At 36.6% G+C, this 60165-nt stretch overlaps 1 protein-coding gene across 1 annotated transcript; it reads left to right on the forward strand.

The window, feature by feature from the left end:
• The first annotated feature begins 3933 nt into the window (after positions 1-3933).
• On the forward strand, positions 3934-43643 carry RAP1B (RAP1B, member of RAS oncogene family). Its single transcript, XM_033117533.1, has 8 exons — positions 3934-4116; positions 32924-33006; positions 34065-34133; positions 35352-35408; positions 36228-36368; positions 38384-38527; positions 39253-39369; positions 41461-43643. The coding sequence occupies exons 2-7, from the start codon at positions 32950-32952 to the stop codon at positions 39337-39339; spliced, it is 555 nt and encodes a 184-aa protein (XP_032973424.1). The 5' UTR covers positions 3934-4116; positions 32924-32949; the 3' UTR covers positions 39340-39369; positions 41461-43643.
• The last annotated feature ends 16522 nt before the right edge of the window (positions 43644-60165 follow it).

Genomic DNA, 60165 nt, shown 5'->3' on the forward strand with positions numbered 1-60165 from the left:
TTTATATGGTTTTTCTCAGTTACAGCTTAAGAAAGGGGGACATTTCAAGTATAATCTGTTCATTACATCACAGACATTAGCAATGACAAAATTATAGAACAGTTAGATTTATTTAGTGTGGTGTAGGCAGGTTTGGTGGCCAAGCCTACAACTGCTGAAAAAGAGTACAGACAGAATTTGACATATATCTTGAGACAAATAAGCAGTTATTACAGAGTAGAAAACATGCCAAACTGCCTCATTTTTTTCTTACATATAAGTATTTGGTTTCCCCAAGACAGAAATCTTAAAGGAACACAAACTACCCTAGGAGAGTATGAGTTCTGGGTTTTCCCATAATAGCAATGGTCTAATATGCTCTTATAGGTTTCTCAAGTGATTAGGTGCTAGAATTTATAAAATAACTGCACAGAGTTTGAATACAGTCTTTGACCAAGAAAACAAAATGAAACTAACTGAGGATTTAAGCCATGGCTTTTCTTTTTTTGCATCAACAAGCAGCCTTCTTATACTTCTCAACCTCCAATTCCAGCTATGCAGGGTACTGCAAAGGAATAGAACTATATTTGTATATTATACACTATATATATATATAAAAATATATAGTGTATTTATATGTTATACACTATATATATACTCTATATATATACACACTATATATATCTTTATATATTTATATATTATACAATATATATTTATATATATTATGATAAATATATATAGTGTATATACACACACACATACATGCATATACACATATGCACACACACAGAGAGAGAAAACCAGTAAGAAAGTGCCTTGAAAAGATCAATTTTCAATATTGTTTTGTGAATGAAATAAAGTAATAATATTTAAGGTTAATGACTATCAGTGCTAACCGATAACCATGCTTAACTGAAAGCTAAACAGCATAACACTTGTTAATGCTAATAATCATTAACTGTTAATTAGGAAAATTGTAAATTTGGGGTGTTTTAAATCTAATTTTGGATTTGCAATAAGACATGCACTTATATGGACTTTTGAAATGAAGCTAATGAGGTATAGATGTTACATGAAGTAAAACTCTTAAGGAGGTAAATAACATGAAAAATCACGAATACTGTATCAGGTTAAATGCATCAAGAATTTTAGGTGAGCACACTATTAATTCACTTCCCCTGAAAGGGGAAAAACTAATGTTGAGCTTCCTCTAGTCCCAGGGGCTAGGATATGGCTATTTTCTATACTTTATCTTACAACAGTTTTGCAAGCCAGAGGTTATTATCCCCATGTTATAGATGAGAAAACCAAGTCTCAACATGGTTAAGGAATTTGCCTAAGAACACACAGCTAATAAGTGGTGGAAGTGAACATCAACTATCCTGTTTTCCACTATTCCACAGCACCTTAGGAAAAGAAAACTCAACGAATACATTTCGAATGCCTATTATGTCAAAAGCACCATGCCAAACATGAAAAAATATATATCCTGATCTTATGATTTTATCTTCTAGTACAGGCAGGACCAACTACAAAATTTGAGGGACCCAGTGCAAAATGAAAAAGCAGGCCTCTTGTTCAAAAGTTATTAAAAATTTCAAGATGGTGACATCAGAGCATTAAACAAATCATGGGGCCTTTCTAAGCACAAGGCCCTGTCACATGTCCAGGAGGCTGGCCCTGAGTATAGGAGGGCAAATGATGGCCTGCTGCCCAAATCCAGCCCACTGCCTGTTTTTGTACAGAGGAGGTAAGAATAGTTTTCACATTTTTAAATGTTTTAAAAAAGAAGAATATTTGTGACATGGGAAAATTTTACAGAATTCAAATTTTAGTGTCCATAAATGAAGTTTTATTAAGAATACAGCTACACTCATTCTTTATATATCCGATGGCTGTTTTTGCACAAGAAAGGCAAGAGTTGAGTAGTTACAACAAAGACCATCTGGCCCTCAAAGTCTTAAATATTTATTATGTGGCTCTTTAAAGAAAAAGTTTGCGAACACTTGTTCAAGTAGGAAGGTACAAAACAAGTGACAAAAGAAAGGAGCACCACAGTGTTACTCAGAGTCGAAAGAGAAGAAACCACATTAGATTGAAAATATCAGAAAAGATGCTCTTTCTTGGAGAAAGTGAAGACTTTGAATAATGCGCAGGGGTGGGAAAGGGCATTTCAGGCAGAGGAAGTCACCTCTGCACACCAGAGGAGTGGGCAAGCACTATGTTTGGGCAAGATGAAAAGTCCACTTTGACTGGAAGGCAGTTTTAAATGAAATGGGAGTGTAAGACACAAGAATTTTAACTTTATTTTGGTATGGCGGGGGAGTAACAGAAGACTCTTTGAGGAAGAGAGTGACTTGCTCAGTATGCTTTAAGATAATTCATCTGGCAACAAGGTGTAGAATGGATCACTGCAGAAACAGACCAGAGTCCACAAGGCTTAAGTCTAAGAGTTGAGAAGTAGTGCCCACCCAAAAAGGGTGTTCTTAGTAGAAATGATTTACTAATAGATGTGCCAATTGACTGATGGTTGGAGAAAAAGCAGAGAACAGAGTGCCAGGTTTGAAGGCTGGGTAATTTCAAAAATGGTGATAACGGTTAATGAAAAGAAACTGGTTTTGTGACAAAGGTGATGACTTCAGTTTGCACACATGACCAGTTCAAGTTGCCAGTGGAATATCCTAGTGAAGATTTCAAGGAAATAGGAAAAAGGGGCTCAAACCCAAAAGTGAGTTCAGTGCTAAGAGATGTAGATTCTAGCATTCTGCATGAATTTCCTACATAGAGATAATAGTTTAATACAAGTTTAATGATTTCCAGTATAACGGAATAAAACAAATGTATTTTCAACTATTTTACACATTCTCTCAAACTTTGAATAATTCTAGCTCCAATCTTCTAAAACTGACTATGAAAAAAAATCAATTGCCCAAAGGTCAAGTAGAATTTCAAAAACAAAAGAAGAAAAAGAAAGAAAAAAACAAAACAGTACACCCAGGTAATATCTGCTTCCATGAACTCAGAGTTTCAGGCTTTCAGAATTCTCACAGTTTCACGCAATAATTGTAAAGTCAGTAAAGTTAAATTTATTTGAAATTCATTCATTCAGAATTCAATGACTCCCCGCCCCAAACCCCTACTTTACCCTGCACTTTGCTCTCTTTGAACCTCTCGCCCATCAAAACTTCGGTTCATAAAAAAGCCGATGTCTTGTAGGAAGGGTAGGTGTAGTTCAGTCTTTTCCCTAATAATGGTTAAGTTCCCGCACTTTTTGGAACCGAAAGTGCTTTCTGTTGCCCACCAGTCACATCATAAACCTACCTATGAGTAACCCTTTAAAGTGCCCGAGTCATGCATTTAAATAGGCGATTTATTTTATTCATATAAACGGTTGATTTAGGCTCAGAGTACAAAATTGTTTGGGATCATCGATTTGTTAACTGACTTTGGCAAAGTAAATTGGAAAGAGTTCACCCGGGTTAACACACCAGAGGATGAAATACTTGTCAATTCAAGAAAAAAACCTTCACGAGGCTCTAGGTGTGGACACTGCGCGCTGGGTTACTTCTCCAGCCACTTTCCCCAGCACAAAGGAATACGCAGTCACCAACTGTTTGGTGGCGTTAGTGACTGAATTCCAGTTTGCCTTAAAGACACCTTTTGAGTTTCGGAGGGTTTCTAAGCCCTTCACAATAGTGTAACCCGCTGACGTCCGGGAAGCCAACACGCGGATCCTCCCGGAGCCAGAGGGCCGAGGCCAGTTTGAAGGGGCGGTGGGGGCCGGAGAGAAACACCGCGGAGGAAACACCGTGAAGGGTACCGCGCGTGTCCGGCCGCCGCCGCGAAGGCGCGGAAGGCCCCGCCCCTCGGCTCCCCTCGCTCCGCCCCGCGGCCCCGCCCCTTCCCGGGCCTCGTACCCGCGCACCCCGCCCGCGGGCGGAAGCGAGAGCGAGGCTGAACGCCTGACGTCAAGGCGACACCGCCAAACCTCGCCCAGAGTCAGGCGTGTAAACCAGCCGGAGAGGCGGCGGCGGCGGCAGCGGCAGGACCGCCGTGGCGCCGGGACCAGCGACCCGGAGGAAGCGCGAGGCGCGGGGCGACGCTGGCTGCGGGGACTCGGTGACAGCGTGAGAGGTTCGCAGAGTGCGTGCGTGGCCGATGAAGGGAGCGGCGGCAGCGGCCGCGGCCGCGCGGGGCGGGGGCCCGGCGCCGGCTCAGAGGAGCGGGTGGGGTGCGGCGCGGGCCGGGCGGGGCGCGCGCGGCGGTCAGGGGCCCCGGCGGCGGCGGTCTCGGAGCGCGGCAGGTGGTGCGAGGGACCGGCGCCGGGCCGGCGAGCGCGCTGCCTCCCGGGCCGGCGGGGGCGAGCTGCTGCCGCCGCCGCCGCCGCCGCCGCGGGGAAACAGCGCGCTTTGCGGAAGGGGTCAAATGTCTGAAATATGGCGGAGGAAGTGAGAGCCCGAGGACCCCCCCCAGCACCACTCCTTTCTGCCCGCGGCCGCCTTAACCTCTCTCCTTGCCTGTAGTCCCCCGTCCCGGAGCCCCCTCGCTGGCCGCCTCGGTTCTCTTCCTGGTGTGGGTGGAAGTTAGAACGGAAACCAGAAAGTTGTCTTTTGCAAAGACCCAGCTTCCCCCAGCCCCGAGCCTGGGCGAGTGGCGTTCGGGGGAAACCACTCCCCGGCGCCCTGCAGGCTCGAGCCTGACAAGGAAAAAGTTTGCCTGAAACGGGGCTGGTTTGCTCCATTTGTTGAGGGAAGTGGCAGGAGGACGGCCGCGGAGGGAGCCCCACCTAGTCTGGCAGCAACCACTGCGTAGGGAAAAACTGTTAAAGGGGCCTTTCCCCTTCGTCAGCAAGAGGAAATCTTTTACAGAAGGAGAGAAAACCCAGGAAGTTTGTACTCTTCTCTTTTTCGCCATCTCGATTCTGTCCAATCCTAAAACTGACTGTCAGCGCCATGAATTTTATTTAAACCTACCTCCAGTGAACCGGAGCATCCGATTTTTCTTCTGAAAAAACTGAGGGCTTTTGGAGAAAAGATCATCCTTGCAGGTTTAAGCAGATTTGCTTTCCCTTCGCCTGCTCCCCCCCCCCCCAATCCTCTTTATTAGTTTAGAAAACCATTTTTGCCCTGCTACTCCTGTTTCGTATGAACATCAGCAGTTTTGGATTACAGTAACGGGAAGTCACGTTTTTCACGGGGTAGAAAGTTGACACTACATGAAGATTGTGATTTTTAATATTTTAAAATTATTTCAGTCTAATTGGATTTTTGTTTGATAATAGCATGTAATATATATCGAGTGCTGGTAACTTAAAGCTTCTAACTTGTAAATTCATTAACTCTCTTTTTTTGTAATTAGAATGCTGTTTGGACTTGCTCAACAAAACCTTATCTTAGCAAGAAGTAACTTATAAAAAAGGAAGACGTTCATTTAACTTCTAGTTCGTATCACTCCCAAAAGCTGACTCTTAAGTAGTATTTGAGTCATAATGGAGTCATGGGACTTTTTTAAGGCCCATAAAGGACTAATTTATTTAGATCATCCAGTCCCACCCTCTCATTTTATGAGGAGGAAACTGAGGCCTAGAAAAGATAACTAATTAGTAATCCTGCTGACTTTTAGGACTATCCTATAATAGGGTCCCTAGAGGAAGAAAGATGACATTTTTATAGTGAGTTACATTTTACAGAGGCTGATATTCCCATCATACCAGGAAAAAAAGGTGGATACCTTAGTGGAACTGGAAGTTTAGGTACTTTATTCCCAGGTGTTAGGAGAGGAGATTGATACTCAGGAAATTAAATAAAGTTAAGACACAGAGCCCTCAGTGATAATTTTATTTGAGCCCATCTCTGCACTACACAGTGTTTTTACTTGCATTTCCTTGTTTGGCATTCACAATAAATTGTGAGGCTGTCTTATCTGAGGAATCCCCAAAGTAAATCTTTGAAATACATATAGGCAGTTTGGTTTTTGTTTTTTTTGTTTTTTGGCAGTTTGGTTTTTAAGGTGCCAGGTACCAGGATACAACTGAGGAGCCCAGTAATAAATTGGCATAATTTTAAAATGTGGTGTAGGGCAAGAAAATGAATACTCTTCGTGTCTTTTGCCTTCCCCCTACCCCATGAAAGTCATCGCTCTTCCTGTCTATGACACATATCACTTCCTATCTTCTGTTGTCTTTATATGTATCTTTGTTATGTATCTATTCCACTAAATTGTGAACTCTAAAGACAGGATGTGTTCTTTGTATGCCCCAAAGCACTGGCATGGTACCTTGCACATAGACAATCCCAGTTAAGTGGAAGCACCATGAGGGTAGGAACTTTGTTTCATTCTCCACTGTATTCTTAGTTCCTAGAAACTTGCCTGTGTGTATAGTGTTTAGCATTTAGATTTAGGGATTAACTGTAATGAACATTTAAAGAGAGGATATTTGAAGAGAACTTTGTATCCCTTCAAAAAGAAACATTTCCACATTGGCTTTGGAATCTAACTTTACTAATTGATTTCCATTTTATCTTCAAAACAATCCTTTACTATAGAATTTCAATATTTTCTCTTAGCTGTATAAAGGGAAGATGAGCACCCATGGTAAGAAGCCACCCACCATGTAAGGAGGGCCTAGTCAAGTGTGATAGAGAATTGATCCACATACATAAGGATATTACCAAGTGTAATTTCCAATGTATTTTGGTAGAAGGCCTGTTATGCAGAGGTTGATAACATGGTAACTAATTATACATGTTGTTATAAAGTCAGGGGGTGGCCAGTCAGCTCAGTCGGTTAGCCCATAGTGCTAATAACAAGGTTGCTGGTTCCATCCCCAGATTCCATCCCCAGTGGGCCACTGTGCGCTGCACCCTCCTTAAAAAAAATAAAATTAAAGTTTAAGATTTGGTTGAGAAACTGCTCATGTTCAGTTTTGACTTTAATTGTAGGCACTTGATGAATATTTGTTAAAGAAGGGTAATCAGTGGAATTAGATCTGATACAAAGAGAATTTGGCTGATTTTATAAATCTGTCATTTTTTCCCCCCAGAATGTAATTTAAATAGGCAATTTTATTATTGAATACCAACTTCTTCCTGATACGCATGGATCATTTTCCTAAAGACTTAAAATAATGTTTTATGTGTTCCTGTGTGTGTGTGTGTGTGTGGATAAAGAAGGTGGGTATTGATTTGTAGTCTCTAGATTTGACTGGCACCAGGAGTCATTTAGTATTTATGAACTAAATATTAGAAAGCTGTTGTTTCCATGATGGCAATGATGTCTACATGTTCGGTCTAGGAAAACTTGAAAAGATAGATCTTTCTTAAACTTTGTAAGACCATATAAGGTTGTGGCTAAATACATGCCTTGGTATTTTTCCCCCTACTATCATTTTTGAGGACTCCATGGTCTTAGAGATTAGGCTGATATTTTTACTGTTAACCTTTTCCAATTGAATTTCTTTTAGAAAAAATTAAGAAACAGACATTTTGGCTGATGTAATGATTCATTGTAACATTGGACAAGTTTTCCACCAATCAGGAGTACTGTACCATGGCACCCTTGTGCTGAAAGCCTCATGTTTTTCAGTGTTCTTAGATATTTTGCAGTAGTATTGAAAGGTATTAATTACATTTTGAGGATTTAAGTCTTTTAGTTTATCAGTTCTGTGGAAACCTTATGAACACAATGGAAGCAGTAGCTACATACAATGAATTTATCCATTTGTAGTAAAGACTGGCTTGCTAGATAATCTGTTGTACTTTGTTTGAACCTAGTTGAGCACTGGATTCTAAGATCAATACCTTTAGTCATAGAGTTTCTATTTTAAAGAAGAAAGGTTATGAGGAACTTTTGTGCTGCCTTTAAAAAATTTAAATCTCTTTTTTAAATGTACCACTAACAAAAAGAAATAGCATTTTTCCATACATCCTAACACTGGTATGTTTATTACTGTTAGTCAAATTCACGGTACACAGCAATTGATTATTATTTCAGTAGTGATTCAGAAAGAATTTTTGCTTTGTATCAGTGGAAGATCAAAAAATTTGAAACTGTTTCCAAGGAACCTTGAAACTTAGAAAAGAAAAATAGGAAAATTGAGGGGACTGTACCAGGTTTCACAATAATATTTAAATCACTTAATCGAAAGAAAAAGTGTTTGCAACATGAATTGCAGAATTTCCATCTGGTTTTTATTATACAGAACAATATTCTTGAGTATTACTATGCTTAAAACTGTTTGCTGGCATATAAGGTGCTCAAGTACTAGAAATGTTACTTTTAAATTAAGAATCTTACTCTAACCACAAAGAGCAAGTATCTAATGTTCTGATTTTGAATTTTACATTGAGCTGAATCCTTAAGCTTACTCTTGTAGTTATGCAGTATTATAATTTTGGGGTTATGCTTCTACACGCGTGTGCGTGTGCGTGTGCGCACACTATGTCAGTGAGACCCTGTAAATTTAAACCGAATTCTTCTCTCATGAGACAACTTGCTGGGTAATCTTCTCCACAGGGGATTAATTTTTTTTTAACTGTTGTACCAGTAGACTGAATAAAGATGTTAAAGGAAGAGAGCATCTGTTAGAAGCAGTTACAAATAATTTTGATCACTTTAAATTGTTGATTCTTAGAGTCATCACTTTGACTACATCACAGAGCTGTTGCTGAGTTTCTCAGTAGTTGGTTTGAAATTTATTTCAGTAAATACATACTTTTAATAAAATAATTTTTTTTCCTATGTTTAAAACTTAGTATTTCGCTAAGTAACTTTATTTTGAATATATACTATGAACTGATTGCCACATTGGTGGATTACCACTGTCTGTTGCTTTCTTTTTCTTTGTCTTGTGGGAAGGGAAAAAAGATGAAAGAAAATCTGTTTTGTCCATTTAATAGCAGTTTTTGGCAAAAGCTTCTGGAGAGGAAATGGAAACTGTTACATGAAATAAAATTCTAATTATCTTCTAAAATTTATCCTTCTCATTAGAGTATGTTTTTCAAGTCACTTTATTAAAAAAAAAAAATAGGGTGACTTTGTAAAAGTTCTTAGTTAATGGAACTGAGGGTATTAATACAGACTATAAATATGTTATTTTCATTTAATAGTTTTTAGGTGTCAAAGTGGTATTCATATTACAGCCAATTGTTACCTTGTGTTTTAAGGTTCCAGTGAGAGTATTACTATTAGTTCGTTATGCCTACATAGTTTTATCTGCTGCTTCTGAGATCATAAGTTATTGTTAAGCTCCTTGGTAACAATAGCAAAACTCAGGAATTTCTCAGGAATCTTGAATTCTGTACTGTACAGGTAATAAAGAAGGATAGGGATGAGCAGTGTGAACGTGTGTATCTGTTATTTTCTCCTGCTCTTGCAATATCTTGAACTGGGATATTGCACTGAATTTGTATTGGTAAGACTGGTTGAGTTTTCATATATGTTTGTCTTTCTGATTTTCTTGTTAAAGTGTTTAGAATACAGAAAAGTATAAAGGAAGAAATTAATATCCCTTCTAATCCTACCAGTACAATGAATTTTTAGGCAAAATTTGTACTTCCCTTTCTGAATCTTTCTTACCTCCTTGCTTCCTCAGTGGGGAAGATGACCATATACTACTTCAAGTTGTCTAGGATTAAATGGAGTATTATACATAAATGCTTATAAAAGAATATACTAATGTAGTATTAGTTCTTGTTTGTTACAAAGCTTTTATTTTCCTGTAGCATTGCTATTCCCAGTGGAGGTTGATGTGATTATTTGATTTTTAAGATTTCCCTTAAGGTATGAATGAAGACGAAGAAAGAATCACTGTGAATGTGAACAGCTTAACATATAAATTGTCTAGCTCAGTGGGTTTCAAAGTATGATCCAAGGGATCCTGGAGATTACCTAGACATTTTCAGAGAGTCTGCAAGTACAAAATTATTTCTACAGAATACTGATAATGTCCTTTGCCTTTTTCACTGTGTTGACATTTGTACCAGTGGTACAAAAGCAGTGGTGGGTAAAACTTCTGGTACCTCAGAACGAATCAGGTCAGAGCGCCATACTGTATTAGTAGTCATTATATTTACTGCCATGCACTCACAAGTTTAAAAAAAAAAAAATTTCCACCTAAATGCACTCGAACAAGTAAATGTTTTTTCCATCAAATCTCAACTCTTGTACACATCATTTTAATATACTGTGACACATGGGAATTATGCTTTAGACACTTTTTGCTGCCATACTAAAGTCATGGTTGTATCTAGGGAAAGCATTTTGTGTGATTATTTGAGTTGCAAATTGGACTAGCCACTATTTTCATGAACACCATTTTTATTTGGTAAGGTATGGTTATTTGACTTGGGTATTAGGCTAACATTTTTCTGAAAAACAAAGTGAGCCTGTTGCTGTAAGAAAAAAAATGACGGTGTTTTATGGTCAATGATAAAGTTCTAGTTTTCAAGTGAAAATTAGAATTTTGGAAATACTTGTATCAGCCACTGTGCTCTTGACAGCTTCCCAATATTTACAAGATTTTTCTGATGATATGGTGATGTTCATGAAAATGTTTATTGTGGGTTTTTTTAATAGTATGTGATAAAATGTGTCAGTATTTGAAGATCTGCACAACTCTGCACCAGTATTTTCCAAGTGACTAATGCGTGATATTACAAAATCATGCTTGGTAAGAAATCCTTCCCATATTCTAGCTAGACCAATGGATCTTAATGTTAACAGAGATCATTTTGACAAGGTTTTTTATTCCAGTATACTGCAACCAATTGTCGAGTTTTGGTGTAGTATTAAAGGAGAATATCCACATTTATTAAAAAAAGGCTATCGAAAATATTCCTGCTGTCTATCTGGTTATCAGTCACTTTTTCTCTTCTTTGTATTATTCATTTTTCCATGCTTTGCTCTGTTTAACATCGCTTTTGTGAGGCATTGTTTTCAGGTGCTTTATCTTGAAATCTTATTAATATAGAATCATTTTAGGTTTAATTTCTTTGCAGTCTTTGAGTAGTCCATTCAACTTTTAATCACAGTAATTGTTATTTTTTCAGCCTATTTTTGGTTTTAATACTTTTGTACACCTGATATTCATCTATAGATAGATTACATGTGTGTCCAAGTTTTGGCATAACCTTAAAAGAGCAGATTTTTTAATAGTTGACTTTCACAATTTTAGGGTATGTGGTAGCTTTCCTATAGTGAAGCTATAGACTTTTTTTTCCCCATATCAAGTTTAATAATGTCTCCTTGACCTGAGAATTTGGTGTGTTGTCTCCCTTAAGTAAATACTTTTCCAAAATAAATGTTACTTGGCAACGTTCTTACCTTCCCAGAGAAAGCTGTTCCTTTTTCATGTTTGTTCAAGAACAATTGTAGCAATCCTTGTTAAACAACTGTTTTTCTAAACCTCATGTCATAGGACAGCTCCAAATTTTTAAGGGTTTTTAAGCTAACCTGCATTCAGTTGAAGTAGTAATAAGTTTCAGATTATGAAAAATAAAAAAGATAAATTATAATTTATACTGTACTCAGTTCCTTGGAAATTTGTGTCATTTACTTCCGTAGAGATCATAAAAATTGGTGTGTTCTGTGAAGAAAGAGGGTATTGAGTCTGAGCACCACTGTGTGAAAGAACAGGGTTGACTCCAGAGGAAGAGACAGGGATGTGGAGTAGGTTAGACAGGAACGAAGTGTAAAAATTCTAACTTCAGGGTAGCGTCAGGGATGAGGCATCATGGAACTCCTGCCTAGTGGAGCTAATGCCACAGTCAGGGAGGAAATTTAATAAGAAGCTTTAGTTCTCTATATATTAAGTAATTAACTGGTCAGCTGTTCTGGCCCTTCTGAATTAGGAACATACTGAGATGTTTTATGTCCAGGACACCCAAATTAGTCCCAAGGTTGCCCCTGGCTGTTGCTTATGTGGTTTTAGTTGATAGTTTAAGGGGGGGAAAGGGTTGTCTATTTTAGGTTTTTGTTTTGTTTTTAACTTTTTATGGGGGAATATTGGGGAACAGTGGGTTTCTCCAGGGCCCATCAGCTCCAAGTCTAGTTGCTGTTTTCAGTCTAGTTGTGGAGGGCGCAGCTCAGCTCCAGGTCCAGTCGCCATTTTCAATCTTTAGTTGTGGGGGCGCAGCCCACCATCCCATGCGGGAATTGAACCAGCAACCGTGTTGTTCAGAGCTCACACTCTACCCAACTGAGCCATCCAGCCGCCCCTCCGGCAGCTCAGTGGCAGCTCATTGTCTTCAATCTAGTTGTGGAGGGCGCAGCTCACTGGCCTGTGTGGGAATCGAACTGACGACCCGGTTGTTCAGAGTTCGCGTTCCAACCAACTGAGCCATCCGGCCACCCCCCATTTTAGGTTTTTTTATACTTAAGCTTTTTTTTTTTTTCCGACAGCCCTGTCACCTTACTTCATCATCCTTCAACAAAGAGAAGACAGAATTTGCAAGCTTTTAAAGACAGAACGGCATTCATAACATTTTTCTATTGTTCACATGACAGTAGTGGTGATGGTGTTAATAGGTAATGAAGAGGTGGAAGAGCAGGAAGTGGAGCAGGAAGGAGTGAGGATGGGGAGTAAGGTTCTTTCTAATGAGCCAGGCCACTGTGACCGCTGTTCACTTTCGAGTTCTGGTTTGAGCAGATGATGAACCCCCTTCAAAAAGCACTTGTGATGCTTTAGTGATAGAGCTTGTCCTCCCCGTGTGGAGGATAAATTGGCATTACTACCTACGAGAGCTCGTGGTGGTGGTCAAGTAGGCGTTTCCTCACTAAAAGTTGCAGCACTGAGCTGAGAGGACTGTGGCTGTTTTTACTCCCCAGCAAGCCCTTACTGCACTTTCCTCTGGACTTACAGCCGACGCGTAGTTCATTTTACTCTTAAGTGTTAGCTGATTCCTTTGAGCATGAGGGATACATCGAAAAATCAGGTGCTAGTTTTGAGGCATTGCTAGACCTTTGATTCTACCTCTTGTCTTAAATAGTATGATTTGTTTTGTGGTAATAACTGACCTGGGTGCCCTGGGCTTCAGTTCTCTGTCTGGTACTAGCCTTGGAACCTTGAACAAGTTAACTCCTCTCTTAGAACTTCGTGTAGAAAAAGTTAGACCGAACGTCTATGATGTTCTTTTTGAGCTCTAAAATCTTAGGTTTCTGTGTTACTGCCCTTGTTTGAGCCAGTCATCTCTTTTCTGGACTCCTGCAGGAGCTTCCTAGCTTGTTTCCCTTCTTGTCGTCCTTCCTCTACCTCAGCCTCCACCCAGAAGACAAAGTCATCTTTTAAAAATGTAAATCAGATCACGTAACACCCTCCAGTCCCAATTTTCTCTTCAGTGGCTTAAAATAAAAACCAGATTTCATTTCTGGCTTACTATTTCATATGTTTAGCTCCTTTCACTAAACTTTAGCTGTACTGGACTTTTTTTTTTCCCTTAATTAAAATATAATTGACACAATACTGGACTTCTTTCTGATCTTGACCCAACAAGCCCTTTATCACCTTTTGAGTTTTCGTGCACACAGCTGCTTTCTGCCTGTCATGATCTTTCCCCAGCTGTCTGCAGTTCTGCCTCAGTCTCAACATTAGATGTCAGTCAGCTCAGATGTCGTATGTACAGTTTTTCCTGATCAGCTTGTATAAAGGAGCATCCTCTCTTCATTAAAGTGTTATGTCAGTTTTCAACCTTAATTCCTCGTTGGTTAGGGCATCTGTCTCTTGAGGACTCATTCATCTGACTTCATGTTTATCGAAAGTTAATTGTTTTAAGTTACGTGTGTTACTAGGATTAAATGGAGTAATTATGCACAAAAGGTTCTTAACACAGACATGAAAAGTTAATCAATGTGTAATGTGAATAGCTGTTCAAAATAATACCCAAATGAGTGGTGCCGATGAGTGCTTGTAGAGTCAGAGGGAGAAGTAAAAACTATTAGGCTCTGGTAGTCTAGGAAGACATTAAAAATGAGGTGGGAATTTGTGCATGGTATTAAAGTGGTTTGTAAGTTTTAGACTAAGTGAATCCAGGTAGACAGCAATACAGAAATTAGAAAGTGCAAAGTATGTTCAAAGGAGTGTTTTCTTGTAGTAGATGTTTGTGAAATAGATTATAGGTTCACAACCCCTTGCCTTCAACCCTTCGTGCCAGGGATTTTGGAATTTAGAATTTGGGGGAAAGATTTGTTTTGAATTTTAGTACAAGTAATCAAGACTTAATATTTCTAAAGTGAAACATGAATAGTCACATTAAATAGGATAAATAAAAACTATAAATAGCCACACATGAGTGTATAGGTGAAGTTTCGCTATGTAAAAAAATAGCCACACATGAGTGTATAGGTGAAGTTTCGCTGTGTAAAAAAATAGCCACACATGAGTGTATAGGTGAAGTTTCGCTGTGTAAAAATTTCACATCAGGTCAGGTTTTGCCACCAAATTAGTTGAGAAACTTGCAGATTTCAGAGATTTTAGGATTTCAGAATTTCTGTGAGGTCTGAAACCATGACTTTCTGTCTTTGGGAAGGACACCAGGGCTTGAAAATGTTACTTTAAAGCAATTAGTTTAGAAACAGTCTCTACCAAAGAATTCTTGTTAGCACTGACGGTGAAATGCCCTGGGTGGAATGCCCTGCTGCGGGTAATGAGTCTTAAGGGTATGGGAGAACCACCTCGTTTCTGTTCCAGTCCAGTGAAATGTTTGCATTCATCTCTGTATACTGGTACCTGAAGAATAGCAAGTGTTAAAAAAAAGTTTAATGATTGAGAGCTCATATTTTAGCGACAATTTCTTCTTGATAGATCTTAAAGCCTTATAAGATATCATGCAGTTTTTCTCCCAGTTGATAAGGTTTTAAGAATTATATAGTACATTTAATTGTGAGGTGAGAGTACAATATAAGATTAGAATAGGAATATTGTTTTTAAATTTTTGATGGAATCACTTGGTATTGACAAGAAAAGAAATAACTATCTGAAGATGCTACTTTGGAACTCAGAATTGTTTCTAAGAAATGCTGCCCACTTTTCAATGTTTTTCTCATATACTCTGCTTATTCTAGCAGCCTAATTCATACTCAGACTTCAGTTCTCATTGCCGTTTCCCATCCATTTAGTATATATTAATGTCCAAGGACACAAACGTGTATGTGCTGTTTTTTTCATACTGTTTTTTTGGATATCTCATAGAATTGCAAAGACCGGCATGTTTCAAAGCCACTTTTTTTAAAAAGGTGCTTACTTGCAAAACAATTATTGTGTAAATGGAGTAATGTGTGGGAGAGCCAAAATGTAAGTATTCTTTATGGCCTCCAAAATATGGCACATTTTTTATTTTTCTGAGGGGTCTTTATTTTACTGAATACCAAGGGCATCTTAGAATAAACTGGAGGGTAGAGTATAAAAGGAGGAAATGTTAAAACAGTCAAAAAGTCCAAAACAACTTAATAAAACAATTAGTTGCACAAGCCAGTGAGGGCATTAAGGAGCTAAACGGCTGCTTAGATTGAGATATTAAAATTATGGGAAGTACCACTGCTTCAACTGTTTTTTGTTAATTGGTTAATTTTTCTCCTCTGAACTTTTGGCAGGTTTACTAGGGAATTTTCCATCAGGAATGTCCTGGTCTTGAAATTTTATTTAGAATGTAATGTGGTCATGCAAATGATGAACTCACAGTTCTAAAATCATTGTGATTTTTTTATGGTTTCAAAGGTATTTGGGGGCAGTCATATTAAGCTTCGTCATTTAATCCTGGTTAGGTTAACTAAAATTAAATTTAAAAATTTTATAAGCATTCGTTCCTTCTCTCATGGAACACACTAATTCTGTTTATTTCTGAATTTAGCCTTATGTTGAAACAGACTATAAAATTATGTTTTTAAAAATGTTCTCCCATCTTTGTGAAAGATGGTATGTTGTAATATCTGAGTATTTACATTAAAAGAAATGTTTGTGGCGTTCTTCCATTTATGAAAATGGGTGTGGTTTGTTCTGGAATCCTTACCCATAACTTGAATTCTAATTAATCTGCTAGTACAAAAGTGCCTCACCTCTGATTTCTTACACGTTTGCCCCTACAGCTCATAAACTGTACTTTATATAGTATAGTATTTGCTTGAAGTACATGAAAACAAATATTTTCCTTAACTAATAATGGGGCTACCTCTGTGGTTGATGTGGTTGTCTCGTGCTGCAACCTGTCCTTAGGAAACATTATTGAGCACCTTTAGCGTTAAATTCTGGAATCACAAGTTCAGGAGACATGGAGAAGATGTGCTTCAGCTAGGAACACAGAAAAACATCTAGTTAGCCTTCTTACCCCCAATAATGGTTATCCCTTTGGAGTGGTGGTGTGTTTTTTTCTCTGTGATTATGGAAGCTAGCACATTAAGAATAGGTTATTTAACTTACTGAAGAATCTGATTTCGGGAGACCTGAGAAACAACAGACACTCTTCTTTTCTGTATTGAATTGGGAACTCTTATTTGGTGACAAAAAGATGAATAAGATGGTCTCTGGTGGACTCTGACCTTTTTTTGCTAGGGATATTAGGTCTTAGGGTCTTAAGGAGGAAGGAAGATGTCATCATAGTCTCCAGAGGTGCTTTTTAAAAGTTACACACGCAAAATCCCTACTCTAATGAGAGATGTTAATGATGACCACTGTTTTCATCATCTCATCATTTAGCTATCCTCGACTTCTGGGTTTTCGCATTTAAATTGGATTTGACCTTGAGAACCTCCCCTGCCACCAGTCCTAGCAATGACTTTGTTTTGCCACCTCTTCAAGTATGCCATGCGTGGTTCCTTCCTGTCATGCAAGGGTGTGACCCACATGAGCCAGAGTACATCTGACAGAAACATAACATCCGACTAAAAATGTCTTATATAGATGTACGGATGTGTGTGTGTTCACATTTATCTTTAGACACTCAGTGTCTGAAAAGACACAGACCTAAATGAGTCTTGGCAGACAGCCTTGCTTTATAAAAATGAAAATGCCAGGTACTAGCTCTCCCCGTTTGCCTTGCATCTAAGGTGCAAGTACTTGACATAGGCCTGGCAAACAAAAAAGGATTTTTCTAAAATAATCTGAAGGGAAACTTTGCAGAGCCCCAATGGCATGAATGCTTTAATGTTAGACTGTTTATTATATTAACTACTTCCAGAATCAAATATTCCAGATTTAATAGATCAGATTTAGCTTTGTATACAAAAACATACTGTACCCAAGATGTCCTTTTCAAGTTTATCTATAAAGCTTGATGGAGTTGTTAGGGGCTTACCTTGTTGCCACAGGTTCCCCTAATAACACTGTTTTATCATCCTCGGGAATGGCCTTAACTAAATCTGTGGAATGTTGTAAAAATGAGCAACATCAACTATGCTGGAACCAAAATCATTGTTTTTGGTCGACAGCCTTGAAGCATTCAGGTGGGCTATTCTCAGTGATTCTTTTCAGGTTTTCTGTAGGGGTTTCTCGCATATTATTTTGCAGCTAATTAATTCATCTTTGTAAAATTCACACAATAGTGGTAACCATTTATAATAAAGTATTCTACAGCAGAAGTTTTCAAATTATTTTTTAGAGTTACAATCCTGTTTCTCCTTCCCTTAAACAGTAGACATGGATAATTGAGAACTGTCTCAGTTATCTTTGAGTACAGTTCTGGACCCTTTGACCCATTGATTCTGAGCTCAGAATCATTCTTAACTTTGCGCTCCAAGTAGCCATTCATATTTTGAGTTTGGTGTTTGAGCTAATACCCATTGGCTACCAGGGAATTAATGGACAAGATCTATTCTTAACTCTTCCAGGCTCCAGCCTGTAGGGTAAATTTTTTTCCTGTGAAGGGCCAGACGATAAATATTTCAGACTTTGTAGACCGAACAGTCTGTCACAACCACTCAGCTCTGCCATTGTATTGTGAGTAACCATAGACAGTATGCAGTGGCATGGCTGTGTTTCAACAAAACTTTATTTACAGAAAAGTTGGCAGCTGATGAGTTTGGCCTGAGGGCTAGAGTTTGCCAACCCCAGGGCAAGAAATGGTTTTGATTCATTCAACAAATAATTTCCTTCTGTATTCCCGGCACTACGTTAAGTGTGATTATGCAGCATTTAACATTAAAGATAGACCCCTGGCCATGAGGTATTTAAGTATTTTTTATGCACAGGAGCAGGTCCAAAGCAGATTTTTGAGAAAAAAATATGGCCTGCCCCATACATCTGCCTCATTTGTCAATACAAGTGAGATCTTAGGCAAATACCTAAGTGCCATGTTGTGTGGTGGTAGTACTAATATTAACTAAAAGGAATCTCAGTGTGCTTTAGATGCTGGGGTATCAGTTAACATCCTGTTATGAAAAATAGGGAGCCTGAGAAGTGTGCATCTGGTATCTGTACTGCCTACACATAGTAGGTACTTAGTATTCATACAGTGTTGTAGAATAAAGCTGAAATTGAGTTATCTTAACCGTCTTTTGTTATTCTCTTTCAGTTTCTTTCAAATATATGCAGTGTTCATTTTCTTTGATCTCTTAATTTTGGTTTTCATCATCTTATAGGTTTTTGTTGTAAGCCTTACATTTACAAGTAGGCAGCATATTAATCATTCTAATAAAACGCTAAACATTTCTAGTTGTATTGTCCAGACTTCTGTTAGAACTCCTTTTACTCATATAAAAAGTACCTTTAGTTTTCTTAGTATTGGTATGTTTCTCTTCAGAATGTCCTGTACGGTTGCTTACAAAACACATCAAGGCTCTTAACCAGTACTCAGAGATCTCTGTTATCTTAACTGTAAACTCGCTTGCGTTTTTATTTTCCACGTCCTTCATGTACGGAGATCCAGTCAGACTGTGCTTTCTGTTGTAGTCTAAACACATTCCTACATTTTGCTGCCTTCTGGACCTGTACTCTCATTTTTCCTTTCCCTGGTATATTCCTATTGACATGCTGTAATTTTTATTCATTTGATACCTTCATAAATCTGTTCCTGACCTCTCTTCTTCTGAATTCCCATAGTATTTTTGTATTTCTCGTGTTTTCTGTATTTTTATTTCTCATATTTCCTACAGTTCTAAGCTTGTTGAGAGGTAGTATGTTTTGCTCAGTTTTGTAACCTTCATGATGACTTATTCAAATACTAAGTAGATGAAAGGTGTGCTTTTCTAATGAAGCAAGTGTTTCTTCATGATAAATGTCCTCGGACTTCTATCCAAATAAGAAAATTCATGTCAAACTACATCGTACATTGTAAGGGCTATACGAATATTGTCTGTTACCATAAACACTCAAACTTGGCTCTTCTGCCAAGTACTGCACACAGTTTAGTTTTTAATTTCCATGTTTTATTTTAGAGAGAGCATGATTCTGTTGTGAAAAGATAAATTATGTAGTACCCCAAAATGTTTGCAAGATATTTTCCAAGCCTTCACAATTTCACATCTTTAAGATTATGAAACACGGGAGGAAGCAAATTCCTATCAAGATATATTCACCTAAGATGACCAACCATCTTGGTTTGCTCAGAACTGAGGATTTCCTGGGACCCACACTTGTCGGTGCTAAAACCAGGACTGTTGGCCACCCTGACTCCACTTAATGACATTGCCATCTTCTTTGCGTATCACTGTGTTGGCAGATTTTCAAGGAAGTATAAGTAATGCCTGGTAATTAGGTGATTGATACTGTGGGAGACGGGTGTTGGGGGCACTTGAGTTTTTATTAAGGTTCCTGATACTACTTATTTTGGACATTCTTTAATGTTCAAGTGAAAATACAAAAATGTAGTTGATTAATTCATCCATTTAGGGATATATTTGTTTATGACATGTCAGGGTGGTCATATCAGAAGCTGGTGCTGCTCAAATTTTTAATTAAAAATTTCATAATCTGTCAGATGATTAATGCTTCATTTAAATGCACTTTATTAGCTATAACAAAGTGAGGCAGCCTGAAATTTTCCTTGGTTCCCTTTAAAGTGGTTTAAGCTTTGGTCATAGATTCGCAGAGACTGTGTGTCCAAAGAAATGTTGAGGACGGCCTTGTCATTCCTTTGCTGGAATTGGCATTTGTATGTGTTCATGTTACGTAAGTCAGAGAACTCCATTTGAGATCTCTCTAATAGCAGATATGTAACTTAAAGTGGCTACTAAAAATTCTTGCAAATTTTATAAGCAGTGGAGCCATAGTAGGACATGAACTATTCTGGGACATGAATTGTGCCTGATGGTATTGTTGGAAAGAGCCATTAAAAATATTGATATTTTATACCAAGAAGGACATTAAAGACCTGGTTCTTCCCCTCCTCCCCCCCTCCGCCTTTTTGGTTCCTGCCATTTTGTAATGATTAAATTTTAATGTACCTCATGGGGCTATGTGGAATAAGTGTCCTTAATTTGATTATTCTTTTGGGTAAAATATGCTCTTCTGGGATGGTTTCTTTGGTTGTTATTCTTTCATTATTTTCTTGTTTTAAAAATGGAATAGAGTGCTTTTGATGTTATTTTAGCTTTTTATGGGTTTTTTGTTGTTGTTATTGTTGTTGTTTTTTGCCAGCTTGTGGGACTTGCTAGCTTATATCATGGACCACATTGTTGTAGAAAAATTACATGTGCCCTTAAAGCAAATGTATCCAACATTATATTCCTGTATAGAAATGTAAAGATAAGATTTGGTTAATGAGAAAACAAGAAAATGGGAAAATTTAAAGTTGAAAAAGAACAGTGTCCTTTTCATTAGAAAAGGGGGAAATCTATCTGTACTTCTTTAGTTATATTAGTAGAGTCATTTGGATTGATTTTTAGTAGATACATTTTGGTTTTTTTACACTAGACTTTAAAAGAATGTAAATACTGGCATTGGTGTCACCATAGTTGTAATATCTGTTTTTTCCCTAGAGAAATCAGAAATAGGATGTAAGATGCTACTCTTACGTTTACAAAAGGCTTCAGATAAAGGAAGAAGAGCAAGTCCACTGTGGGCCAGTGATCTTTATATCTTATGGTTTATTGTACATTACAAGCTAGTCACTGAGAGTTTTATCCTTGAGAAACTCATTAAGCCTAGAAAGGTTTTTGGTTTTGTACAATATTTTTTCTGTTCATATTTCTGTCTCATAAACTGGGAAAAGAGTCCATCAAAGTTCATTTGAGGAAGCCTTATAAGTTAAACTGTAAAACCTTAAAACTGAGATTTGTAATCATCTAAATAAATTATATATTTCAAATTAATAAGCTAGAAATTGTGAGTGAAACAAATTACACATGGTACATTTAAATCTCACTAAACAAATCAATATTCTGTGCCTGAAACCTTTTGAATACGGGCAGTGAGCATCTTCCTTCTAATTACTTGAAGAATTAGAAAATGCTACTGCCACGTCCATACTATTATCAGTTTTTACTCCGAGACCTATTCAAAGATGAAAGATACCTAAACTAAGTCTGTTCCTCTTAGGCTCCCTATCTGGTTTAATAAACTATTTCATCTGTTTACATTGCTGCATCTTATTTTTCTGTCCATACCCACCTAGTCAGTCACCATGTTCTCTTGATTATGACTTACTCATTTCTCAAATATACCTTCTCTTTATTCCTTCTTTCACTGCTCTCGTACTTCAGTTATCATCTCTTATCCATAGTAAACTTTTACTAAATTCCCAGAATTCAGAAAACTAATACTCAATTTCTGTGATCTTGCTAAAATAGATATGTTTATATCACTTCCCAACTTGCAAATCCTTTGTCTCTTAGTTTCTTACAGAAAACAGGTCAAACTCTTAAGCAAAGAGGGTCTCCTTCCTTTTCACCTACCTCCACTCATGATGTGATGGATTCTCTCACGCTAATCCTTTCCCCCAGAATACCTTCATCTCTCAGTGAACTCCCTGATTCCCTTAAAATATCCACTGGTCTGGTTGAAATATTCACTTAGACAAGACGCCTTGTCTTATGTATCCTTATAGGCAGAAAATTCTCTCCTGTGCCTTTTGGCACTTTCTTTGTTCTGCAGACCCTGCTTGATTGTGAACTAACACGGTACACACACCATAAACATTTTAAAGTTCTAAACTAACAAAGCATCTTTTGGGATATAAAGGCCACTAAAATATAGTTGTCATTTGTTTTCCCCCCAAATTTCTGGGATGCCCTACTTCTTTGTCTTTCCAATTAAAACTGACATGTCTAATCTGGTCATTGAAATTCAAGTGTATAATAATGTTTTCATATTTGCCTCCTGTATCTCCCTTTTCTCATGTGAAAAATAATGAGAACCCTTGTAAAGTAATGGAGTAGAGAGAATGAAATTGATTTCAGAGACACCAAAGTAGAATGGATCAGACATGGTAATGGGGTGAAGAAGAGAAAAAAACCAGTGACGACTCCCCCAGCGATACAGTTTCGTATAGTACAGTACTGTAGAGTCTGGTCTAGTCTGCTTTTGAAGTCCTTTGGGTGCTTCACATTTTAGCATTGTAAATAGCTAGATAGATGGGATTTTTTATTTTAATAGCAAGTAGTAACATTTACTGACTGCTTATTACATGCTCTGGTGTTAAACATTTTGCATAGGATAAGTCATTTCATTTGAATCTTAAAATTTTTAAGCAGTAGGTACTGTTATTCCCATTTTCAGATGAGGAAATGAGACACAGATTAAATGACATGACAAGGTTCACTTACTAAATTGTGTTAGAACTGGCATTCTAACCCAGGAAATCAGATCTAAAGCTTGTGCTTGTAACTGTTGTAATATGTTTGTTACTTTTTCAATTTAAAATATAAGGCCTGTGTGTGTGTCGGATTCTAAGATACATAGCAAGTAATAAAGTTAACGTCCATGCCCAGGTTACCTAAATTATGTTTGGAAGACACAGCCGATCTTTGAGTCACTATGTTTGCCTGTAGAGTTTGCAGCTATGTCTGACAGGAGGAAAAAAACTGACAAGTTAATTTTTAGGTTATGTCCAAAGAAGTCTTGGGAGCAGGGGAGAGTTCTACACAAATGCAGCCTATTGGGAGGGATCTGGTAGAAACTAATAAGGTGATACTGAGCCCGCATTATTTCTTCTGGCCTGCTTTTGAAGCGTTGTTGGAATCGCCTTTTTTTTTAAGTCAGTGAACGACCTTGCGCACCTATTGACTTGGCTGAGAAATTGGTTCTGCATTTGTCAGATTACTGATAAATTGTTATACTCCAGTTAATATAATCTTCCAGCGACGTGAACAAGTACTGAACTGAAAGGTAACTACAGTAATAACTCCAGTAATAAAACTGAAAAACGTGACCTTCAATTGCATGTCGTAGTACTTGTTGGAATAAGCTGTATTTACTGGCAAGATAAATCCATGAAAAGGACCAGGGAAGAATTTTTTCCTACTTGACGTATTATAAATATGATCAGAATAGAGAAAATGCAACGTTTTGATAGTCTACAAATTCTACGCTTGACTAGATGTAGAAGTTCACAGCTACTTTTCTCAGCAGAATATAGGACTGGAAACATTTCCCACTTGTCCTCATTGCTTCCCAATCTTAGCCACCATAACTAATATGTGTCCCCTAGGTAACCAGTCTCTTCATTTGGGGTGAATATCCTCCTGTATAGAGTTAGCAAAGGAAATCACTGAGCAGCATTTTATATATGTTGAATAACAGTACCTCGTAAGACCAACTACATTCAGATTCCTCCAGAAATCTCATTTATGCCCCTATTAGCAGAGGAAGAGGGGACAGTGAAGCCATGAGCTCTCCAGTGAATCCTAGACAAATCTCTATGACTCGCTCAATTCCAAATTTAACTTCAGCCACAAACTAATTGGCACATAACCCCACATAACCCATTTAAAGATGATGACTTTAAAATGCTAAGCAGAATAAAGCCTATTGGTAGAGCCTTTTGTTGAAAACAGATTTAATGTCTGTCCATTGGAAAAGGGCTCCAAATAATGAAACAACCTTGTAAATTAGATTAGTGAAAGTACCCAAGAATTTTGCAAGAAATACAGCAAAGTATAAGAGCTATGGGCCGGCCCGGTGGCTCAGGTTAGAGCAGCCATGCTCCTAACTCCCAAGGCTGCCGGTTCGATTCCCACATGGGCCAGTGGGCTCTCAACCACAGGCTGCCAGTTCAATTCCTCGAGTCCCGCAAGGGATGGTGGGCAGCGCCCCCTGCAACCAATATTGAACACGGCACCTTGAGCTGAGCTGCCGCTGAGCTTCCGGATGGCTCAGTTGGTTGGAGCGCATCTTCTGAACCACAAGGTTGCCAGTTCAATTCCTCGACTCCTGCAAGGGATGGTGGGCTGTGCCCCCTGCAACTAGCAACGGCAACTGGACCTGGAGCTGAGCTGCGCCCTCCACAACTAAGACTGAAAGGACAACTTGAAGCTGAACAGCACCCTCCACAATTAAGATTGAAAGGACAACCTGACTTGGAAAAAAGTCCTGGAAGTACACACTGTTCCCCAATCAAGTCCTGTTCCCCTTCCCCAATAAAATCTTTTTAAAAAATAAATAATAATAAGAGCTATGTTATTTTGATTGATCAGGAGTTGGTTGTAGTCACACAATTTTTAGAGGATCTATATAAGTAAAATTAGGAATCTTTAAGTGTAAATGACATATAATACCTTAAATGACCCCAAAAAAATTTTATTGAAAGATATGTAGCAGAAATATTTATGCGTTTGAAAAATCAGTCTCGAAAATGCTTCCAGTTTTTAACAATAGTGGAATTTTCAGTGTTTTGATAGTTCTTTACAAATTTAATTGGTTTTCTTCACCTCTAATCTTAGATTGTTGGAGAAGCAATGTGAATCAGGCTTCATATTTATAATTGTGTAGGTACCTGCTTGTTGTAGAAGTTGCACTTTCTTGCTGATGGAGTGTAAGTTAGAAGTGGCAGTATTGATAACACTCCTAAATTTATTTTGCGTATGTGCTTTGTTCTTGCCTGTTTAATCACCCGAAGAAAATGGGGGTCTGGGAGTCCCTCATTAATTAATGAGTTAATATAATTGGTGAGTTCATAGATTAAAGCTTGGTTCAAGTAATGCTGTATTTGCAAATTAAAATATAGACAATTATTGTTAATTAGCAGATAACTTCCAAAATGCATCTGGTTTTTACAAATAAATGCCATTGTTTACAAGGAGTACCATGAAAGAGAGCGTATATAAACCAACAAAATCCCATCACCTGGACTGGACATTCAAACTAGGATGTTTTACAGTTGACCAATAGCCACCATAATTTGGGGCAAAATATTTAATCAAGATATCCCCCATTGCTGACACATCTTCATTTAACACTTTCTGATGGTGTTGCCTGAACTTCTTGAAGGTTGTTAACTTTTTTCTTTTTTTTTCTTTTTTTAACTTTTATTTATTTTGAGTGTGTTTTTCCAGGACCCATCAGCTCCAAGTGAGGCACTAGTTTCAGTCTAGTTGTGGAGGGGTGCAGCTCACAGTGACCCATGTGGGGATCGAACCGGAAACTTTGTTGTTTGTTAAAAGCACCACGCTCTAACTAACTGAGCTAACTGGCTGCTCTGAAGGTCGCTAAAATTTCTTTGAGTGTCAGTGTTTTAGTTGATTATAAAATAGTTTTAATTGTTCTTCCCATCTCTTTAAATAGCAGTTCATAGCAATAATATCTAATAGTCAGAACTCTGTTAATAATTTCTAATATCAGGTACTACTTTTACTTTGTATCTTTTGTGGGGGGGGGCTTAATCCTTCTTTTCTACTGATGGTAATAAGATACAGCAAAGCAGTGGACTTCTCAGAATACAAACAGTTGTTTACTTGTAGCATGCCTGTTAAAGTACTTAGAACTTAAATCTTTTGCCACCCATTTTTTGTTCCTAAATAGACTTTAGGCATGTTAATTAAAGACAACTACTGCTTTGACGTAAGAAATGTTTAAAATGTCAAATTTACATTGTTTATTTTTTCTATAAAGCACTAAAAGTAATGTTTAATTTTGTGATTTTCAATAGTTAAGTATCTCTTAGCCCTTTGTGAGAAGCATACTAGTTATTAAGGTTAAAAATAGTATTAAAGGAATTTTAATTAGTTCTTCTAAGTTTGCCTATTTTCTTTAAACGTTCTGTACTATATTATTTATCTAATAAATACTTTTTTCTGTCAGCATTAATATTTTATAACTATTATTCATTCTGAGTTGAGTGACTGGCCAAACTTTGTATATTTTTTTTCTCAAGATTTTCTCATATTCCTAAAGTAGTAACATTGAGATTTTCCCTAGACTGTCAGAATTACAGCCTGTATAACTTGTGGCACAATAAAGTTCATTGAGTTGTATAATTAATATTAAGGGTAAGAGAAAAACACCAGTATCATAAGATTTTTGTGTAGTAATTGTTTTTTTTAAAGACTTACAAGAGGGTTATGTCCCAGTCTTTCTCCCTGAACTACATTTTAAAATGATTCAAAATGCTAACATGTACTTAGCTTTTTGCTTTTTGGATTGGCATGAGAGGTTACTGTAAGAGAACATTTCAGTTTCAGTGATGTTAAAATGTGTTCAGTAGAACATGATAGTAAGCCTTAGAGTCTGCAGCTAAAGAATTATAATTCAGTTGATTTTAGCATAAAGTCTTCCAAACTGGTTGTAGTGAGCACTAAAACAAGGATAGATACCCATATATGGTTGGAAAATGGTTTTAGCCTATATATTGTATCTCTTGACATACCTATAAAAAACTCTGAATCAGACTAAAGCTGGAAGCATTCCCCACCTACATTCTTGTGTGTTGTATTGAGCTGGTAGGTAAAAGGGTAAAGCAGTGATTCTCAACTGAGGAAACAGCAGTTCTGTTACACTGTATTGAGCAGTAGCTCAGATCATTGCCTCTATTATTATTGTTACTATTATTTTATTTTTATTATTTTAAAAGCTATCTCCTTGATTGTTAGTATGTGCAAGGTACCAAGACTCTTAAGGAAAATTACTGCATATGATTCCTTGTTTTGTTGAACACATACTATATACAAGGTACTGTTTCCGGTTCTGAGGATATAGCAATGAATAAACAGAAAAAAATTCCCTGTTTTTGTGTAATTTACATGCTTAACGTATCTGCCTCACAACCTTATCAAGCAGGTGTTACTGTCTCCATTTTCCCTGTGAGGAAAGTGAAGCTCTGAAAGTTTTCATGACTTGCCTAAGGTTATACAAAACCAGAATTTGAAACTTAGGTGCCGTGAACCACTACCTATGCTAAGCTGTCGAAATTATTTCTCTTTGGAGATCAATGAAAGAGAACAAGTATTCTTGATGTCTCAAACAGTAGTTATCACAAATCCCATTGAAGTTCTGATATAACTCTCCCCATCTTAAAATTATGCATGAAATTTTAGGAATTCACAGATTCCCAAGTGCTCATTCATAGGCGTCAAGTTAAGAACACTTGTACAGGAAGGTCCTGTCCACAGCTCACAGATACACAAGTGCCACAACTTTCTCCCCACAACAAGCCAGCGACAGGCATTACTTATTGATCAGAGTGGTCTTTTTGCTAAAACGGGATGCAGCCACACAGTCCTCCTAAAAACAGGACTAATGGTCATCGCCATTGGCATTCACGATGAAATACATTTTTTAATCCCAATCTTAGAATCTGCAAACAATTTTTCTAAGTTGGTGTAGTAGAAAGTACAGATTTGAAAAATAAATATTAGATTTTTTAAGGAAAAAATACCATTAGCATTGGTATTTATCAGAATTTAAATTAAAATACTGTGATTAGGTGGTCTACATAAGGAAATACTGGTAAAAAAATTAAAGATAATGGCTATGCTTAGTTGTATTCCCTTCTTATCGGTGTTCCTTATTAGAAAGCTTATTGATAAGTTAGATGTGTGTTGTCACTGTTTTTAGATTTGAAAGTCTGTTGCTGACTTCTGTGATTTTTCTTTACTTCAAAATTTGAACTGTTTTTGGTTTTTTCCAACCATAGGGCTCTGTGGTAAAAATTCTTGTTGGTTGAGTTACTAATATTAAAACAAATTGATAAGCATATTTATAATATCCATAAACTGGAAATAATCCAGATGTCCACCAGCTGGTGAGTGGATAAAGAAAATGTCATACATCCATGCAATGGACATATTTTTTATCAATAATAAGTAGAAGGAACAAATTACTGATAGAAGCAATATATGAGTGAACCTGACTCTTTTTAGCAACAAGTAATATTTATAGATAAATGAAGCAACTGGGAAAAAGAGTCCCAACCATCTCATTAAGAAATGCAATTCCCATAATTGTTTACTTTTTATAGTGAGTATTTTTAAATAGTAATTTCTCTGTTCATTCAGTCAGTTGTGTCAGTGTTTCTGTTTTTGGATTTTAGTAACTTTATACTGTTATGCACTCATCACTACCAGCAGTTTTAGAACAAACACTTTCATTACCCCAAATATTCCCTTGTGACTCCATATAGTGAGTCCCCTGCCACCCCCAGTGTAGAAAGCGCAGGGACGTGTTGGGTGCTCATGTGTCCCTTGCAGCAGTATGATGGGACAGATGTGGGATCTTTGTCCTTCCTTTACTTAGTAAACATGGGACATTGGCACTTCCTGTGGCTCTTCTCCTTGTGGTATGTACAGGTGTACTCGTCCATAAGTTACCATTTCTTAGGAAACAGACCTCTCACATTCGTTTTTCTTTCTAGCTTGTTTCCTTTGTGAGAGTCTCTGAAAATGCTCAGCCACAATATATTTTCTAAGTTACCAATTTTCCATTTTAAGTTTCCCATGCAAGTCTGAGACCCTTTACAGAAAGAAGGGACGTGTCTCCCTTTACCTTAGCTATGCAGTCTACCACAGAACATTTTTTTAAGTTTCCTAAAGTCAATTTGTATTTTGGTTCCTATCAAGTCTTTTTTTTTTTTTAATTAAAGTTTATTGGGGTGACAATGGTTAGTAAAGTTACATAGATTTCAGGTGTTCAGTTCTTTAATACATCATCTATATCTCACATTGTGTGTTCACCACCCATAGTCAGTTCTAAGTCATTTTTATTTTGTTCACAACTTTAAATCGTTACCGATCTACCCCTAAGAAAGACTTCTGTAATAGTGGATTTCCTAAAGAGATTCTTATTCTCTCAAGGTCAGTTTTTTAAGGAATTTGAATCTGGTCTTTCTTACGCTACTTTTAACCATTTTCCTTTATGAGGAAATTAAGTAATTAGTAATTAATGGAATTCTGCAACAAATTTCTTTCAATCTTCAGTCTTCTTCAGGTTTAGGAAAATCCTTACACATAACTTTAGCTAAATTCTAAACCAGTGTTTAAATTCAGTTTTTATATCTCTGCCTTCTACTTTTGCTATTAACGGGGCTTATTATTTAGTATATTTGTTCCTTTGCTGAGAAACCCTCAAGGAAGATAGTTCATTTCAGAGGTAAGGTGAAAGAGCAGAAAAAATGGAAGGGTTTTGTGGGTAGTATAAGTAGAGAGACAGAATGGTTCGAGGAGGGTGGATTTCCAAAGGTTTGAGCTGGGGAGAAATAAAGAGAAACTATTTTAGTTGATTTTGAGGCCCCAGAGTACCAATTAAAGAAGTTGATTATTGAATGTTATTTTTGTCTCATAATTTTTTTATAGTTATAGTTCCTCTTAAGATAATAATTTTGACATATTGAAAGTTGGCCATAAGTCCAGTTGTTAAGTCACAATTGTCAAAGTCACAATTTTTGTCATTTACCATTTTAAGTGTAAAAATCAAGATTACAGAAGAATCAAGATTACAGTAAGAATCAAGAACAGAAGTTCTTCCTAGAGAAAGTTTTGGCTTTGACAAAGAAGCAAGAGATCACTAGAGTCAAGAAAAATGGTGTCGTGTAATTACCTGGGAAGAGACACATAAAAATTTTTTTTTTTTTAACAAATGTGTCTTTTCAACCAGATTCTCAGGTTCCCTGACCAAGCAGAGGTTAGGAAGGGGCCACATAATCAGTAAGCCCCGTTATTGATCTTGCAGTATGCCATCATGAAGGTTTGTGACCTTCATGAAGGTAAGTGACCCGGGGTAAAGTTTTGACCGATCACTCTCCTTTGCCTGAGTTGGTCACTGGTTTTACTCATCTTCAACCTTTAGTACTTGGGGCTAGTTTGAATTGGACTGGAGGCTTATCAGGCCTATGCCTCCATCTGTTCCAAATGTAGCAGTCACTTATTCAATGAATGGAAACAAGACAGTCCAGGAGAAAACAAAACACATGAGACATATTAGTATGTCTCATATTTAGCTCAAATAGATGAACAAAAAGCAAAACAACTAGCTGAAGAATTAAACTAATGGCAAAAATATTTACCAAATAATACACCTCCAGGCCAGAACCAAAAGGCCTAATTGCCTTACATTATACAAAGACCTATTTGGTGCAATCCTAAAATAACAAAATAAATTTAACAGTGTAAGCTCAAAGAACCGTTTGGAGCTCTCATTGTTGAGAGTGACTCATCAGATAGCAAATTCAAAGAACAAGCAGAAGTTGGTCACAAGCAGTCCATTCAGTACACTTGTTTGCCAAAGGGCATCATTTGGAATGATACCCAAAGAAGGTCTTGGGTCAGTTGTCAAAGAATGAGAGACACCATTCAATATCTGAAACAAACACAACGCTGAAGTTATTGATTACTTAAGAAAAAGCTATCCTAGTCAGACACGCCTCCTCTGAACAGAGCAGTCTGCTTGCTAGTCTTACAAGGTTTCAGGGAATTAAGAGTTCAAAGACTGACGAATTTTCAAAAACAGGAGTGAGTTAATATCAACTGTAGAAGCACTGGTACTCAAGCGAGACAATTGTTGATTAGTTGGCATTGAGGTGAGTTTTTTAAGTTGTAGATAAAAATAGCAAAGAAGTCATCAAAAAGTGACACCACACAGCCCAGCTACATAAAGGATAAAAGAATGCAGGAAGATGAGTCTTGTGTGTTCAAGCGGTTGGTTTGCTCTTTGGGATGTTTAGGCAGTTCCTGTCCCCAAAGTTAGCACATTCCCTCTAGTTGGATTCAGAAACACAAATTTGGAGGCATCTTTCATTGGAACCCTAAGATTTTTTTAATGTTTCTCAAATAGATCATTATAGATCTATGTGGTTGTGTAATGTCTACATGGCACTATTATAATACTATATTTAAATGATTTTTTTTTACATTAAATAAGCCTGACTTCAGTTAAATTTTACAAAGTAATCTCTTCATTTGTCCCAAATTTGTATGCATGCTATATAGTGTGGAGTATTCTTAAAGCTTATAGTTGGTTCAACTTTTATTTCTTAAAATTATAAACTGGTAAGAACCATGCAGCTCACAAAAGTTAAGGAGACTATGTTCAAGAACCAGAGAAGAGTCTAGAAATGATGAGTTCAAGTTTAGAAATAAAATATAGGAGCTAGTAAATGGCAAAGTTAGCAGCTAACTTTCTGTGGGGTTTTTTGGAGAAGTCCCCATTCAGAAACAGAAAAAAATATAGTTGATAGACCATGTATTTAAAGCCAGGAGTGAAGGAGAAGGTTTTGAATGGAGGAAGGCCACAGCAATACATGGCATCCTAAGGAGAAATAAAGGAATGGCATAGAGATATAGGTGAAACACAGGATATCTTTTCTAAGAGTATAGGCTGGAATGTTAGAACATACAAAAAGATTGAACACAGACAGATATATACCAAAGTGAGTCCATTCTTGATTGACTGACTTTCAGAAGTAAGGGCCTATGGATAATTGCAGTTTGCAGAAGCATATTCACTGAAACAAATGGTTATAGGTTGATTAAAAGTGTTTAAGCCAGTTCTTGTAGTTACTTGTTAATATGACTAAAGAACTGTCATTTCTTGATTAAAAAGGTTTAAAACCTGTTCTGGTGGCTACTTTTGTATTATAGCCACTGACCAGTTATTTTTTTCTAGGAGTGTGGGAGCTTTGTAGTCTCGTGTTATCCCCCACTTTGGAAACTTTTAGGAGCTTCTTTATTCTCAGTATACTGAAATTTTATCATGATAAGCCTTGGTATGGGTTGTTTCTTTTTGGTGTTATTTTGTATTGATTTCCAGTATTTCATCATGGTAAGCACCCAGACGTTTTCAGCCTGGGCATTCGTATTGTATTCTTCAGTTCTGCCTCTGATTCCTGACCATTTTCAGACTCTTTGTACCTCCCCCACTTCAGTAATAGATATTTGTCCGGCTTTGTCTGCTAATTCATTTACCATTCATGTATCTCAGAGGTCAGCAAATTTTTTCTGTAATTCCAGGGTAAATATTTTAGGCTTTGCAGACCAGATAGCTCCTATTGCAACTTCTTAACTCTGCCATTTCTGCAAGGGAGCAACCACAGACAATTCACAAATGAATGGGCCTGGCTTTATTTCCATAAAACTATATACAAAACAGGTAGTGGGCTGGATTTGTTTACAGACCCCTGCTCCATCCTGTTCATCTTTCTAGAATATTAGCTCAATGAAGGCAGGATTTGTTTTTTCTTTCCCATTGGGTATATCTTGTACTTGGAAGGCACTCAACTACTTATGACTCAAGGTTACAGTTGATTCAGGAAAAAGGGGTCGGGGGGACATGTCTGTCACTGCCGTCTTGTAACCAATAGAATATCCCTTCATGCTGTTCTTCAGCCTCCCCCCCCTTTTTTTCTTAATAGAGTAAATATTTTATTCTAATTGAATTTAGGATGAGACTGGAAGTCATGTTTGTAATTCTCAAATTTCTTTCTACCTCTGATGTGTTATAAATAGCCCTACCAGTAGCGTTCTTGTTTTTGGAATGCTTCATGTAGTATGGTATAGTAATCATTCTAAAGAAATCTGCTTGCTTGGATGTCTAATTTATATAAGAAGCACATGAATACAAAGATATTACCTAATAATTTCTTTTTTCTTTAATAAGGTACTAGCGTTTGACAAGTTTGCACCATGCGTGAGTATAAGCTAGTCGTTCTTGGCTCAGGAGGCGTTGGAAAATCTGCTCTGGTAAGTCATTTATCACTGTACCTAAGCTATTCACTGCAAGATATGTTCTTTTTCTGTTGAGTTTCAGGTTTTGATTATTTGTTTTCATTTATTTAAGGTGAAATCCTATAGTGATTTTAGAAATACTATATTTTTCTTGTAATTTTAGTCAATTTTTAGTTGTATCTGGGTAGAGCATACGTATTCTCTCTGGAACAGTGGTTTCAGACCAACATAAGGCATACCAGAATACAGTTTGAGCTAAGCACAGAGGGTGAGTGCATATAAATATATGTCTGTCTGCATTTCAGAGCCAGATAGGAATGAATTTTGGTCTTTTGTCATTGAGAAAAATAATATACATATATTTGTTTTATGTTGGAAAACATTAAATAAAGCTTACATAAAAAATCCTTCTCAAATATTACCTTTGACTATCCAGTTTTTACATTATTTTAGTAGCCGTGTTTTGTATCAAGGAATAGTATAACAAGAAAAAAGACACAACTTGATGGTGGTAGGTGAGGAAGGGACAAAACTTAGGGAAATTAACTTGATGAACAGTTCAGAGTTTAGCAAAGTCCCACAGTAAGATAGATCAACCATCATCTCACTTGGCACTTAGTGACTACCTAGCACAGAACTTGACATACTTGGATCAAAGTTAGAAGTGCATGCAGCAGCGTGTGCTGCTTTTTCATTTGTAATTCTGTCCGAGTGACGGGGAGGGGTTTGGAGTGTGCACATACGGGTGGACACGAAACACTTCGCCACTTTCTGGTTAAAATTCAAATTTAAGCCCTCGAGACTGAAACTGGAGACATTTAAAGGTTGTGTTTTTTTAATACATATCTCTAAATTTAGAATTACCTAATAAAGAAAATAGTGATTACTAATTTTTAAAAAAGCCTTCTAAGATAATCTCACCAAATGCATACATTCAAATGTAGTAGTGGTTGTATTTTTTTCATCAGTGGCATAACTACCTGTGTGAAATCAATGTTTTCAAATGTACAGATTTTGATTTGTTCTCTTCTTTAGAACTGTAATGGTATGTTGTATTGTTTGTTTTTTTTCAGACTGTACAGTTTGTTCAAGGAATTTTTGTTGAAAAATATGATCCTACGATAGAAGATTCTTATAGAAAGGTATGGTATTTGAAAGTCTTTTGCTTCTTTCTTTACTATAAATTATTGTTTTTAGCTTTATAATTACTGAAAACATTCAGTAATTTACAAAGTAGGATGAAGAAGCAGAATTAATTATAAAGTTAGTGGGGAAAGTTCACACTTGATTATTTCCTAGCATTGAATGTTTACCAGTTTATGAGAATCTTAAAACGCTTGTACTCAGGGGTTCTCTCTCTCTCTCTCTCTCTCTCTCTCTCTCTCTCTCTCTCTCTCTCTCTCTCTCTCTCCCCCCCCCCCTCTCTCTCTCCCTCTCTCCCCCCCTCCCCTCCCCGACAATTTTAATGTATCCTGACCCCAACATTGTAATTTGATGCACAAGCTTTAGAGCTAGGTTATCTATTTTAAGTGATAGCTCCATATGCTTCACACACCCATCCCAAAGACTAAGTAAGCACTCTCACATTCCTTCGTTTTAACCTAAAGATGTATATACAAAGTCTCCCTAACCTTCCTACTATGATAACTCCCTGAGAAAGTGCCACTGCTCATAATAGAAAGGTGTATTTCTCTGTCCACTAACACAGCCTGTGACAGTAAAACTTAACGTGCAGACACTGTTAAACAGTAGGGGGAGAGCTGTCTCCCACCTTATGCAGAGGCTTGTTGCTCTGCTGTTTCCACCCCTCCCTCTCTGTCCAGTCTACCAAACGAACGAAACCCCTTCCTGCACCCCAGCTGTGAAGCGATATAACTCTTTTTCCACATCCAATTCTAAATACTTTTTTCCTAGGAAATGTTAGATGAAAAGGAGTAACAGAGATGTATAATTTATTTGATAGCTGTCTTCTGCTTCCTTGCTATCAGAAATTGTATTCCAGTGCGGTGCGGGGGTTGTGGTTATCTAGGGAAATGAAGGTTATCTAAAGTATGGCAGAATTGAGATAGAATCACTTCTGATAATATTGGAACTATTAGTGGTTTTAATATGTTTTTGAGCTTTTTCGAAATCGTTTCTTTTCCAGAATTTAGTACTGAGCATTTCATATAAAGCTTGGATCTTGTAGGTATCCGTGTGTTGAGTCAGAATACATAGTTTTTCTGTTAAAAGTATTGCTTGAGATTAGAGTTACTATCACCTATGTCTGTTTTAAATATCATAGAGTCGCTTTTCTGTATACTAATAAGATAGTCTCATTTACATAAAAAAATGAAAGTGCTATTTTAACTTTCCTCTAGCAAGTTGAAGTAGATGCACAACAGTGTATGCTGGAAATCTTGGATACTGCAGGAACGGTATGTAAAACGAAGTACCAAGTATATGCACAACTCGGGCAGTATTGACCTTGTAAATGCTAGTAATATGTAGACAAATAGTTAAGCTTATTTAAAAGTACTACTTGCATTAAATCTTAAAGCTGTTTTTCTTATTCTCTTGAATTCTGTTTTTTGGTGTGTGTGTGCTTTATAATTACAGTGGGTCAGTTATTGAAGAAATAAATAGATAAATTGGGTGAAAATTTTCATAGTCTCACTAGGACTTTTTAAACAAGTGAAAATATACTACCATATTTTAAATAATGTGGAAAATACTTGGGTATGCTTGCCTACCCACTCTTTGTTTATTTACTTACTTGCTTGCTTACGTGATACATATTTATTCCTCAGTGGCTATGTGAAGTATTTTTAAAGGAATCTTTCCTCCTTCGAAGTATTTATGGACTAACTAGGATTTGTTGGTATCTGAAGGTGAAGGGAACATTTGTTTTGGATATGTGGTGTTCATGAGTACCTGATACGCGCTGTGGACTGTGTTCTTACCCTCAAAGGCTCACAGTCTAGTGAAGGAGGAACAGTGTGGGAAAATGGAAAGATATAGGCAAGCACGCTGGTGGACCGCCTGGAATTAGAGCAATCAGAAAAAAACACTGCCTTTAAGTAGCTTAAGAGCATCTTGCCACAGACTATAATTTTACGAAATGTTACATAATACTACATTATTCTTTATTGAGCTCTAATTATAGACTTTGAAAATTGTCAAATTAACTGTCACAACATCATTGGGGGTTTTTTTTAACGTTACTGTTTTTTAATGATTCCTTCTTTCTACTGTAGGAACAATTTACAGCAATGAGGGATTTGTACATGAAAAATGGACAAGGCTTTGCATTAGTTTATTCCATCACAGCACAGTCCACATTTAATGATTTACAAGATCTGAGAGAACAGATTCTTCGAGTTAAAGACACTGATGATGTAAGCTGACTTCTTAATAAATAAATAAATTTTGTTTTAAACCCTTATTGTAGTGATAGCCAATTTATAAGTCAGAATTTAAATCCAATTTAAAGTAGGTTTATTTTGAGGGTGTTGTTTTTCAAAAGGTTTTGCTTTGAAATGCAAAAAATGTATCTTTAACACTCATACATATTTCAAATATACCGGGGGTGCCAAACTGGAGGTGCTCAAAAAAAGTATACAAGTGGACACTTCAGTCAGTGTTGTTCAAGCAGTAGTTCGCCGTAATCAGAAATGTCTGGATGCTGGTGGTAACCACTTTGAGCACCTCTTGTAATTGCAGAAGTCAAACGTGACTTGTATCATCCTTTGTTATGGGTATATATTGAGTATTATAATTTTAATAGTTTTTCCTTTCTTAAAATGTGTATACATTTTTTTGGCACCCTCTTTATATAATGTGGAAAATAAGAAATGCCACCCTCTCTGCTTAATGTATGTAAAATAAATTCTATATTCTTCCTATTTTTAAATCATGCTTTTGGTAGGGAGGAAGAAGAGATGTGGGTAGCAAATTTTACTAATAAGAGCAAATGATGTTCTGGCCACATTTCTGGTAGATTTAAGAGCCTTTTTAACAAGAATCAGTACTATATATGAACACATCTGAAGCGACTGTGACAGAAAGGGAGCATGGTAATAATTTTTAAAGGAAACCAACAGATATATTAGACTAATGTTAATAACGTGCATGCCCCTTCAGAGTGCACCATAATGGAGTTTAATCCTTATAGGAAACTTCAAAAGGATTACTCATCGCACACTAGATATAGCAGTGGTCCTGCAAATTAATCTTGCATCAAAATCACTGGTAAAGCTGGTTAACACAGAGAGCCAGGAGCAGCTCCTGGAGTTTCTGATTCAGTAGGTCTGGGAGGGGGTTTAAGAATTTGCGTTTCTAACATGTTTCCAGATGGTGGTGATGCTGCTGGTCTGGGCACCACACTTTTAAGAACCACTCTACTATCTATAGTTTAATTATAGCAAATACTGTGCAAGCTCAGAGGCACCTATGGGAAATGCTGCCATTTCCTGGACTTTTGAAGCAAGAACTTTGGGGAACCCTACATATTTACAGCAATCTCAGCATTTCTTAATATAATACTCCATATCTGTTCCTAAAGAGCCAAAATTCAGGGTGGCCAGTTAGCTCAGTTGGTTAGAGCGTGATGCTAATAACACCAATGAGTCTCTTTAAACATATATATATATATAAATAATTTTTTTGTTTGTTTTACACCCCCCCCCAAACCAAAATTCTTGATTTTTCTATTTCGGCTTTTTTTCCAAAAATTCTTTACAAAGTCAGTTTCTAAACGATTAATAGGAGTTTTGTAGAATAAGGGTTATTTTTCTGTGGTGTCCTTTTAAAATTAAAAACATCACATGTATCCTAACATGATTAATGTGGCCTAGATTTTTAGTAAATTAAGATTATTTTACTTTCTGGCATTTTAATATATACTACATGAGACACTGAAAATTTTACTTTAGGGACTTTCCAAATTTCTCCTTTTTGTGTTATGAAATTGAGAACTATTATTTGATAAATGCATGTCAGGAAACCAGAAAACTTAAAAGTTGATTCACATCTCTAAGAGAAATACTTTAAAATTTTGAAATATATTGATTTCACAGCAACACCCTTTTCTCCTTCCTTTTTGAAAGGTTTTGTGTTTTGCGAACTATAATCAGTTATAAGTCCATTGTGATATAGTTTTAAGGGGTTTTTACTCCTCTTTTATAAGTAGATCATAGCTTGTTTTCTAAAAGTTTCACATGAAAATTTCTCAAATTAATATTGTTAAGGGTTTCGTTTCTAACTGTAAATTTTATTAACACATTATTAATCTAGTATTTTTCTCTGGCATAGTATAAACAATAATCCTTCGAGTTGACTCTCAGAATTCTTTCACTTCGAATTTATATCACGTATTTATTTACTTATTTGTTTTTCTCAAATATATTTTTAGGTTCCAATGATTCTGGTTGGTAATAAGTGTGACTTGGAAGATGAAAGAGTTGTAGGAAAGGAACAAGGTCAAAATCTAGCAAGACAATGGAACAACTGTGCATTCTTAGAATCCTCTGCAAAATCAAAAATAAATGTTAATGAGGTATGGTGAAATACACTTAAAAAATTTGATTTGGAATTCAACATTCAAAATTAATGGAAAATAATGTGTATTAACACAACCCCAAGTTAACGTGTACTCGGCAGAAATCATGTTGACCTAGGTAGACATCTTATGTTAAATGTAACATGTTAATAAACAACAGTGCTATTTTAGCCTCTTTATTAAATGCTGGTACAGTAGAATTTACCGTGTAAAGAAGGAAAGCTGAACAGAAAATGATAGGGGTGGGGAAGACAGGTTAAGTCTACAGATGTATGAAGGATGTTACGTAAAAGATGGAGACAAATTCAAAAAGGCATGCATAATTCTTGCCTTGAAGGGGCCTAAAGTCATGTTGGAAAAGTACATAGAAAGATTTGAAGAAGAGTAAAGGATTGTTTTCTTTGGATGATGGTAAATGTTCTAACTGAACTAAGATTAAGATCTCTGCAGCTCCTTCAGCTTAGTACTTAATTTAAGGAGAAAAATTTTTACCCTCCCAAAAAATAAACAGAAAAGAACTTGGCAGTTGCCAAAGAATGGTTTTACTCTCTGGTTTTACTGGTTTTACCTGGTTTTACTCTCATTTCTTGACTGAATAGAGTATTTGCTTTCTGGGTTCATTTATATCCATGGAAAGTTCAGTTTTTTTCATTTTACTTTTTCATTTTTTGTTTATTGGGATTTTTTCTTCTGTAAATTAAAAATAATTAATATATTTGCAGATCTTTTATGATCTAGTGCGGCAAATTAACAGAAAAACTCCAGTGCCTGGGAAGGCCCGTAAAAAGTCATCCTGTCAGCTGCTTTAATATACTAAATGCATTGTAGCTCTGAGCCAGGTATGTTCATTTATATTTACCTCTTTTTTTTTTTTCTTCCTTCTTTTCCTCTAACTTTTAGCGTCAACTTAATTTAGGGCACTCTTGTCAAGAAAGCAAATACAGAATTTTTTGTTCTAAAAAAGAAACAGTTACTTTCTATTTAAGATATCTATGAGTTAGTATTATATCCTAGTAATTAAAATAATTTTTACATTTACATATCAGAAGTATTCCACGTGAGTGAATATTCTAGATAAGTAAATCCAATATATACTTATACTTCAATGGGACGCTAGTCTGTATTGACAGTACAGTGATGAACAAAATCAACCTCTCTTTGCCTTAAGCTAATTAAGGTCTGTGGAATAAAACGTAAAATATGATAAATGCTATGAGAGAATATAAATCCAGTATGATACTGATAATAAGTACCCCTGACACATTTATTATATGCCAGGCACTCTTAAGTACTGTCTATAAATTGAGTTCTTTCAACAATCCTGTGAGGCAGGAACTGTTATGATTCCCATATTACACTGAGTGAACTGGGGTACAAAAAGATGGTTACTTGTTTGAGCTCTGCTGTTAGTAAATAGCAAAGCCAGAATTTTAATCCAATGATCTGAGCACGTAGCTCAGAATTTGAGCCATGGACTGGCTCTCAAGTCCATGCTTGGTCACTATGCTATTATGAGTATATAGGAGCATATAACTGGGGCACCACACCAGTCAGATGTGAACTGTAGATTCAGGGAAAGTCTGTCAGAGTGAGAGACATCTAAGGTTATTTAAAGGTTAACTACAAGTTGAGTAGGGGATGAAGAGTTCCCGGACAAAGAGAACCACAAATACAACCCAGAGATGAGACGGCAAAGGGAACTGAGCATATAACATTTTATATAGTTTTCGAAAACAGTCATATTAAATGAGTCAATACTTGGTAAGCAATTAGATCAGTGCCTGGCACGTGGTAAACCCTCAATTATTAGCTACTGCTGTTTGCCAATGATAATGGTTTCCTACTCAGTTGTCATTAAACCATATTGTACTATACGTCTATCCTTGGGCACTTTTGACATTTATGGTTCAGCTTTTTCCTGTGTTAAATGGCCCTATACCATTTAATTCTGTATGGTTCTGTATCTTTTGTGGCGTTTTTGATCCTGCTTTCTGTTTAGAGATAGATATATCTTCTCATTTTTGATATCCTTCCATTCCTGTCCACAAGCCTGTTCTTGGCACACATGTGCCTGAGCTCACACATTCCCATCTGTCTTTTCCAGTTTGCTACATTCAATTTGCTAGGACTTAGGAAACTTAAACTCTATCAGACTCTAAATGAGCGCTTCAAGTTCAAGGCACTTACCAAAATTATTTGAGCAGCCACATATTTAACAACATTTCTGGAATTTGAAACAAGTCTGATCCCCAGAAAAATAATAATAAAGGAAACAGTTTTTAACCCAGGCATTTTTGCAGAAAATCATCCAAAGTAAATAAATATTTGTCAATGAATTCTGATTTTAGTTCTCTTATTTACATCACCCACAATTTTTTTAAGTTTAATTACATGTGATTTTAGTATAATACCAGCTTTTTCTGAGATCCATCTAAGAGTTGATAGCATCTGTTTAACTATGAATTAGAAAGTATATAACTGTCATCATGAACTATATTCTGTCTACTCTGAACCAGCTTTTTAGCCACTCTGACAGGAAGAGTGAGGCAGAACGGTCTTAATTTTCTGATACTAGAAATCCTGGTGAGATATACATTCTATACTTACGATGTAATTCTAGGATTGTAAACACTCAGAGGATCACCAGTTTTGTTAATGCACTAAGGTACATTCCCTTTTTGTATCTAAAACTTTTCATTTGACTGAGTTTCTGGAGGCAGCAGAATAGATGAAGTCATTCCAAAACGATGAAAACATCTACCCGAGCTTTGCTCTGCTATGAATTATGGTACATTGTCATTAATGTAATTATGAGGACAAAAGCCTGTATTACATTCATTTCTGACACTTTAACACTGTTGTGATGTGTTCCTTTGGCTGTTTAGTGTGTTATTTTTAACCCATCTTTTCAATATTTTACCTTTTGACAGGTCTGAAGAACTGTTGCCCAATTCAACAGTGCCAGCATTCCAACTTTGTTAAACCTACCAACATCTTAAATGGACTTTCTGTGGTGGTACCCTTTGAGAGGCGGATGAAAGCTACTCCATCAGTTTGCACATTCTAATCACTTTCCAGTATCACAAGAGAGATTTTTACTTATATAATAGTCCTAGAGTATGCAGCTGGTAAAACCAGAGGCTACAATCCAGTATTACTGCTAAGAGACATTTTTCATCCACCAATGTTGTACATGTATGAAAATGGTGTACTGTATACTTTAACACGCCCCATACTTTGTATTGGAGAGTACAATAATGTAAATCCTAAAAGCACCACTATTTTAGCATAATAAAAGAAAGTCCAAAGAGCTCCTATATAGACTACTCCAGATAACTTTGCTTCTTTGATACTTGTAGCTTATTGTAATTTTTTTTAAGAAATTCAAGGTCATTATCATTCTGTTGTACAAATAAGCGCTTTGATTAACACAGCTATATGATTTTTTTAATTTTTAAAAAAACCTGTGGAGACAGTGATCTTGTCTTTAAAATATGATAGTCCTTTCAGTATAATGTCTTAGATTAAAGACGTTGCCTTTAATATCTGTTGGGAAGGAAATGTCCAGACTTTTCAAATCTCTTATTATATGTTTCCTTTTTGTTTACATAGGGAACAATGTTTATAGTTGTGTGTACAGTGGGGGTCTACAACAAGAAGTGTATATTTTCAAACAATTTTTTAATGATTTAACAATTTTTGTAAATCATTTTCAGGCTTCTGCAGCTGTAGATTCTCACTGTGATCCCTTGCTTGCTCATGCATAAGTGTATTTGCAATACCAAATATACAGGTTTAGTATTTTTGCCTGTTAGTGATTGTTTCACATGTGTAACGTTTTGGTTGAGACGTTAAATGGTGGACGAGTACTGTGGATGTGAATGTGGGAAGTAATTTTAATCATGTGTAATTGGTCACAAGGCCTACGTTGCAGTAACTCTTGCTGTTTTATTTAACAATGCCTTGTTGCTTTGTATGCATTAACGTTTGGGTGTAAAGATTGTGTGTCTATCCAACAGGGAGCCACAGTATTTAAATTGACCAACCTAATGTTACAACGACTTTGAGGTGGCCAAATGTAAACTAAAAGCCTTAATTAAAGTGGTGCAATTTTGTATAACTTAGCATCAGTAGTTCAATAAATTTGGATTGCCATGCAAGGGCTTGTATTATAGTTACTTGCCACTTGAATGTGTTTTGTGTAATGTTTAACAGTGCTAGTAAATAAATATAGGCTTAACTTCTTTTTAAATGTAATAGGTGCATTTTACATAGTGTGGTCTCATAATTTGATATTTGGGCAAGCCAGACTCATTCATTGAATAAGTACAGAAATGATGAGTGGAAAATGTCAGATTTTTTTCCTAGTATCCTAGTTTGAATATCCACGTAACCACCTTTTGAATTTTTCTTGGGAAAGAATTTTGTAAATCAAGCAATATTACTTATGAACATACGCCTTCTGGGTAAAGTTCAATAGCAGTTTGAGGTGTAGGAGGAAGAATTGAAAATACTTTGACAGAAGTTACGCTTCATGGATTTTTTAAAAAATATAGGATGAAGTTATACTTAGAATATTATGGTTATAAAAATTTTTGAATTAAGTGGACTCAAGTACTGCTTTCTTTTTAGATAGCAGTTCTGTCTTTGTCTCATGTGTGCTGTGATGCAGTTCTTTCTTGAAACTTATAAACAAATCTTAAACGTCCTCAAAGTATTTGCCAGCCACTGGAGATATCAATTAGTGATACCATCTAATTTAGGGGTATCTGCTAATCCCCTAAATACATGCTATTTGAATGGGATATTTAAAGGCTCTCATTTTAAGAAGAAAAAGATCTTGTTCCTTATATATGTAACGTAACAGGGACCCATGCATTTAAAGTATCCATATATCTTTAAAAAAAGTTTGTTCTCTCAGAAGCTCCATTTAACTAAGAGACTTGGTTTGGCAGAACTGCTTCTATGTATAGTCATGGGGTGAAAATTAAGCCCAAAAAAGTGGGATTGTGGAGCACTAAAATCAATTTACTGTGTCTTGTTAAGATCCATTTGACCCTCTTTGAAGGCACCCACATTAATTCAATTTTAATAAATGTTTGTTGCTTACCAACTATGTTCCAATCTGAGTTACAGACTCTTAAAAACAGATAAATATTCAACAGGTAAAATTTAAGTACTACTGTGTCAAGCACTGTTCTAGGTCTGAGGATAGAGCAGCAACTGAGATCAACTTAGGACCCTGCCCTCCTAGAACTTATACTCTACTGTAGGGTTTCTCAGCCTCAGCTCTGTGGATGTTTGGTGCTGGATAATGAGTTTTGGGGGGCTGTCCTGTACATTATCGGATTTTTGCAGCATCCTTGGTCTCCACCCACTAAATACAAGTAATACCACCCTCCCCCTCAAGCAGTGACAACCAAAATTATCTCCAGACATTGCCAGGTAACCTCCAGTTATATTCGGGGAGGGGTAGAGTAGGTGATGAAAGGCAAAATCATCCCCGTTGAGAACCACTGATCTGGTGGGAAACATTAATTACGGGGGAGTGTTAGGGGTGCGAAATGGACAGTTTAGTAAGTAAGAATGTGGACTCAAACCAGACTTCGGGGGTTTCTCATCCCCACTTTGCCACTTCCTAGGATATGACCATGGTTAGGTGTATCGGTTTCCTTATCTGTAAAATGAGAGTGATAGATAATAGCACCACTTCATAGGAGTTAGAGTGAAGTAAATGCCAGTACCATCCTTTAGGATATATATACACACACAAGGTTTGACAATTAAGTTCACGAACTCATCCTAGAAAAAGTGCTACATATCTCATTGAATATCACTATCGTCACCTGTAAAGTACACCCCTTGGGAAGCTATGCATCGATGCCAGTGCCTAGTCCACCCTTCAAAGCAATTTTGGAACTCTGTTTTCTGGAATCACCATCAGAGCTGTCATTGTATTACCCTTGATGTCTGAGTGTCATCAAAATGTCTTCCTTTCAATGTTTATTTTCGGTTAAAGAAAGAGGTCACTGGGGCCAGATCAGGTGAGTAGGGAGGGTGTTCCAATGCAGTTGTTTGTTTATTGGCTAAAAACTCCCTCACAGATAGTGCCATGTGAGCTGGTGCACTGTCATGATGCAAGAGCCATGAATTGTTGTGAACATTTAACTTGTTCACACAGCCATTTCAGCACTTGCAAATAGTGAACTTGGTTAACTGTTTGTCCAGTTGGTACAAATTCATAATGAATAATCGCTCTGATACCAAAAAAGGTTAGCAACATTGTTGTAACAAATTCATGAACTTAATTGTCAAACCTCGTGTATATACACACACATTTGTATTTTATTAATAGAAATGAATAAAGCTGTGGTTGCACAGAAAGTACCATTATCTTATATATAACTGTACCTTAAGAATGCAGATCATATGTAAATGGACTTTTCTGGTACTGGAAAAATAGTAAATTCAGCCAGAAAATTCATGAGTTCTTTTTCATGTCCCCAAAGATACTTGGAGAAACTTGAATTTTTGGACAAAACCAGAAGAATATTTCACTTAAGTTTTCTAAGAAGTATACAAAAACCCTATTTTGAGTTTTCTGGTGATTCAACTTTTTTTTCTGAAATATATAATTTTTGCCACATGCGCATATTATGAGTACAAAGTTTTAAAACCTCCATTATTGAAAATAAGTTTTACTTTGCTTTTTTAGTCATCTTGTCTTTAGTGGGGCAGCAAACTAGGAATCAAAATTCCTCACTGTTTTTTTCTTTCATTTTATCTCAGTCTGTGTCTTTATTGAATTTAATCCCCACGTGTTGTCCTGTCTCCTCTCTTAAATGTTGGAAATGTAGGAAGGAGTTACAGTGTTTTATAATTAATACTCCTATGACCTTATCTTAGACATAAACCTTAGTCTGCAGGTTTATCTTTTTTAAACTATCAGTGAGCCTTAACCAATTGTGATTTACAGGACGCAAACTTTTTAAAAAATCTGTTCTGTAATTTGTTACAGTGCATCAATACAGCAGGTATTTTATGAATGCGTGAGAGAAGTGTAATATAATAGACTGAGAGCAGAAATAACGTTCCTTCAACTGACTATCAAGAGAAATGTGCATGAGTCTTTGTTAGGATATTGATAATACTTGTCAAAATTGGCTGCTAAACCTGTTAATGGAGAACTGAGTTTATAGGCTTGACAGTTTATCTTTGAAAGGTAGGTATAACACACTTTTTGCTAAACAGCTGTTTTCTAAAAGCTGCAAATTTTTAAAAAAGTATTCCACAGTTTGCACATAATTTGAATTTGTTCCTTTAAAACATCCTTATTAGTAGCCTCTAGATTACTAACCTTAAGAATTAAGAGATTGTGCCCCAAATTAGGGACATTGACCTGAATTTTGCATCGAAGAATCAACAAATGTATTCAGTAGTGCATGTCTGCCATGTTTTATCATTTGTACGCAATCAATTTCTGATTTGTCTGTAGGATGTGGAGAGAATTTTTACTATTTTGGTATAATACAAACCTAGTTGAACCTAATTTTTCTTATATAGCGACATAAATGAAATTGTCCAAATTCATCATTGGGTCCAAATGCAGGATTTTTCCTTAAAACATAAACCTTAACGGTATTTTCATGTGAATATTAAGTCAAAAGGTTACAGCAGTTTTTAAATAGGCAGAAATTAAAGACTAATGTGTTTGTCATCTGCCATCATTGCTCATTCAAATTTTAATTTATAGTGTGGTAGTTTATGTCTCCTGTGAGCACTACGTTCAGAACAGGAAACTTACAGTCATGCGCCTTGTAATGACGTTTCCGTCAACCATGGGCGCCTATAGGATGGTGGAGCACCATACAGCCTAGATGTGTGGTGTGCTGTACCATCTAGGTGTGTGTAAGTGCACTCTGGTGCTTGATGAAGTCACCTAACCATGCATTTCTGAGATTGCATCCCCATCATTAAGCAGCACGTGACTACTGTCAAACTAGAATGTGCAATATGCTGTGCTTAGGGCAGAGGGAAGTAGCAAAGAATAGATGATACGATAAACAGCAGTCCCTGCTGGCAAGGTGTGTAATGCATCAGTGGTGAGGAAGACCGGTCCAAAACTATCAAATAAGTGAAAATCTAGTAACTCATATTTAGCCTCAGATAGTTCATGCTCTGTTATCCATACTAATGCAAGTGACTAACAATGACAGTTGTATTTTGCTTTAAAATGTATGGACTAACGTATGGACCATTTGATTTCTATTTCTGACTAGTTTTACTCCAGTCAGTGTTAGATTCTCTGAGCAAATCAACCAGGGATGGAGAACAACATGGCTGATAGAAAAAATAAGTATATCCATAAAGGAAATGGAGTACAATCAGATTGACACGATGTAGAGTGGGTAGTTACCAGGGAGCCATTCTGCTGTTCTAAGGGAAAGTAACATACCTACATCACAGATTCTGACAACTGAAAAAACTGCTCGGGGAGGAGTGATGGTGAGCTGGAGTTAACCCAGCCAAACTGTGGGCTGCTTGGGTCTGAAAGCATGAAGGAATTAGCGTTGGACTGTGATAAGGAGAGCCCCAGAAATTTTTAAAAGCAGTTAATGAGAGAATTGGTTAATGGCTTATATGTGGGGGCAGAAGGAAAAATGAAATACCTGATTAGCAGAACCAGAGGGATTGAACACCAATAATGATAGAGAAACCAGCAAGGGATCATGGTTTTTAGTGCATGAGCAAAAGTGCTTGTTAAGACAAAGTTTACAGTAAGTGCAGTATTTTCTGAGGAGAGGCAGATTTTAACAGTTGGACCTTGAAGTTACATACAGGATGCAACTGAAACCATGAATGTTAAATTATTTTCCTAAGGATTAAGCATGAAGAAAGAAAAGTAGGACTGCCTGGCCTAAGTGGGCTGGGGATGAGGAAGAGAAGGTTGGAGTCCAAAGGATTGCTGTTAGACAAGGGCAGACAAGGCAGCAAATAGCCTTCTACAGTCTGAGAAGATGTCCTTGATGGCAAGGAGCAAGATAATGTTCCCCTCCACTTGTCTTATAATGCAGGCCAGCAGTAATTTCATTCTCTAAACACATCATAATTTATGGCGGTCTCTTTCTTAGTGAAGCATTGGCTACTTATCTAAGGAGATGATAGGATAGTTTGAAAATACCATCCGCTAATTAGTACCAGGCCTGTGGGTGTCTGCAGGAACTATAGTCTGTTTCAGAACCAGTGTTGACGAGCTTCAAATGCAGTTGCACCAAGATCATGGGCATCTCAAATACGCATCATTGAAATATTTCTGTATATACCTTTCCAATAATACAAACATTTTTGTTCCTCTTGTTTTTCTTAGATGGCACTTAGATTACCCACAAAAATATGTTAAGGAGATTAATTCTTATTAACTGGGTTCCATGTTGGTGTATTCTTTTCTAAAAAGATACTAGTGTCCTCATTAAACAGTATTAGTTCATAGGGCCACAATATGAATATGAGTACAAATGACCACAAATTTGGTGGTTTAAAACAACAAACTTTCTCCCAGTTTTGGAAGCCAAACGTCTAAAGGCAAAGTGTTGGCAAGGCCTCTCTCCCTCTAGTGGTTCCAGGAGAGAATCCATTCCTTGCCGCTGGCATTCCCTGGCATTAGGCCACAATCCAAACTGCCTCCATCTTCATAGCTGTGTCTCACCTCTCTTTCAAGGATATTTGTGATGGCATTTAGGGCCCACTTGGACAATCCAGGATGATTTCAAGATCCTTCACTACATCTGCAAAGACTGTTCAAATAAAGGTAACCATCACAGGTTTGGGCATTAGGACATGGACATGTCTTTGGGAGCCACTATCAGGCGACCACACAGTGTTTTACTAATTTTGCAGTAACAAAGAGCAGCATGGGTCTACTCTAGAATAACCCAAAACATGCTCAATAGAATCAGCAGACCTAGGGATTTTCCTAGAGAGATCCCACCTAGGAAAGCCCCAGAATTAAAAGACTATGTAGAGACACTTCTGAGGGCAGCTTGGAAGCAGATACGACTCGGGAGTCAATAAGAGGTCCAGTATGGGCTAGTTCACGATTCCAGAGTCATGTAGTGTCGTCGTGTGCATGGAATGTTGTTAACCTTATCCCACTGAATTGCCTTCCACTTAAAACGTTAGCATGCCTCCTTCTGCCACACCTGTTTTATTATGTTTTTACTGCTGCTTTTCTTTTTTTTAGAAATGGGAATGATGCACAGGCACAAGAATTAAATTTTAACAGTTCATTTGGTTGGAATGAAATACATTGAACATTCAAGCAAATTAGGGATTACTTCAACCCAGTGATTTTTGGGGGGGGGGAGGTGGGGGTTATATTTGTTAGCACAACCTGCATTAGGGTGAGGTTTCTGTCTTTTGGATCTTCTCCGGGTAGGCCTTATTTGTTAAACTATTTGAATGATATAAGGAGATGGTCATTGGTGTGGTTTACATGTTTAAGATACATGGTCCCAGAAGTCAATTTAATCATCCTCTACTAGGACTATTCTGGAAATTTGTTCCATTACTTCTTTGAGTTTTGACTTAATAAAATATGATTTGAATCATAGAAGATTTTAACTTAGAGTCTATTTTGTTAGACTAAAAGACAATAATTCCTGAAATAAATCTTGGGTTCCTTGAAACTGGGCCAGCAGGAATTTACTATTTGGCAAACACTTAACAGCTAGCTTTTCAGAAACGAAGAGCCACTACCATGCCACTTACTTCATTCCATCAGTGCTCTCTTAGAGGATGTCACTAAAAAAGGAAGTGATACACACTACCCCTCCCTCATCCTTCCACTCCGAATTACTGTGTTTCCCCGAAAATAAGACAGCCGGTATTATATAAGACCCGGTCTTACATTAATGTAAGACCGGGTCTTATGTTAATTTTTGCTCCAAAAGACACATGAGAGCTGATGGTCCAGCTCGGTCTTATTTTTGGGGAAACACGGTAGTACAGGATCTTCCTGTGGTCAGGGCATTCTCCGCTTGGCAGGACGTGGCTAATGCTGGATACAGAATTAATGATTTGTTGCCCTAGGCCCCCTGCCAAGGCTCTTGTTCAGGGACGGTACAGAGGACAGGTCTCAGGATGTCATCCGAACAGGATAGATGTAATTTGTCAGCCCTGGAAAGTGAAGACAATTTACAGTGCCACCTCCCCTACCACTGTGTCAGTATTGCATCTCCCGAAGAGTTCATCTGCCCAAGGTTATTACATCATAAAGAAGGACTTTTTTTTCTTAATGCAGTTACTCGTAAAACTCACTGAGAAGAGCAGTAGAATTAGTCACAATTGGCTCAACTACTGTATCTCACTTTGAATAAGAAGCAAACAATTTTGACAGGTCTCCTTGACCTGCACAAAATGAACTCTGAAACACCAAATGAGTTAAACAAAAATATATTCAATATCTAGCCTTAAAACTCATTTGACTATAACTTCTTTTCCAAAGGAAAATAATCTGTGGGATAGTAATATTATGTAATAATTATTAGTTTGTCATATAGTAACAATATATGGAATCATTCCCATACGTAGGCCCTTTCTCTGCTCCTCTCTCCTGCTATCCTATCAAGGTGAAAGAATCACAAAAGTTTAAGAAAGGTGTCACCCATGCTCTCCAAAACCAATTAAGGTGGGGAATGGTGAAAGAATAAGGAAAACCAGCAAATGATAGCTTAATTCTTGGTTCTTCAGCGTGATATTTTCATGAACGAGATATTTCTAGACTGCAGAATTCACAAGCTCTGATAGTTAAGAAGTAATATTACTTACCATTTTTTGGACCACCTACTATGTGCCACCCACTGCTCTAAGCACTTTATATGTAATTGTCTTACTTCACCCCCAAAACAGTGCTGTGAAATAGGGGCAATAAGTGTCCCTTAACAGTGCTAATGGATGCATTAAATTAATTGAATGAAATATTACAAACACTGGAATAGTAATTATTTATCTGATATTGTACGTGAATACCTCAAAATCTCAAAATATCCATAAAAATTAGTCAGGAACTTGCAGTGTGGCTGGATACAAGATAAGTATGCCAAAAATCAATAGCTTTTTTTCTGTATTCATGGTAAGCACTTAGAAGTTGATACTGGGGAAATATTTACAACAAAAACTATAAAAGTCTGAAGGAATAAAGCTAACAAGAAAGCTATTATAAAGTCTTACTAAAGGACATACATCGAGATCTGAACAAATACTATATTCTTGAATGGGAAGACAATTTCATAAAATGTCGATTCTCCCCAATTAACATTTTAATGTAATACGATTCCAATTTGAATTTCAGCTGGATAAGGTTTTGAAATTGAAATTGACCTAAATGATATTAAAGTTTAGGGAAAGAAGAAATGGCATTAACTAGTAGAGTAGAATTGAGTCCAGAAGTACATTCTAATATATAACAAGTTAATATATAACAAAAATACATTTCAATTAAGAATATTGTTACTTTGTAAATGATGCAGGCACAACTAGCTATCCATCTGAAGAAAATAAAAGTTCAACCCCTACATTACACATGAGGCACATTGCAGATCAAGCCATAAGTAAAACAAAAATCTTCGAAGGAAATCTAAGAGACTAGAAGTATAGTCTAGAGACAGGACACCATCTTAGCTAGCGAAGACACTCAGAAGCTATATTTAAATTAAAATACTTTTTAAATTACTAAAAGAATTTATAGATAGATAGATAGATAGATAGATAGATAGATAGATAGATAGATAGATTTAAAACGTTTGGCAAAATACAAAATCAGTAGATTTGGGAAAACAAAATATACAGTTAATATCTATAAAATACGAAGTGTTCTTAGAAACTGAGAAGAATCCCTCCAAAAATGGATGAAAGATATTAGTAAACAATTCAGAGAAAAGCAATTCCAAATTACCCATAAACAAAAAGATGCTCAAACTAAATAGTAGCCAAAGAGATGCAAAACAAAGTACCAAAGAACACAACACCTGGGCAAAAATTACAAAGAAATTACAATTTCAGAAGGGAGGTTAGAGGGCAAGAAAGGAGTCATGCATTGCTAATAGAAATGTGCATTGTAGAGTCTGTGGGTAAACTAAAATTTTAATTTGCTATTTTCTGATGTCTATTAAAATTGAAAGCAGGCAAATTTGACGCAGCTATCCCACATCTGATAGCTAGACCAAAGAAATGAAAGGGTGTATACACAAGACTTTATTGCCACACTGTACAAGAAAAAGCAGAAATAGAGTGACCATTCAATTAAGAATGATCGAATAAATTATGGTCCACAGAACATTATACAACCATTAAAAACTGATGTTTAATAGTTGACATAGAGGGATTTCTGTGAGGCACTGAAAGTGAACAAAGCAAAATACAGAGAAGGACTGTGTTTCATGTATGTGTGTTATATGAGCCTGGAAAAGGTAGTGAAGACTACATACCGGTTTGTTAACATGGTTATAGGGGAAGGGAGGGGTCAGGAAGTTAGGGAGATCTCAGCAGATGGGAGAAGAAAAGCAAAACTACAGTGGTGGTGGGGGGAAACAGCACAAAGGTACTCAGAATCTTCATGTCAGTAGCAAGTAAATAAGTTTCTGCAATATAAATTTTAAAAGCTATATGAATGTTACTATATGTAAAATATGAATTTCAACCTGGGGGATAATGTGCAATAATAAAAATTATGGTTAGCACTAATAATATGGATAACTTTTGAATTATTTCTTTTTCCCTAACATTGTTATGCTGCCTTTAAATACAAATAAATGTAAAGTTTTTAAGTAAGTAAGGCACCATCATAACTTTATACTTAAATCAGGAAAACAAATCAGCATTCTAAAAGCCAAAACAGTTTTGCTTTCTTGATTATTACCTGAAATTCAACCTTTTTACACAGCTGAAGAACTTCAGTTGATCTTGAAGGACAAAGAAGCGGAAGGACTCCCCTAGGATGGCGAAGTTTCCTAAAGATTAAACTCAATCATTTAAAAATTGCAAATAGGAAGCCAGGATGGATTTTGAAGCACAGATTTACCTAATGCCCTTTTGCAGCATAGACTCAAGCTTCCAAACAAGTTTCAAGGACAATGTGCAAGACAGACAGCGTTTTTCCTCCGCATTATGTTGCACTGCCAATGCTTACATTCTATCAGTTTTTGCTTTTAACTGCCCTTCTATTTATAGAACTTGCCCAGTTTGCTCTTCCATGTCAATATGTTTGTAGCTCAAAATATACTTAAAAGCATTTTAAAAGTCAATTCCTGCTCTTGATTTATGAATTAAATATACTACATTTTCAATTATTAAAATAACACCTGGAAAATTTGGTTGTTAAAGAATAGATTCATAGCATCATGGATGCATGCTGCATCCTCTTAAGGATAGATAACATTTTCATAGATCCTTTAATTAGAAGATACTCGTAGACAAAACTGTACAACAATGGAAACTAGCCATTCACATGTTTTATTGTTTGTTACATTGTTTCTCAAAAGGTTATTTAGTCAGATAATGATGTGTGTTTATCCCCTCCCCCTCGTATTTGTTTCCCCCTTCCTGCCTGCCCCCTTCCGGTTCACTCAGTATGCAGGCAGCTCGTGCCTCCCATCTTCAGCAAACACTGAGGTCTGGACAATGATCTGCATTAGGTCAAGTGGACTGAAGATTAAACGCCTTCATCTGTGCTTTTAGCACCATAGAAGCCACCCCCTGGACTCCTATGCAAACCTCAGAAAAGAGGAGAAAACCCCTGTGATGTGTGAGGTTGAATGTCCTGCCTTCAACTCACCAAACCACGCAGGACGAGAGCTCAGTCAGAACTACCAACACAAAAGAAAAAATGTTAACGTGACTTTTCTTACCCAGTTGGTAAAGTTGGGGTAAGTTGGGGTAAAATTCATGCTAGCTACCTCCTTTAATAATAAAATCTAAACAAGACTATAAAGCGTGCTATTTAGAAAAAAAACAGAACAAAACAATGCTCTCTCAAGAGCCCTAATAAATCATTCTTCAGAAACGCAAATGTGTGTTTGACTTACAGGATTTCTATGCCAAGCAAAGAAGTATGTGAAAACAGCAAGGTAAATGCCTAAGCTGCAATTAATAGTTTTGTGGTTTAGCTGTAGAATGTGTTATATCAACAGGGAATAACGATTTTAGTTTTTCACTTGCCCCCTAGATCACTTCCACTATTGAGGCCTGAGATGTCTGTAAATAAGTCATTGCAATTGATTTATTTGTCTAACAAACTTTTTGTCAGCAAATTCACCACTACCTTGAAAATGTCACTGGCTACTCCATGCTTAAGACACTAGAAGCACAAGCCACCGTGAAACTTACATTGAGTTAACCCTTAACTGTTATAATTCTACAAAGCAATAATATATTTATGATTTCATATTAAAATTTCCCAGACATCAATGTTTAAATTACAATTCAGCAATAAAAGAATAACTTGAAATTACAAAGTTTTACATTTCACCAATTTATTTTCCTCTTCAAATTGAACACAATTTGAAAGAATTAAGAGAAGCTATAACACATAAAGTATTTGATGGTTCTTCCTGTTTTTAAACCCCACAAGATTAAGATGATAAATCTTTTCAAGTGGTAGAGAGTACTGTGAAGTATCTATATATGACAGAATATAATATAAATGGAAGTAAATTTAATCTGATTATACAAATGTAGATACTCTTACTACAATATTTTTTGAGGAATTGAATGCAATTGTATGGATTGAAATGACCCACTCATTCAAGAAAAATTTGAGCACCTACAAAGTGACAAAGGGTGTAGGTGAACAAAACAGGCAAGGTCCCTGCCTTCTTAGAACTAAACAAAAGAGCAAACATTTATATAGAATATTTACTGTATGTGGTATATTATAATATTAGCCAATGTTTATTGAGTGGTTATTATATACCAAACACTGTTCTAAGTTTTATATATATATATTCATTTAATCCTCACAATAATCTATGAGGTAGGTACTATTATTTCTGCTATACAAAGCAAAAAGGTAATTTGTCCAAGGCTCCACTAAGTAAGTGGGGCAGCCAGTATTCAACCCAAGGAGTCTTTGTGTTCTGTACCACCTCTACAGTTGCTACATAAATATTATTTAATCCCCAGTATAAACTTTTGAGGACAATACTCTTATTATCTCAATGTTACAGAAGAGGAAACTGAAATGTAGAGAGGTGAAATAACTCATCCAATGTGAACTGGCCAAGATTCTACCCACTAAACTACGCTACACTGCTTTACTGGGAAGATAAATAAGGGTCAAACGGGCTCCACATTTAAACTTTGACCCCATTTGACCTTGGAATAAAGCATTTTTTTTTTCAAACCAGCTACTAACCAGCACCACCCCACTTCCCTCCCTTCCCCAGCCCCACAAAAATATATCGTAACTGTGTGGACAGAAAAAAAGGGTTTTTATGGATAGTGACCTCACAGGTGATCTGATCATAAACTCCTAACTGGGTAGGTCATGGTAGATAAACCTTTTAGGAAAAGGTTGCCTTAAGCAAGCCCTGTCCATTGTTTCTGTGCACCTAGGTTAACACAACACTTTTTTTTTTTTATTTAACTTTCATTTATTTTAAGTGTGTTTTTCCAGGACCCATCAGCTCCAAGTCAAGTAGTTGTTTCAATGTAGTTGTGGAGGGTGCAGCTCACAGTGGCCCATGTGGGGATCGAACCAGCGACCTTGTCGTTAAGAGCACCAGGCTGGAACCAACTAAGCTAACCGGCCGCCCCCTAGGTTAGCACACCTTTGAAACAAGTGGTAACCACCCTCAAGAGAGTGCATAATCTTCATTATCCTGTAATCCAATCCCTACCTTGTTTTCTTCTATCTCCACGTAATCCTCCTTAAATTCCGTCCTTAGTTTCAAATGCATAAAAGAAGCTGAAAAACTTCTCTGGACCATTTGAGATCTTGCTCCCTGGCATTTGTTGTCAGTTTGGCTCAAATAAACTCTTAACAAAAGTCCTCTACACGTTTGGATATTTCTTACATCAACATCTGAAAAGACAATGTGCTCAATCAATGGCTTCCCACTATTATCACCACAACCACGTTCTTCCCTTGAAGCACATCAGCTTCCCATTCAGTCCCTCCATTATCTTTTTTCTTGTATCTGAAGTCTGTATAACACATCCAATCTTCCAGGGCACATACAGTTTACACTAATTTTTTTTCCTCCCCTGGTTCATGAAGTTCTTGAAATTTAACATTATTTTTCTATCTTTTTTGCTGCCTAATCTGTCTAGATCAAACTCATATCTTGCAGACTCCCCCTAATATACATTCAAAGCTCTGTTTTGCTTCACATCACTGATGTTTAATTACTTGGCAAGATCACTGCTACTTATGCATAAAATGTTTGTCAGAATTTTATTCTGATTGAGATCTGATACATCCTGAGCAGGAAGCCAAATTGAATAAAAAAAATCATTTATGGCTTATTTTGGAATATATATATGTCATATTTATGATTAAAACATATATACATGGTTTTATAAAATATATATAATTATACATATAAAACACAAATGACTGAAATATATATAGTCATATGACTAAAATATTGCCTTGTACAACAATGTAAATGTTTTTAATGCCACTGAACTGCATACTTAAAAATGGTTAAAATGGTAAATTTTGTTGTGTATATATGACTGCAATTTTTAAAAATAAATAAATAAAAGAGCTGGTTGACATAAAGGGGGGAAAAAGAATAATACATTGGCAACCAAAGACTGATATCAATTCACAAGATGTAACAGTTCTACCTCACAATAGATTTTAAGTAAGAATATCTTAAAGGCCAAATTTTATTTGGTAACTACAATAGTGATTTAACGTATTTATGTATTCCATGTTATGAACAATTAAGTATGTTTGAATAGGTAAGTTTACATGATTTTTTTTTTTTAATTGGGGAATGTTGGGGAACAGTGTGTTTTTCCAGGGCCCAACAGCTCCAAGTCAAGTCGTTGTCATTTAATCTTCAATCTAGTTGTGGAGGGCGCAGCTCAGCTCCAAGTCCAGTTGCTGTTTTCAATCTTTAGTTGCAGGGGGCGCAGCCCACCAACCCATGCGGGAATCGAACCGGCAACCTTATTGTTAAGAGCTCGCACTCTAACCAACTGCTCCATCTGGCCGCCCCTACATGATTTTTTTATAAGTGAATTAATTTCCTTTCCCCCCAATATATAGCTCCCACTTCCATGCACAGTGCCTCATACATAGTTGAAACTTAATAAATATTTGTGAATGGAGGAGTAAAATATACTTCAAGATTATTTCCACTGAACCTCTTTAAATGGAAAACAAAAGGAGACTTTGCAATCATATTTATATTCATCAATATAAAGTATTAATTATTTCGAGCTCTTCATATAGGCAGGAAAAAATGCTTGTGCTATTATTGCAGCATCACAGAAAAAAAGGATTGAAATTGGATCAATTCGATCTGTTACTAATGCCTCTATCACTATGTCACAAGTTTGATGTTGTCAAATGAATTGATAATTATTATAAATACAAATTAGATCATTTTTGAACACATGTATAATATGCCTAGTACTATTCTAAGGCTTTACACATAGTAACTCATTAAATCCTCATAACAACCTTATGATCTAGTACTATTGTTACACCCAAGAAGAAACTAAGGCACACACTTGCACCCAAGGTCACGTACGTAGTTCGTTAAGTGGTGGAACTAGGATGTGACCTCCGGCAATCAAGCTCTGGAGTCTGAGCTATTGACCACTTTGCTCTATTGTTATTTTTATATTTCGTCCTCATAGCTATCCTAAGAGAATATTCTCATTTACAGAGGTGAGGTTTATAACAGTCAAATAGCTTATAAACTGCAGAACTGAGATTCAAACCTGGCAAGCCTGATTTCCAAGACTGTGCTCTTAACCTCCAGGCAATATTGTTTCCTGAGCCAAGCCATGTTTTAAAACCTGCGTATTGTGGTTCATTCATGGTTCAGCCAAAAACTGATATTTCTGTTCAATTCATGATTCATTGTTATTTACTATACTTTTGGCTTGTGGTTCAATTTAGTTCAAATCTATGACCTGAAGTAAATTACTAATCTTTCTGTAATTCTACTTCTTTAGATAAAAATAATATTAAATTACAATAGCTTGTTTGCAATGTTTTGAGCTCAAAAAACAAAACTGCAACAACAACAAAAAACAACAACAAAAACAACAACAAAAAACACCATCTCATAGCTGAACAAGCTGTTAAACTCTAAGTACTTCCTTTTGTTTTATATAACTGCGGTGTATCCTACAACTGTATTAGAATCCTTCTAATTGTCTTTTGGACATGACAAAAACTGTTTAAGCACCTTCCATAATTTAATTCACTAGACTCATATCTGACTCATTGGAATTCTTAATGAATTCCTTAAGACATTTGTTTGAATTTCAATTGGGCCATGCTATGAAAATAAATTGTCTTAAATAAAACACCTCACAGTGAACTGGACAATAAAAACAAAATCATCCAGTCTCACCAAAGACAACCACTATCAACATTTGGTATGATCTTTGTACAAATATATTTTTAAAAAGACTTGTGTTTTTTTTTTTTTTAGAGCACTTTTAGGTTCACAGTAAAATTGAGAAGGTTTAGAGATGTCCCATATACCCCCTCTCCGCACACATACACAGCCTCTGCCATTATCAACATCTCCCACCAGAGTGGGACATTCGTTATAAGAGATGACTTACATTTACATACCATAATCACTCAAAGTCCATGGTTTACAAAACGCTTCGCTCTTGGTGTTGCACATTCTATGGGTATGAACATATATGGCATGTGTTCACCGTTATAGCATCATACGGAGTATTTTTACTGCCCTATCTGCCTATTCATCCCTTCATCATCCTCACTCCACCCCCTGCTTCAGTATGTCTTACGCATTTTATATTGTTTCTGAGCATACTGATATATATGACAACTTGCTCCCTTCATTTAAAGCAAACACTTCCAAGTTACTAAAACTCTCTCTAAACATCCTTGTAATGACTGCATAGCAGGCAATGAGGTGGGCATTGGTTTATCCCTTTTTTCTTCCAGTCTGTAGGAGTGGAGAATATATGCCAAATGGCCACAGAATGTTGGGAATTATAGTTGAAAATGGGTAGAATATAGAATTTGAGGTAGAGCCATTGCCAGATAGGCAAATCTCCCGAAGGCTGAGTCATTTACATTTACAATGCAACCAAAACAAGTTTGGCTGGGAAGGGAACAGAGAAAAGGCAACAGTTAGAAAGGAGTGCCAGGTGAAAGGATGCTTTCTTTTCAGAGAGGAGAGAGGTCAGGCAGATTTTGAAACTGAGACAAACTGACCCCATATGCCATCTGATGTGATTAAGTAAGTACTCAACAATACCTATGTAGTACGGGGGAGCCAAAAAATGTATACATGTGACTTGTATTCAGCTTTTGATATCAGTATATATTGAGTATTATAATTTTAATCCAGTGTTTTCTTAAAATGTATATACTGTACATTGTTTCGGCACCCTCTGTATTCCTGCACCTGTCCCTCCAAATAGTTTTTTAAAATGCTTACTGGGAGAAAACATCCAAATTGAGGAATATTTTGCAAAAATTGGTTTGAACTCTTGGGGAAAAAAAAAGTGGGGACTATGCTAAACTAAAGTAGAACAAAAAGACATGACAACTAAATATATAATGCTCTACTGGATCCTGTATTGGAGCAGAGCTGTTATAAAGAGCATTATTAAGAGAATTGGGGAAATTTGAATATGTTAATTGTGATATTTTGTCAATGTGAACAGTTCTGAGTGTTTATTTTATTGTGTTAGGTAGGAGAATGTCTTGTCCTTGATTTAGGAGATGCATTCTGAAGTACTTAGGGGTGACGTGTCTAGATGTCTTCCAAATGGTTCAGGCAAAAAACAAAAGAGAGAGAGAAAACACTTATTGGGAGATGTTAGCAATTAGTCAAGAGTATATTAATACCTATTTTACTATTTTTACAGCTTTTCTGTGGGTTTGACATTTTTTCAAAATAAAGGGTCAGGGAGGCGGGGAAAGCAATGATGTTTGATTTCCTCAGCTGTTGGTGGTGAGGGAGAGGAAACAGTGGTTTGAGTATTTGGGGATGGCTGCTTCCTGGCCTTTAGTTCCTGAGCAGCTGTTCTTTGCCAAGCTTTCCTCCAGCTTCTGTGAGCTCCTGATAGGTTTCTAGTAAAATCCCTTTTGCTTAAGTTAACTATAGTGAGTTTCTCTCATTGAAACCGAGAACCCTAAAAATAAAGCTAGAATGTATGCAATATGCACCATACAAGTTTGTGCCACGCATTTTAAAAGAAATCAAATGAATGAATATATTTTGAAATATTTTAGGGTTGTATGGTGTTCATGCCCACTAATTGAGTGTGTCAAAAATGAAGACCAGTGCACTTTTCAACAAGTGTTCCCTTATGGCATATGAACTGAACATTCTGTTAATCCTTTGCCCAAAACTGCTCTTCCGCTTTATTGTGTGCCTTATGGTCAATCACTTCAAGTCCATTAC

This window comes from Rhinolophus ferrumequinum, chromosome 10, assembly GCF_004115265.2.
Source record: "Rhinolophus ferrumequinum isolate MPI-CBG mRhiFer1 chromosome 10, mRhiFer1_v1.p, whole genome shotgun sequence".
Classification (NCBI taxonomy): domain Eukaryota; kingdom Metazoa; phylum Chordata; class Mammalia; order Chiroptera; family Rhinolophidae; genus Rhinolophus; species Rhinolophus ferrumequinum.

What these genes read in the sequence shown, in the direction of transcription:
- RAP1B (XM_033117533.1), top strand. Translation starts at nt 32,950, where the DNA reads ATGCGTGAGTATAAGCTAGTCGTTCTTGGCTCAGGAGGCGTTGGAAAA. An exon ending in GCGTTGGAAAATCTGCTCTG is followed by an intron (nt 33,007 to 34,064) that starts GTAAGTCATTTA and finishes GTTTTTTTTCAG; the next exon opens with ACTGTACAGTTTGTTCAAGG. An exon ending in CAAAAATAAATGTTAATGAG is followed by an intron (nt 38,528 to 39,252) that starts GTATGGTGAAAT and finishes ATATATTTGCAG; the next exon opens with ATCTTTTATGATCTAGTGCG.